A 72089-nucleotide genomic window follows, 5' to 3' on the forward strand; every position below is an offset into this window, starting at 1 on the left:
TTGCAACAACATGTTTGGGGAGAGGCATAGAAGGGAGACAAAGGGAGAAGTTGATAAGTGGAGGCATTCGAAGGTGTGAGAGAAATTGAGGGAAGGATGTATCTTATCCATCATTGAAAAACTTCATGGTTGGGACCCAAAGATTACTGACCTAATGGTGAAGACATGGAGAGAGGGGAAGGTGAAGATTGATGGGGTGGATTTTCATATCAATGAAGGGGTGATTGTCGAGGCCACAAACTCCCCTAACTAGGGCATTAAATTCTATAGGGACAAGAAAATTTCCCTAAATGCGGTGAAGGATTTTGCTAAGGACTCAAAGGAAATGAAGGATCTTGTGAAGACGAGTGCCTATTATGAGCTTGCTTCTATTAAGAAGCTCTGGAGGCTTGTCCTAAGGGAAATTATTTCCTACATTATGCTCAACACTAGGTTTGATAGGATTCAAACCCACCATTTTGTTATTCTAAATCATTTTAGGTAGGGAACTAAGATTTCCATTCCCTACTATCTATTTTTCTTTGCTAATAAGAGTATAATGGATTATAAGAAGAAAGTGTACACTAACCCTTCCTTCCATGAGGGTTTTTTATTACTATTATATGAGCATTTTAAAGCTCAAACTCATGGAAGGGTTGTTTCCCAAAAGGTGGTTTCTTTTGATAAAACAAAGAGCTCCTACCTCCCGTCGGGCACAGAGGATAGTACAGGTATGCACTCAAGAGAAGAAGAGGAGGTGGCAAAAATATGAAGGATATGAGTAAGAAGAACAAAAAGAAGCTAGGGAGAGGTTCGAAGAAAAGGATAAAGGAGGAGAAGGAATTGGAGGATGATTACAATGATAAGGAAGAGGAGATGGATATGGATAGGGAAGACAATGTGAGAGAGGATGGACCTAGTAAGGCACAGGCAAGCAAGAAGGCAGAGAGCTCGGTTAAAAGGAAAAGAGGAGGGGACAAGGAAGCTTAGAGGACTTACGAAAGGAGAGGAAGGAGGAAGAGGGCATGGTAAAAACTACAGTTTCTTTGGACAAAAAGGGTAGAAAATTGTATGAAGGAATTTCCATGCAAGTACAGCAAAGATGGAGCTTGTCAAAGAACATATTAGCCCAGAGGTGCTTGAGGGAAGGGATGAAAAAATTCAGTTGGAAGAACTTATTGATCCAAGCTTGGTGATTCTTAGTGACAATGCGCGGGAAATGGGTATGACCCTCCTGAACAATGCCAGAAATAGTCTCGTGGATAATTTTCAGTCCATAAAATAGATATTTCATGAAATTAAGGAGATTAAGTTCAGGTTGCAAGGACACGAAAGGTTGGGAGGGGAGGGTGACAATGTCAAAATTGACAAACTGAAGGCCAGGGTTTCAGAGATTGAAAAAAGGGTGGAAAGGATGGAGACTATGCTTCATAGCTCGACTAATTAGGGCCTTAACATTATTAAAGGGCTAAACAATAACATCATTCAGTTGCACGGGATGATGGAGGAAAATAAAAAGGGGAAGGAGGATAAGGACAAAGAGGGAACTAGGGTGATCGAGGAGGAGGTGTCTTTGTAGGGGGAGAGCCCGAGCAAAAAAAGGAGAGTGGAAAAGAGAAAGAGGGATGAGGAGGCTTCTTAGGAAGATAGTCACTCGAAGACCGATGAGGTTGAGGCCAAGGAAGAGATTAAGTTAAAGAAACAAGAGGTAGCTAAAGAACTTGTCCCCTGATCACTTTTCTTGGTTTTTGCTTGTTCTCTGGCTTTTGGTTTTTTGGTTTTTGCTTTCATCAGTTGGTCAGGTCTGGCCTTTTTTTTCTGTTGCTTGGTTGCTAGACCTGAACTGTTAGTGTTATTTTGATGTTAACTGGTGGGTTTCAGGAACCCCTGTAAAAAACTTATTTTACTTAATCAAAAATATATCATTTAAAGGAAGAAAAAATAAATTTAAGCATAAAGATATTGAAATTGGATGACATGATGATTTTATCATTACTTCCTTGAGCACACTCAAACTGAAAATTTAAATGTGTTAGCTTATTTAGAGAATGATGAATAACATAACAAGACATTATCTCTAATAGTGATGAAATAGATTGGCCAAGAAAATCATCATAAGCATAATTTAACCGTTGAAAATGAAATAATTGTACATAAGGATTAGGCTCAACTTTGTCATTCTACAACTAAAAACAAGGTGCAAAGCTAATTGTTATTGGAGATGTCAATATGCTAAAAACATCTAGCCCTCTAAGAGTATAAACCAACTTTATCTAGTTTTTGCATGAGCTTATACAAGGTAGAGATAGGAATGGTAGTAGTAATAGGGACATTAAGGAAAATAGAGGGGGCGCAAAGAAGGAAAAAATGACAAAAGGATGGCACTAGAGGAGGATAGGCCATGTTAGACAACAACAAAAATGTGGAACACAAATAGAGTGAGAGGAAGGATTGGAACTCAAATTTTGGGAAGAGGGGAATGAGGTGGAATACTAATAAGATAAGAGGATTGCATAAAATTAGCAATGTGGAAAGGTCAAGATTAGCAAAAAAAAATGAAAAATGAACCTCAAAAAAGGAAGGAAATAGGATAGTGGGATAGGGTTGAGTGAAAGGGGAAGATGTTAACTATGCACTCTAATAAAAGAAGAAATCAAATAAATATATTTAACTAAAACTCTAATGCAAGTGTTTTTATATTAAAAGTGAAAAAAAATGTAATAAAACAAATGTGTTGTCCCTTACTTCAACCCAAATGCATTAAAACCACACTAAAGAAATTATTTACAACAAGGTCAAAGGAGACCATTGATAACAAACTAGTAACACAACTAGTAACTCGCATTAGGAGAGGGAAAACATCTATCCTCCAACATGGGGAGGAGAATGAAAGTCTATTGGAATGATTTTGTATTCACCATGGGACAAGAATTCAAAGAATCCATTCATATGTGTCCCCACAAAAAGAGAGGTGTGGAGAAACCCGAAAAGAGAGGAATCTAATGCAAGTGTTGTGATAAACACCTAAAGATGATTTCTCTATTAAGACAAGAGGATATTTTCAGCATTATGGGAGATTGTTGAGATGCTTGACACGTTGGATTGATGACAAGATTTGTCATTAATGTCAACATATGTTCTATAGTTGCACAAAAACTCATCAAATTATATATCTTGAAAATTGTTAATCAATAGAGTATGAATAATGTTTGACATTCTTAAGCATGCAAGCATATATTTGTGTTGCAAGGTGAGTGCATACCTTATAAGATCACAACTCTTTATGTTTTTTTGATTAAGTAAAATAGGTTTTACAAGGATCCTGAAACCCAAAAGTTTTTACAACATATCTAAAATAGAAATATTAAATAAAGTCCAGCTACAATGCATCTTCTTATCAAAAGCGAAACCCAAACGATAGGCCTGGGATCAGGATACAAAAAACCATCTACACTACAAAAAGATGAGACAAAGAGAAAGCACTAACTATTAGTTCTCCCTATCAAGAACCTATAGGGTCTTTGTAGCTTCATTGGTCTTTCGGTTGTCCACGTCCTCCTGGTCCTGGTTCTGAGCATCCGTCAAATCCTTGGTTTCTTTCAAATCATCCTCGGCCTGCCCAATGTCCAAGGTGGCCTTCTCCATCTTTTCCCCGCCAAATCCAGCACTCATCAGTGATGCTCCCAGACTATTAATATTCTCATTCAGGGTGTTCAATGTAGCAATCACCTGATTAGCCAGGTTCTAATGGGAGAACTCCATCCTTTGGACTCTTTGTTCAACCTTGGTGATTATGTCTTCCTGGTCAACATTGTGTCCTTGGAGGTTGCAGTATCGTTGGCTTCCATCCTAGCTTCTCTTCTCTTCATTGTGCCCCTGGTCATTGCTGACTCTTTGGCTTCCTTCCTGGCTTCTTTTCCCCTTAAGGTCTTCAATTTCATGGAACAACCATTTGAGAGACAGAAAATTGTCTATCATGTTGTTCTTTGTGTTGTTCAGAAGATTAAGCCCAATTTCCCTCGCATTATCTGAGATAACGACCAGAGCAGGGTCAATGAGCTCATCAAAGTGGGCTTTTCCATCGTTTTCTTCCATCACTTGCAGATTCATTAACTTCCTAACTATCCCCAATTTTGTGGTTTTCGTGTTAAAATTCCTCCAAGACCTCCTCCTATTTTTCGTTATCACCTCCCCACTCTCTTTCACCAAAATTTCTATCTTCCCCTCAGATGAAGAAATAGAGGGGCCAGGGCCTAGAGTCTCAGGAATCTGGTCATTGGTTTCTTCCAGTAGCAAAGCCTCATCTGCTTTCCTTTTCTTGGGATTCCTCGACATGTTCACTAAATCCTCCTCCTTTTCACTTTCCTTCCCCTTCTCCTCCTCCTTCTCATCAGCCTCCCCCTTCTTCTCTTCCTATGATTCTATATCCTCTCCTTCATCATTATCCTCCTCCTCCTAAAGCTCAGACCTAGGAGGATTGGGGGGTAAGCCTCTGGGGTTCTTTCTGCAGGGAATGCGGGTAGAAGGAGTGACTTTCCTTTCTTCCTTAATGGTTTTAGCTTTAGAGGAAGTATTATCCTCTTCTTCCAATTTTATGCTATGCACATCCTCAAAATCTGAACTCCCAGTTTCCTCATATGCACACCCAGTATCACTGAGGGATTTTCCCCTAGTTTGAGTCTTCAGATACTCATAGACCACGAGGAGTAATCCCTCATGAAGGACTAGATTGGCAGTAGGTTTCCTCTTAAAACCATCGATACCCTTGCTCATGGAGGTAAAAAGATAAAAAGGAAAAGAAATTTTGATTCCATGTCTAAAATGATTAAGCAGAACGAAATGATGCATTCTGATCCTATCAAATCTAGGATCTAGAGATATATATTCATTGAAAACCCTTAAGACATACCTCCAAAGCTTTTTAATTGACTCCATCTCATAATACATCTTTTCCTTGACGAGTTTCTTCCTCTCATCTTCGTCCTTCACAAAATCTTTGACAACATTAGTCAACATTTTCTTATCTCTGAAGAAGTTAATCCCTTCCAGAGGGATCTCTGTAACCTGGGCTATCAATTCCGCATTGACTTGGTGGGTGACCCCATCAATTTTAACTCTCCCATTTTTCTAAGAATCCACCATAATCTTGGTGATCTCCACAACAAAACCATGGAGCTTCTCCAGGAATCTAGTGATACTGCCCTTTTCCAACTTATGCCAAACCTTCGATTTCTTCTTCCAGTTCTTCGCCTCCCTCAATGGCTCCCTCCTACTTCTCTCCCCTACCATGGTTTCCTCAAGTTCAATAAACCCCCACCTGCTCACAGTTCTCTTACAGACTTCGGCCTTCTACAAAATGTGAAACTCAAAAACATTTTTTCGTTTATCAATTTTAATGGTTGTATACAAGACAACCCATAAAGCGTGCCATATGTACATGCTATTATGGTTTGAAAAGAGCTTCGCATGATTTTCATTAGGTTCCAGTCCGACGTGCAATCTAGCAAATCTTCCCATTAGTAATTTTGGATTGTTTTAGTACTTCCCTGGATGTGGTCTAGTAGAATTAAATCATTCACTACCGCCAGAAAGTTGTCGTTGACATGCCACATCATTGCCAAATTTTTGGCGACTGCTTCATTTGCGAACCAGTCAGCTACTGAATTGGCCTCCCTGTACACATGGTTGATATAGGTCTTTTTGAATTTACCCAGTCGGACTTTAACTCCTCGATCACATTTTCTATGGTCCAAGAAGGCACAGAGTAACCGTTTAGACAATTTATGATATTTAAAAAATCCCCCTCTAGCCAGAGGTTCTCAATCCCAAAAGCCAGGGCCAATTTAACAATGTGACTAGCCACACTAGCTTCTGCGAAATGATTTGTCTGATGTCCAAGAGGGTAGGAGAATGCCGCAACACCTCCTCCAAAGTTGTTTCTGATGATGCCTCCACTGCTAGCAAGGCTAGGGTTCCCTTTGGTAGCTTCGTCAAAATTGGCTTTGTACCAATTTTCAAGGGGTAAAAACCACCTGGCCTCCTGTCTTTTCCTATCCCTGTCCTTTTTCCTTTCTTAGTTGTTCCCACCTTCTTCGATATTTCCTTCCTTTGTGATGGCGAAGTTCTCCTAATTTAATCCTTCAATTTTCTCAGCAATAACAAACTCAAGGGATTCCCTAGCTTTGAAAATTTGGTTATTTCATTCTTTCCAAATTCCCCAACAGAAGTGCAAAAGGGACCAGGAGAAAATTAACTGGGTTATCATACCAAAGTGTGAGCTCTTCCATTGGCTAAAGAATTCTTGGATGTTAGCCGAGGGACACCAACTGACCCCAAAGTCTCTGGTCAGAAGGTGTCAAGCCTTGGAGGAATAGGGGCAATAAATAAATAAGTGATTGACTATCTCCAAGTCTTGCTTACATAAACAGCACCTGTTGGGGATAATCCAACCTCTCTTAGCTAAATTATCCAAAGCAAGGATTTTTTCTTGGAGCAAAAGCCAGAAGAAGATGTTAATTTTTGGGGTAAGGCCAAGAGTCCAGGCCTTAGCCCATATGGGTTTCTCCACTCTATCCCACAATGAAAAATACCCAGAGGCGACAGAGTATTGCCCATTCGAGTTATCTCCCCAAATGACTTCATCCCTCTTGTTATTAATGATTATAGCATTCAAGCTAATCATCAAAGAATTGAGGTCTGGGGATATCATAGACAGGTCTTGCCATCCATGTCTAGTTCTATAATCACTGGCTTTCAAACCATATCTTCTTATGCATGGCTCTGCCCATCTTCCATAATTAGGGTGATCAATAAGAGGTCCCTGGCTCGTCCAATTGTCCTGTTAAAATAAGATATTTTCACCTTTGTCAACTTTCCATTTAGCCTTGGACTTAGCCAAGAATTTTTCCTTTAGGATCTCGTTCCATATGTAAGAACCTTGAGGAATCTCAGTCTCACGAAGCAAGAAGCTGAGAGATTGTCTTTACAGGTATTTCTCAATCATGATTTCCCTCCATTCTCTGGTGCTCTAAAAAATGTGCCAGATCTGTTTGGCTAAAAGGGCATTATTGAGGTGTCTGATTTTTCTAATACCAAGACCCCCATAACATTTGGGGAGGCAAACATGGTCCCAAGCAACAAGATGATATCTCTTGTACTCTTCAACCCCTATCCAGAGAAAATTCCTCTAGATCTTCTCCATTCTATCAGCTTGGTTAGCCGGTATCCCAAAGAGACTTAAGGCATAAGTGGGGAGATTTTGGAATATAGATTTCACCAAAGTGCATTTCCCTACCTGGCTAAGGGTAGCACCTTTGTAACCAACTAATTTCTTGTTGAATCTATCAATGATGTTGTTCCAAAAAGATTATGGGGGTTTGGACCCCAAAGGCATACCAAGATAACTTGCTGGAAGGGTCCCAATATCGCTTTCCAAGATACGAGCAATTTTCCTCTATCTCTCCAGCAATGTATTGATGAAGTAGACCAAGCTCTTATCCCAGTTAATAGCCTTGCTAGAACCCCTAGTATAAGTATTTAGTAAACCCTTAAACACTCTGGCCTCCTAGACTGAAGCATCTCCCCCCAGAATAGTATCATCCAAAAATTGCTGGTGGGTGAAGGAAAAATGACCAAACGAAGGCTTGAGACCTTGCAGACTCTGGTCCTGTCTTTTTCTCATAATTAGCCTTCCCAAACATTCAGCCAAAATGATGAAGAGAACAAGGGATAGGGGATCACCCTGTCTTAGCCCTCTCGAAGGGAAAAAAAAAAATTTAGGGGGAACCATTAACCAAAATAGACAAAGAAGGGGAAGAAACAAGCTGAAGGATAAGTTTACAAACCTGGGTATCAAAACTAAAAGCTTGGAGGACAGCCATCAAGAAATTCCAATCCACCCTGTCATAAGCTTTAGACATATCCAGCTTGAGTAGAAAACCTTCCTTCTTACCAGCTTCAAGAGAGTGAATCACCTCATGCACCGTGATAATAGAGTCTAGAATCTATCTCCCTGGGAAACCAATTTGTTGAGGGGAGATAATCAGGTGAAGAACACTAAGAAGCCTAGAGGTTAGGACTTTGGATATGATTTTGTAGAAAGAGTTGCAAAAACTGATGGGTCTAAACTTATCCATCGAATCTGCTCTCGAGGTTTTTGATATGAGAACCAGAAAAGTGGCATTGATTTCTTTCAAAAGGTTTTTGGCCTCGAAGAATTCTTTCACAGCCTTTACAACATCCCATTTGACCACCTCCCAATAGACTTGGAAAAAGAAAGTCGAAAATCATCCGGGCCAAGGGCCTTATCACCCGGAAGGGAATTGAGAGCTTGAAATTTTTCCTCCGGGGATGGGATAGCTTTCAACATAGAGTTGTGATGGGCTTGTAGCAGTGAAGGAATAGCAAAAAAAAATTCCTCTTGATCAGGCACCGAGAGAGAAGGATCCTTAGTGAGAAGAGAAGAGAAAAACTACACAGTGTCATCCGCTATCTCATCATCCTTAGATAACAAAGTCGGTCCTTTCTTGATGCTAGAAATCTTGTTATTGGCCCGATGTTTAAGGGTGGATAAATGGAAGAACCTAGTGTTCTGGTCCCCTTCTTTAAGCCAATTAACTCTTGATCTTTATTTCAAAAAATGTTCTTCCCTAGAGATGATGTTGTGGAAGTCTGAGAGAATAGACCTTTCCTCCAACCAATTCTGGTCATTATATCCATCTTGCTAAATCTCTTCCTGAACCATATGGAGTTGATCGGTCTTCTCATCCTTTTCTTGGAAAATGTGGCCAAAGTTCAATTTGTTCCAGACTTTAATATTTATTTTCACATTCTTCAATTTTTGGGCTACCCTGAACATTGCAATACCTTCCACCTCAATGTTCCATCATGAAGAAATCTTGGTTTCCAAAGCCAGGTGGGAAATCCACATTTTCTCGAACCGGAAAGGAAAAGTCCTTTTGATCATTAAAGGGAAAACAGAGAGCGATATGGGGTAGTGGTCCAATCCCACTCTAGGGAGAAGGGAGAGTCTGCAGGAGTGGGTTTGCAACCAAACAGGGGAAATAAGGGCTCTGTCAAGACGGACTTGAATGCATTCCCCCCCAACTCTCCTATTTGACCAAGTGAATCTACCCCCTAGGAGATCAACATCCATAAAAGCCAAATTGTTAATGAAATTTGAAAGGTCTAACTTACTTTCCCGATCTAGGGCAAGCCCTCCACATTTATCATCATCAGAGGGGGGAATTGAAATCCCCCATTATAATCCCTTTGTTTATGTTATTAATGCTAATAACCTCTAGAATCTTAGCCCAGAAGACCTTTCTCTCCCTTTTAGAATTGGGAGCATACAAATTTAAGATAAACCAAGAATCGTTACTATGAATATGGGACACCTTGCATAGGAGGACATTACCTGCATTATAGATAATAGATATCCGATAAGCCTTATTGTTATAGAGAATCAACACCCTTCCTACAACTCCCTCCAAGTCTGTGGCCTCACTACTCATGCTTTTGTTGAAAGAGAACTTGCCTACCACATCTTTTCTCATTTTGGTTTCTCGAATCAATAAAAAATATGGTCTTTGATCTTTGATCATATTCCTAACTAACTCCTATTTGTAAGCCCCATTTAGGCCCCTAATATTCCAAGATATGATCTTCATTTCTTACTTCCAGAGTATTCCTTGATGGTTCTCTGGCTCCCATCTGCCAAGTTTTTTTTGGTCTCTTCTTGCAATAACTTATTCGGATTTTTCCTACTTGGAGTCTTAGGTTTAACCCTGACATCAACCTTAACCCTGCTTCTGGTTGTCGCTAGTGACAGTGGAGGGTGGTCATGATTATTCTTCTTTTTTTTAACCAAACTCCAGCCATTTTTACTGTCTTGAGAGCAGTTGTGACTCCAATCTTCTCATTGTGAGATCTGATCTGGAGAAGAATTGTTAATAAGCTCTAAGATCTTTGTCCCTAGACCTTTGGATGCAAGAAAATTCGTCAGAGGAGCAACAAGACTACACCTGACCAGACCCCTCACCAATGATGTGGTCCTTCGCTCTCGGGAGATTAGCAACACCACTATTCAGGGGTTCTAAGTCAGAGACCCTTGTAATATTCAACCGGGGGGTCTCCTGCGTTCCTACATTCTACTCTTTCTCAATCAGCACATTGTCTCCTACCACATCTATGGCATCAATAGTTGGGCCCTCCACTGTAGGCTCCTTTGGCACTATATCATTTCTCTGGACTCTGACCTGCTTTTCTGAGTCAGAGTGGGTAGGACCATTACCACTTTTGTCGCCTTGAACTCCATCCTGCCTGATAGCATTCTTCTTAGTCTCCCTGCCATCCTGGTTCTCAGGCTGCTTAGGAGGTTTGCGTGTCCATATCAATTTCTTCTTTCCCTTGACAGAAGTGCCAGTGGGCTTGGATTTCTTCTTTGCTTTGGCAGAGGTAACAGGAGCCTTACTTTTCTGCTTCACAGCCCTTGGGCACTAATTTGCCTTGTGATCGGCCTTCAGACAAAGGAAACAGGCAAAAGGCATTGTTTCATAGATTAGTTTTTGAACATGCACTCCAAGTTTGGAGTGAAACGCCATAGTTTCTGGCATGTTTGTGCCTTCCCTAACCCCTATGCAGATGCAAGCATAGTTGAGACGTCTTTTAGAGGTTGTGATCATATCAATAGACAAAAGTTCTCTAAAAGATCTAGCTAGCCCCACAAAAACATCTTCGTTCTAGAATTCTAATGGTAGTTTGGGCAGTCTAACCCGTGTAGGGGCTTGAACAAAGAATGAGTCATTCAGGTTCAACTTAGATGACCACTTCTAGAGGACTAGTGTGGAACGACCAATAGCCCACTGACCTTCACAGAGAATGTTAGAAAGGTCTTCATGCAAGTAAATTCAAACAACAGAAAACCCTTTGCCATGGTCGTGACCAAAACTTGGCCATTAAGAGCCCATTTCTTCTTAATAAAAGTTCTCACATCATCTATATTTGGTCCAGGCCCCAGAAATTTACCAATCAAGGTAGAAGCCATGGATCGAATGCTATGATCCACAATTTCATCCAAGATGGCAATGGCACAAGTACCTTTCTTCATCTTAAGGAGAACCTTAACAGGCAAGAAAGATGACTTACCTGAGGGCTTGATCCCAAAGAGAGATGACCATTTAGCTGACTAACCCACTTTGGGAACCGAAGGAAACTTGACCACTTCCTTGGGGGGAGCACCTGAGTCCCCATCAGCATTCTCCGACTGATCCCCTGTACAAGAACCCTGATCGTCCCCCTTCTGTGGCTTGTGCTCCAAACCAGGGTTCTAATTCCGACAGTCCAGAGGAATCCTGCCCTTCTTTGAATTCAAATTTTGAGTCCCTCCCTTGCCTCCGCTCGCACTCGCTATTGGTATATTAGGCAACTTAATGAATATGTAGAGTTACAACTCTTTATGTGTTGTATTGAGTGAGTATCAGTTATTTTAAGGAAGATAGGTTGTGGACCAATGATAGGAAATTTTGTCAGAGGCAATTGCAATTTTTTGTGTATAACTTGTTGGTGAGTTGGACTTGATATTTGCAAGCATAGAAGATGTTAGAAGATCTTGTTGTGTGTGTATGTTCAATATGTGGATCATGTTGGTTTCATTGCTAACGTATAACCTATGATATATTATACTAACAACCAATAGAATGGTGTAGCGTGTTGATTTGTTTTGGCAAGCATCAATTATGGATCCTAGTGTTTGGATTAATCTATGTAATTTTTGTATAATTGTTTTAAAAGGGATGTATGCCTTAGCCTGGGTCTATTTAATTATTTGTGCATTTGGAAAGTCCTAATAGGATTATGTGCTAATTGCTTATTTGTAATTAGTATATAGGAAAGTAATTTTCTCATTTGTTATTTAATGGAATACTATGTTATGTATGCTAGCCTTGACGCTGGAATGTCGTAGAAGAGTTGAAGGATTGTCAAATACTTTAAGAGGTATGAGTGGAACATATTACCACTCCTAGTGGACTTCAAAGGAATTGTTAAGGCAATTGAGTTATTATTCAATCACTACATCCCTTTGAATTTGTAGATCCTTGAAAGTGGCTTTAACCTTCATCTCTAAGAGTGTCTTCTTGAAGATGGATTTAACCTTCATCCTTTGGGAAATGTGCTCGAGCAGTGAGTCTTTTGTTCTCATCAACTCTTAACATGGTTGAACCTTTTAGCAAGGCTTTAAGTCATTTAACAGGGACAATTATACTAAAGGCATTGTATCGAGTCTTAATAGGGTTAGATCCTTTAACAAGGATATTTATATATTAGTACAAGATCTAGTAGGTAGCATCCCCATCAAGGTTTTCCCCTCAAGATGGATTTCCTTAGGAAAAAAATCTTGAATCATCTTCCTATCTTATAACATATACATCATTCTTAATTGTTACATCTGGAATATCAAGAACTTTTGATGTTGCTTAGAATAGTTGACCTTCCTGTCTTATAACTATGGAAATTGGTACTTGATTTCGTCTAATCTATGCAGATGGTATCCTTAGTCTATTGCTGAAAGCACAAAGAAATCAATTGTACCATAATGCCACAATAAAATTGCATCATTTCCACTCCCTGATGCACAATATGGTTCGAAAACGTTGCAAGCATCTACAAATATGCAGCAAAATAGCATGTCTCATAGAATCGGCAATTACATTTTTATGCAAACCAATACCCAAAATAACTTTCAGTTCAAAACAGAGTCAAAAATAGCAAGGACATGATCAAATAATGTCCTCCATTTCATTTTGGCCAAAAAAACATGTTTTATGTTCATTTTGCTATTTATTTGTATGAATATTTTAAATGTTTCAATGTCTCCAATAGGTAATTTCTAATGTAAAACTTTTCGTGCCATGATTTGAACAATAGCGTCCGATCTCCATAGATCCCCAAATTTTTAAGGATAAACTCCTCCATCTCTTTTCCATAAACATGCAGCCCCATTCCTTCTAAGACATTTTAGGTAAAAGCTTTACATAGATTTTCTTCAATGGAAAACTTTAAAAAAGGACGTCTCCCCAACCACACCCAATCATTGATATTTGGGTGCATATTTCTATTTTTGATTGGTGATCGATTTAACAAATTTAGATTTTATAGTTGCTACTCACAACTAATTCGCAACCCCCATCCCCTCAGTTGTGAGGTGTGGACTTCGTTTATTAACAATGACAAACTTCTAGATTGAACGTCTTGGCCATTTTCATTATTGTGGAAGTGACTCGTGCCAATTGTGGATTTGATCTACACCTATTGCTCTATACTTCGAAACTTGGACAATCTTTTTTTTTTTAAATGTTTCTTTCCTCTTCACATTTTTGTAATCTATTATGTTTGATTGATGATTAGCAACACACATGAAGAATTTGTTAATCGAGAAGTAATTTCCTCATAGATAATCATGCACGGAGTGCCCTAAGTGATATAATGTAGCAATAATGCTAGATATTAATTTCATCAATCTGTGTGTGGCATATCTAGATAAAGGTGAGAAGTCAAATGTTCCACACTTAGAATTGTTAGCTCAACCCACAAATTTGAATTACTTAGAATTATCTAGATAATTACTTAGAATTGTTAGGTCAACCCACAAATTTGAATCCAAAATTTTTTAAAGTTACAAATTTATTACCACACACTGTACAACCAATATAAAAATTATGTATCTAATCTTCAGTAGAAAATGAACAAATTAATAATCAAAATCAAATCCAAAAAATAAGAATAAATTAAGACAAATTACATACAAACCTAAACAATAAAACAGGTGTGGTATCCTTGGTCGACAGTGAAGCTTTTAAAATATTTAAAAACTCAAAATCATAACACAAAGACCTTACTCGCAACAAGTACTAATACGAACTTCTAGCACTTCAAAACGTAACCTTTAATTTTCTGGTTCTGGTCTTATTTATGGACTCTCAGTCTACACAATTCGTAACGTCCGGTGGATGAGAATTGATTTTAATAAGATTATGTAAAGGAATATGACCAAAATTGTAATTGCAGGAAGTGCTACCAATTTCACTAATTTTAGGTTCGCAAGTACTACAAAATGAGAATAAAGGATCTAAGACTATAAACATACGATAAGAAATATAATCCTCAAACGATGCAGGAATTGGGATAGGATCTTCATCCTTTACAAGGGCCGCCTAATTAGTGAGCATTAATATCTCAAATAAGCAGAGTCAACACAGATGTGTTAATGAAAATCCATCATCGATGCGACTTCCAGATGGTACAAAGAACGGCACATTTCATTATACATACCTTGGTTCTTAGAGCAACTCAATTGTTAATATACAAGCACAGAAGAATGCAGCACCACATGCTACCCACGAAATTGATGCCTTATGTCGAATACAATTTTATCCATGAACCGAAAATGACCGAAGACAAATCTTATAACCAGTTCGAAAGTCTATAGGGATCTCTCTACTCTGATTTACAACCATGCCAACTGCAAATAAATAGAAGCTTGCAATAACTGGTGCTTGAGGATTACGGAACCAAAATATTCAACCATTTACTCAACAGTAATTAAGAATAATAATATTGAATGCTTAGGCCCCATAGCTCTATTTGAAAGTAAAACTGTTTCTGAAACATATACATCAAATGGAATTTTTGGTCGCTTGCAATGGCAAATACATCCTGGCATAAATTTTACATTTTCTAGGTTCAAGTAATCTGATATCTTCCCAGGGAGCATGGATGCAACTTAAAAAATGGTTCGCCTCAAAGATACCAGAAGAAATGAGGGTAAGGCTACCATTTCAGGACAGGAGACTAACCAAAAAAAGTTTTACGAGAATAAATGATTCATTAGGAAAAGAATATATTATATGCAAGTGTTGTCACCATAATTGCACCTGGGGGGGCAGGAATGTGGCCCATATTCCTCTAATAGAGTTTCCTATTAACTAGGTTTGGCACTACCAAACAATAAAATAAATCTGGAACAATGTCCAGTTGCTGCTCTTGAAGTAACATCAAGAGCTGATAGAGAAGTATATCACTTTGTTCCAATTGATATTCTAGCAGTATATGCATTTTGAAAATATCTAAAATAACTCATATCCACGCTGCTACAAATCATACCCAAATTTGAACAGCGCAAAAATTCTAGATGCTATAAAGTTCTGGTTTCTAGTTTAATACCAGCTGGAAGCTGTCTAACTAAATGATATCAACATAACTGTGGTTGCAGTCTTAGATAGCCATCTAATTCTTTGGCTTGCTGTAGCTTTAACCAAATCAAATAGCGATGGCTCAAATTAGTAGTGATTGAAATTCCATATTTGGTACTCCTCGTCTCTAACAATTTTATTAACAGTATAGATCTTGAACTTTAAATTAACTTATCTGGGTATAATCATTAAATCAAGATGATACTGCTATACAGAATATCCATAGGCAAACATAAGCATTGGATATCTTGTTAAGTGCAGGGTATAGAACTACGTACCTAAGGATAACAGCCCAAAAACGAAAATGACAACGATAATCTGACAATCTGCAAAACTAAAGCATTTTTTGTTTCCGTGTATACACACGTTTGAGAGAACGTGCATATAATTTGTAATATTAGTCAATGGTAAATACCACTGACATTTTACCCCAAAGCTAACAATAAGTCCTGACATTAGTGTCATTAGAAGTCCAATTGGACAGGAAAAAAACCCAATAACTCACCCTTCAACAAAGGAACCATGACCGGTTGTACTTCAACAGTCAATTTTCTGGAATAATTTGTACTCAAAATATAAGGAATTTGAATAATATACAGAATGCATATTATAGTACAATTTTCAGAAAGATCTGAATGATACCATAACATTACCGGTCAGATTAAAGAGTTACAACAAGATCCCATTCAACAATTTCAGAACATATTTTCAGAGGAATAAGTGGCAATATCTGTTGAAATTCACAGACATATTCACCAAGATTACATATTTCAGATAAATTTGGAGTATTTTATCTTTATTTTAATTCTTGAGCTTGTGATAAATTTTTTTAAACCAGGGAAAATATCAGGCTAATAACATTACTAACTCTTAAAATACGACAGAACTCTTTAAAAATATACTCACATAGGCTGAAATAAAATTTGATCGCAAGAGAAACAATGCCATCATAATGCCTACTTGGTAGACCATTAAATAAGAGGCATAAAAAATAAAAATATGCCTCAAATGCTATCAATTGAGCCACAAAATGTAGGTAAACCTTTTACAAGTCAAAAAAAGGAATATTACTGGATCGAGTAGATTCTTTGGCCAAATACACTACACCGAACCTGAGAGACAATACACAGTATCACCCGATCACCATTCGAACAAATCCCATATGGCAATCCAACTTGATTCCAGAAAAATTAATTGAATAAAGAGCTTGCAAGATTCACAAATTGAATCTTCTAAAGCGAACTGTTTGGAGCTCTGGTGCAGCTGCATCTCTATACCTTGTAAAAAATGCACCCACTTGCTGACATTTTTGTATCTGGGCAGCTCGCGCAAGCTATTGCTCATTGATCAAGCTTACAGCAGTGTCACAGGTGTGCCTACATTGTTTGCAGATGATGGTGGTTTCACAACATAAATCTGCTTTACTTTTGAAGTTGTGAAATTTTTGTCACCTGGTATCTGGGATCTCCCTTGACTCCCTATTTTCCTGTGGCCTTGCACCGACCAATCATTTGCAATACTTGTCTTGTGTCCTGTATGCTGTTGGGTTGTTCCTCTCTGCTCTGAGTAACCAACTGGGTGGGGATACTGCCCTGATGTTGCCCGTGGAGAACCGCCCTGAGATTGGAAAGGATGACCCACCGTACGGCTTCCATGTAGAGAATGGTTACTTGACGTAACATTATTTGTTCCAACAGCTAAAACACTACTCTCACTGCTACTTCCAGTACTGCTAGATCGAGCAGACCTGGATGAACTCTTACCTTTTTGAGCTTTAACTGATGGTACAGAGTTGTAATTAGCATGGCTACCTGATAAATTGCGTGATGTCAGAACAGAGCAATTATTACTAGAAACTGAGTCTCCCAATCCAAGTTCATCCGGAAATTGTGCAGCTGCATCAACAGTCGAGAAAGGTCCACTGCCTGTTGGTTTAGAGGCAAGAACATGGTGAAATCTACTGCCAGACTCCATTGTGTGCGATGTGTGACTCAGTTGCGATGATAAGCCATCTGTTTGCTGCAATGGCATTGACAGGCCAACCATAGCCCCAGACATTGGCATGGTCTGAAATGTAGGAGTTCCAGGAACATGCGACCACTGAGTCTGCATTGGCAAGTCTGCAGCAGACTGTTGATCATCAGGAAATACAAAAAATGCATTAGCAGCTATAATATATAAAAGGACAACAAAAACCATACTAACCCGAAGCAAATACACCATGCTTGCAGCCATTAGCAAAATAGCTATTGTAAATACGTAATATGCAAAACTCATTTCAAGATCTTAAAAATGTATTTATCAAACCTTTTCCTAAGCCGTAAATATTGTAACAGCATAAAATAGTATTGTCTTCCTACAGATAATCTTGAATGTTAAAAGAAAAACAGGGGTGCAGCTACAATTTTTTCAACTGCCTCAAGTTTATCCATTTACTATCCCTCTGTAAAGCAGCCAATTTATAGTGATTACTTAACCAAGCACTGATCAATTCAGAGTTTCAGCTCGATGGATTTTGTATTTTGAATAACTAAAAAAGTTTAAATCACAGCTATGGAATTTAGTATTAGCCATTTTATCTTTGGCATTAATTTACACAACTAGACTCCACTTCTCATTATACATCCAGGCTTCTCGCCCTGTTAGTGTCAAAAACATGACAATGATTGTATTGAATTTTGACAATTAATAATGGTCAGCGGAATTTTTGAACATCGGGAGACAACTGAGAACGTGTAGAAGAATTGCAAACAAAATGTCACCAAACTAAGTAAATTTTGAAGTTTAAACTGATAAACATAAAAAGCATGGCAATGATTTTGATAACAATAACAATCGTTGGCAAAGATTTGGGGTCAAAGGGCAGACCCACAGTAGGGATTTGAGAGAGAGCCCCAACGAATCAAGTGGCATAGCCCCTAGTGGATCAAGGAGCAGTGCCCAGGGCCAGTGTCTCCATTGGAATGGACAGGCAGCACAAATAAGGCCTCCAAAACCTCAAAAACTTTCATTACAAATATCTTTTTTGCAAATTTGAAATTGATCACCTTTCTCTTGTTTTCAGTTAAACTTTCTAACCAAGGTCAAAAGAGACTACTTGCCATCCCCCATGACTCAACAAGGTCCTGGCATCAGTGGTGGTGCAATGGGGGCTCATTAGCCCCAACTTCCCCCATCCCAGAAAAGCGGGGATGGAGGGGGGGAGGGACGTCCCTGTTGAACAAGGGGTATTATTAGAAATCCAAGGTTCTAATTTTTGAACAATCATAGGCCCAGTGTTATGGCCTTAAGTTGCATTTTATGCATCATAAAAGTTTCCAATAACCACAAAATTTTACCTACATCCTTGAGACAGAAGAATTTAAAAAATATAACCATAACAACAATTTGGAGCCTATGTACACAATGAAATATCTTGAACCTCAAGATTAGATGCTCGGAATTTGAGAACACCAACATTACTTAACACTTGTACTAGGTCAATAGCTTGGTTTAATGGATGTTTATTAGAAAACCCGGTTACAACTACTCTCATGCTTAGAATCATTCAAAATGATTACTTAAAGTACAACCATCCACATTTATTATTGCAGAACCTCACCAAAAAACTGTTCTGATTGTATATCTAAAAGGATAAGCATTATCATTATGAAACACACAACAGAAAATGAAGATATGATGTTACAGGACAAACTAATACTTTCAAATTTTGAACACAATAAAAGATAAGTCAAATAAGCATTCATTAGTTACCTGGAATGAGGAAGATAGATTTATATCAAATAGGCCAAGAGATGGAACAATAGGCATATGCTGAACAGGAGTTGGCATGTTGGGGTTGCGTTGACCTGACATAATCCCCAGATTACTAATATCTCCTTCACTAGGGCCAACGCCAGAAGTAGATGCAGGTGTGTGTTTCCAGTCTGGTTGTTTGCCAGATGGAATATAAGCACTCATGAAACCTACCTGCCCAAACTGCCCAACAGCTGGAAAATGATTATACACAAACATCGGAGGGGGTCCTTGGATGCCTGGGATACCTACTGGGGGGTTGATGAATGGACCAGTAAAACCAGAAGGTGGAGCCCCATAGAAGGAGTCCACACCAGAATGGCATTGTTGCCATCCTCCAACAGGTCCTGCCCCCATACCTGAAATACCCTGCTCAACAGAAGTGTTAGACTTCTGGCCTTGAGATAGAGGGGTTGCTTCCTCATGCTGCCCATATGCAAATATCTGGCCACCCATCATTGGACCCATTTCAAAACAGGGGAAAGGTGGTGCACCAGGGAAATGGGAAAGAACTGGACCTGCAGAGTTTTGCCTACTTGCTACAGAGGGCCATAATGAAAGAGGAGATGGAGTTTCCACAGAAAGATCAGCTGGAAGTGCCACTGTCATGGAGTCTTCACCCCTTGCTTGAATCATTACAGGCCGCGTAGTAGATACTCCTGTTTCAGTTAAAAAAAATACACATTGGATTTAACTAAATACTGCTTTGCTGGCTTAGACTTGGAAAATAACCTTTCTAAGAGCAAACAAATATTTAAAAAAAGCTGCCAGCTTACAAGATCCTTTCATAGAAGAAAATTTACAGTTCAAATACAAAGAATGTTCAGAAAACTCTGTACCTACTGAAGATGCACCAACATCTGAATTCCCAAAGACTTTAGATTCAGCAACAGACATTGAGACGCCACCTAAGCCATTCCCCACAGAATCATCACTACTAATTGCAGCAACTGCAACTGCTGAGGCTGCTGCCTCAGCTTCAGCCTCAGGATCCACCATTTGCCTGCATCTGTCCTCCGCTTTGTTATAGAAATTTGTAGGCTCATCCTCTGGTGCTGAAAATGCACTCTCCATGGATCCATCTGGTCTACAAGTGACAGAAGGTCCAAGCCCAGTTGAAAGAGGTGTCATGATGGAGCAGCTACTATGTGGTAGTAATGTTGGGGAAGTGACCGCACCTTTAATTAAAAGCAATTACAATTAAGGAAGACACTCAAGCAGAAAAACATTTAAGTACAAAATCAAAAACTATAGACAAATCTAGCACTACCCACCAAATTGAATTTTTTCACCAGCAAGAAGTGAACTGAGAGGAACTGTTGATGACAAAGGTTTATCTTGTGCCAACCCTGAAATCACAGGCAATCCAGGCTCCAGAGCCATGCCACCACAATCACCCAAGGGCAACAGAGGAGCCCGCTTGGTTTCAAACGAAACAGGCTTCATGGCTTCTTCTAATTGAATCTGGGTGAAGCTCACAACCTGCCAAATAAATGGTATATCATCTTCTAGCAAGTTTTACAAGAGCTTAAAAGAAATTCATCAACTGCAAACTTACATCTATTATGTTTAAAAAAACTACTGTCAAAATGAATAAAACAATCCTATGCTTCTAATAATCACATAATGTGAGGCACTAGCATATAAACAGGTGAATAAGTAAGATCTTCATCAGTTCCTTTATTCCATAATAACAGGATTCTAATACAACCATGATAATAGACACATATTAGATCAATTACAAAAAAAGATGCATTAGTAGAATCTTCATAGGTTCCTTTAATCTGTAACACAATTCCTAACAAAGAAAACATAACCATGGTAATGCTGCACAATCATGCTATCTGGGTTTGCTTTCCTCTACCAAGCATTCTATTTATTACACTGCGAAGAGATAGGTGCTGCTATTGATGAGACTTTGTTTCCTTTCCTATTATAGAAGTTTGTTGCCAATGGTGGTCTGCAAGGAGGATTGCCTGAGGTACCAAGATCATGTCTGAGATATTTCAGCGATAATATGCTTCCTATTTGTGTGCCCTATTTGAGGGTGCTCTGATGTCTCAGAACAGTAAAGCGGTTCCAATTTGTGTGCCCCATTTGAGGTCAAACTGATCTCTCAGGACAGAAAAGAGTGTGAAGACATCCCTAACAGTCCCATTAACACCAAATTAATCACTAGAGTTCAGCTAAAAAATAAAGAATAAAGAGTTGGAAAACCCCAGAATATTGGTTACTGCATTATCCAATACATGTACAATGGTATCCATTAATACATGTACAATGGTTTCACTGCAAATAATTGAATATTATGGCATGTGTCCTACAAAATGTTGAACACTTCAATCTCTTCTCCCTTTCAAAGATAAAATAAACTAGTATAGATATCTTAAATAAATCTATCTCAAGAAATGCCAATAGATATCCAATACAAAATTATTAAAATTTAATTTACTACACCCATAACTATTTATATTTTCCTTATCTCTATTTTTTTCACTAACATAAGCTTTTTATTTTAAATTCTAAAAAAATTGGTGATTTATATTTCCAAAGATTATAATTTTAACAAATATTTTATGTGGTGTTTATTAAATTATTTTTAAAAGCATATTCTGTTTATAATAATAAAATTTACTCTGACGCATAGATGGTTGTCAAATTTAACCTAGAAAGATAAAAGTTAACATTAACACACTCACACCATCCCTCTCCAGTCTCCACCCTTTCTGCCGTTGTAGAATGCAAACAAATGGAGCTCTTGCCTATAGAAATACATGTCATGTGCTTCGAAAAATGGATCCTTATGAATAAGTAAGCTGCAACCTTGACATCTGTGACTGTAGTTGTGGTGCAATACCATAAGAGTGGATTCTTTATAGTTCAATTCAGCTTTGGTAATAAAATAAAATAAATCCCTACATCTGGGAAAAAGTTTGTCAATCTCCAAGACTAAAAAAAACAGTTGTTTCCAATTACCCTAAACCAATAAGATCACATCCTTGTAAAAACTAAATTTGATTGTTGAATTTTTTCTAAAGCTTAATAAACAAATTCTGATGCTTATTGGGTCATTCAACTGTCGTGGCAAGAGAACTAGTACAGTTCCCATAAAGGCATCTGCCATCCAAACATAAAATCTTATTTGTCAAAACAAGTCAACACATCAATAACTTAGCGCCTAGCATATCCTTCACCAAGGAGCTAGAGTCTGATAGTCAATTGCCTTTCCTTGATGTTCTCCTCATCAAAAAACCTGATGGCTCTCTGGGTCGTCGTGTATTTAGAAAGGCAACTCACACAGACTTGTACATTCATGCCTCCTCCCACCACCATCCCAGCCAAAAATTGGGCATTCTCAAGACCCTTGCTTTGAGAGCTTTTAGAATTTGTGATAATGATCACTTAAGCCTTGAGCTTGACCACCTCCGCAAAGTCTTTAAGCTCAATGGATATTCCCCTAAACAAATTTCCAGGGCTCTCAACCAAGCGAAGTCCGTCCACCATTCCCTCCCTGCTCCCAACCCATCCTGTCTCCCCCTAGTGCTCAATGCCTCTCTCCCCTTCGTTGAAGGCCTTTCCCACAAAATCTCCAAAATCCTAACCAAGAAAGGCCTACGTGTAGCCTTCAAACCCCTTGCCAAACTTAGAGACCTTGTTCCCCCCATCAAGGACTCTAGAGACACTTTTTACAACTCTGGGGTCTACAAAATGGTCTGCTCCTGTGGCACACCTTATATTGGCGAAACGGGCCTCTCATTCCACACTCGGATCAAAGAGCATGTCACCGACATTAGACACGATAGAGTGTGCAAATCAGCCTTAGCTGAGCACTCCTTCACGACCAAGCATCACATTTGCTTGGAAGACACTCAGGTGCTTGCCAAGGAAGATAACTTCTTTAAAAGAAAACTCAAAGAAGCAGTCGAGATCCACAAACACCCCATTAACCTTAATCGTGATGATGCTGGCTGCAAGGGACAGAGACCAACTTCACGCGGGTTGACCTTCCTCTTTCTCAACCCCCCCTTCCCTCCTGCTTGCTTGCCCCCCTTCTCCCCAGGTGGTCTCCCACTCCCTCTTTGTTCTTCTCGCCTGGTGCTCCAATTGGGTTTCTCCTCTCCGTCTGCCTTGTTGTTGGTGGTTGTTCCCCTTTGGGTCTCTTCTTTTCTCGTTGGTTCTTGCTTTTAGCTTGGCTCTCTTTGACCATGTGGAGTAGTCTTTTTAGGCGTCGAGGTCCTAATGGGCGCTGAGCAGCAGCCTTAGCTCCTAGGGGTACACTTCTCGCACACCACCTTTTGGTGGGCTTGGGGCATGGGTGTTCTCCTGGGGTCTTGGTCTCTTTTGTTTGTGTTCCCTTCTTGCTTGTTTCTTTCTTTTCATGTCCTCCTTGTCTCTTTTCCTCGTCTTTGTCCCTTTGTGGTGGTCCTATTTTTCAGCTTGGGTTTTCTTGTATATAGTGGCGTTCACATGCATATATGCAGTCTTATATATATTTATATATATATATCCACTCTTGCGCATTTATTTCCTATTTCTTACCTATTTTATTTAGTTTATTCTTTTACTTTCATAGATACTATATATATATATATATATATATATATATATATATATATATATATATATATATCCACTCCTGCACATATTTATTCCTCATTTATTTTTTATTTTTTAGTTGGTTTATTTATTTTTACTTTATATTGATTCTCGTATATATATATATTCACATACTCTTTCGCACACACTCATAGTTATATAATAATGCATTGTTTATATATATATATATATATATATATATATATATATATATATATATATATATATATATATGAATATGTGTGCATTTAAATATATTAATGTATAAATATGCATGTATTCTAATATATATGTGTATGGATGTATTTGAATATTAATATAATTACATACTATACATATATATATATATATATATATATATATATATATATATATATTCGACCCTTTCAATATTTAAACACACACATTGGCACATAAAAAAAAAATTTTACACACTCCTATTGGTTTGGCCTCTCTTGTATACATTTTGTCGCATAGTTATTAGCTAGAGCGTAATTTCTTCCTCGACCATTGCTTGTCTCTTGCTTATGTATTTCTGATTGTTCTCTTCTTTTTATTCTCGTCATATTGAGTCCTAGTAAAAAATTTTGAGGCACACTCTTAGTCATTTCATATTTTGTGGTTCCTCTATATTCTTATTTCTTCCCGTGTCTTTTCTCATCATTCTTCCCTTTATTCTTTTGTCGCCTTTATTTATCTTCTAATCTGTCCTCGGGAGTGTTCCCTTATTGGCCCCCTTGTCCTTCTGTCCATTCCGCCCCCCCCCCCCCCCCCCCCTTTTTAATGTTTCTTTTATTTATATTTATATTTTATTTATTTTCTTTCTTCAACCTAGGAGTGTGTGCTATCTTTCTTGGCCTATTCCCTTTATATCTTTCTTGAGTCATCCATTATCTGCAATATACTATATTTTTTGTGCTTCTCTTGCTCTTCATCCTGATGATGGATCACGTAGTGTGATTCAAAACGTTGATGGTAAAAATCTTAACACAATCGAATCCAAAAACATACCAGTACAATATAATGGATTGTGGAAATTTGTTCTCTTTAAAACAAGTCAAGTTAAATAATACTGCCAAACTTTCCTGCCACAGTGGTTGAGAGAATTTATAATAGGACAAAGTCAAAAAGATTATGATTGCTCATTAATGCCTAGCCTTCAAGTGTCTATAGAGTTGAAATACCAAAACCACAACCAAATAAACAAATTTCTATCTTGTACCTTCTCCCCTATTTTATCATAAATGATTTTATTAGTAACTGTAGAGACTCGAAATACATGCCGCTTTTTTACATTAAGGAAAAACAATGGGCAAAATAATACATTATAGCATCTACAATCTATGCAATGATCATGATAAACAATTTAAGTAGCTGAATGCCCAAGCTAGCAATTTCACTATGGAGAGATAAAAACCTGCTGGCTGTTCCTTGTACTACCCCATGCTCCCACGCCTGTGCTACTAATACCTTCCTGTCCTGGGCTCTGATTCTCAAATCTCAAACTCTTTCCTACATCTGTGTCAATGTGTGAAACAGAAGGCATGGAATTTGATTGAATGGGCCTGCCAAAAGAAGTTTATAGCATTTTACTATTGTATTTCATTCCTGAGTTAATATGGAACTGAAAGATATGCTCAAAGAAAACTTAAAATATAGAAAACATTTCCACTGACTTCAAAGATATTGATCTTCTATCATTAGATCCCTCAGTATTCCCCGCTGGTGTACCAATGGGGGCCAGCTGCTGAGGAGGTCCTGCCGAAGTGACAAGAGCAGCAGATGAACCAACACTTGGAAGATTCTTCCCATCAATTTGGGCACTATCTACAGCAATGGTGGAGGGCATCATGGAATTTCGCTTTTCTCCTCCTGATGATGTGGCAACTCTTTGAGAATTTGCTAAAGTTCCATCCACCTGGGAGGTTGATTTAGAAGGAGTTCTATACCTCCGAGCAGCTTGATCCTTTGGCTTCATTGAGATGAAAAATAATAATGAAAACTGAACAACAGAAAACTCATGAAGAAAAAGGGAAAAGAATCAATACAATTAGCTGTATCACTTACCTTCAAGTCCTTTGATTTAGCTTTCATTTCCTTATCTCTTTGTTCACGTATCTGGCGTCTGGTCTTTACCTCAATGAAATCATCCTCGTCACTTGGAGTCTCAATACCAGGCTGCTTAAAAATTTGTACAACACCACTTTGTAAAGGAACATCATCTGCCACTTCAGATTTTTCATTTCTTTTAAGGATCCCCTCAGTTGAATGAGAGCCCATAACTCCAGGCATCCGTAATCCACTTCTCTGAGGCAATTTGCCACCTGGCATTCTCTCAACTCTCTCTTCATGAAAAACAGAGGTAAAACTAGTCCCATAGCCTGTCTTTGCACTACTTTCTGACTTCATCAACTTCTCAGCACTCAACCCCAGATCCTTCTTAGCCCCCCGATCCATTGAAGTTCGGGGCTTGTCCTCTTTTCTAGCAAGGTTATTTGGATCCACTATTTCAGGATGCCTTCTATCAACTGTCACTCGGAATTCATTTCTTTGGATATTCCTACGACCTTGTTTATGGGGCCTTCTAGCATCTGGAACAGACCACATACCCTCTGATGAATTTGTCGATGCTCTTAATCCAATTGTCCTCACTCCATGCATAGTTCTATTTCCCCTGCCTCGACCACCTGTTTGCAATCCACCAGACAAGGATTGAACTAAACTACCTTCGTTTTGAGCTTGCTCTGGAAAATTAGCAAAAGGCTTGTAAATTCTGTTAACCGGAATTTCAATTTCAGATGCATATTTAGAAGATTTTATATGTCCATTGTCAATAAACAAGGCAGAAGTGCTATGATATTGTCCAGCATGAGGTTTGACAGTCGAAACAGATTTGAAATGTTTATTTGGTACAAAATGATCTTTATCCATGTTGCCTCTGCTTTCTTCTGAAGGTTTCTCTTCTGCAGATGCACACTGATTGGCACATGATCTCAAGCCTGTTGCTATGAATTCTGTCTGATTTTGAATAGAAGATTCTAAAATATGTTGCGCAGACAATGGCATCGCAGGTTGCCCCAAGGAATAATGTGCTGAAACACTGGGATGAACATAAGGCATGGATGGCTGAGACAATGTCAGGAGCCCTTGCGATATTGGAGCTGGGTACCTGAGCTGGCCAAACTGGAGCATAGGAGCTTGTGGGGGAGGGATCTGTGTCAATGATGGAGAAACCTGAGGATGCAAGTGTAGAGGCATTTGTATGGATCCAATTTGAATTGCAGGAACTGTAGCTGGTAATATTGAAGTACCAGGAAATAATCCAAACTGCAATTTGAAGGGCAACTCTGTCTGACTGGGGAGGGCAGAAATTGGCGGCAATATTGGTGAACTTAGAGATGTAGTAGTTGATGATATGTTTGAGTGGGCTAAGGTCACAGGAGTTGATGAAAACGGTTGCTCTGTTGGCTGAGCCAGACATTGCAGGTTACTCTGAATATCTGACTGTATTTGTAAAGATTCTGGAGAGGCTAACCCAGAAGTCCCTTCAATTACAGATTGCTGAACACTAGGCTGCTGTGGTAATGGTAGTTGAACTTTGTCAGAGCCCTCTCTATCATCAGCTGAGCCCTTCAATAGTACCCCAGGTGCTTTAATCTCCTGCATTTCACGTTTGTTGTCTTCTGCCACCACCACTGAGTTTTGATTTTCAAGTGAGGATTCCTGATACTCACTCCTGTCAGGCTTCCCTTGTAACTCGCTTACATCTTCATTTCCATCCTGTAAAGTTCTCCCTTCTAAATTATTGAGAAGGGTCTCTTCCATTTCAACTCCTTCATTAAAAACAACTCTTTCATTAAAAAGAAATTGATTGTTCTTGAGCTCTGTTTTCTGTTGTTCCACATGCAAATCATCATAATCGTATTTCTTCTGTTGATTTTCTTCCTCTACCTCAAATGTCCCATTATCTTCCTCCTCCAAATGCTCTTCTTCATACTCCTCTTCCTCGGAAAAGTCATCATCATCCTCAAAAACCCATTCCTCGTGTCTTTCTTGCCCAGCGGATTTTGAAGGGGAAAATGCATATTCATCACACTCATCTGTCCTCAATGCTTCAGCAGATATAACATTGCCCACTGTATCATCTAGATTAGTCAATGCTGGCATCTCTGCTTCATTTTGCTGAAAAATAGGAATCCCTGCCTCTTCCAACGTACAATGTGAAACATGGTCAGGAGAGCCAGGCAGACTAGAAACAGACTGGGTGTCACATCCCATCATATTCTTTACTTCATACTGATTTCCAGAGCCATGCTCATAGTGTGATACCTGCACCTCCAATGGCTCATTATTAACAGCACCATCTTGTTCTGAACTCAATTCCACTTTGCTTCCTACATCATAGGATGAAAGACCCCTTCTAGTTCCCTCCTCCAATATTGCAGAGGAGAGAGGTTTCTCAAGTCCATTCTTATATAAACCCTTTTGCAGTGCTGCCACTGAAGGAGGTGGAAGAACTCGTGGTTGTCTAAAATGGCGTGACCGTCCCACAGTAAACTCATCTGTTTCTGAGCTGTGTGCATAAGAAACAGCACATGAATTTCGAATATGTTCTCGACCTTGCCATGTATCAGATTTCTCCTGCTCCCATGTGTTGTCAACATACCCATCAGTTGTATTTTCGAAGACTTCATTATCTGCATTAGATCTTCTCTGATTATTCCTGTAAGTCATGTTATCATTTACGAGAATTGTTTCTGACCTCTCCATGTTGGGAAGACCCTTAATTGAGCTGGTCCTGGAACTTTCAAATAAATTTCTGCGAGGAAGTCCTCTTCCACCATTCAGTGGTTCCCATCTTGAGCTCTGATAACTGTTATTCTGATCCACTGCAATACTTTGAGGAACAAAATGTGAACCATTTCCATTTTCAGTGGGCTCTCTTCTCCAAGAATTTGAAGATTTTGTCATATCTGAAGCCAATGAGTTTGCATCCCGTAAAACTTGAGGCCGCAACCCCGTGTCAAATGATCTACTCATACTTGAACTCTCTGAAGATGCAGAGCTTGTGATACGATCAATTTTTCTTTCTTCATCTTCCCACTCTCCTGTATCTACTCGCCGAATATCTCTATCCTTCACAGATCTCACAATGTGTAGTCTTCCATCATCAGTTGTTGACATATCTTCTTCTTTTTTACTTTCTGCCTGCCTCTTTGCAATTCTTTCCTCCAACTCTAGCAACTTGCGTCTGGCAGCTTCTTTTCTTCTCTCCTCCTCCAAAGTAATTCTTTTCTTCTCCTCTTCCCTAGCCCTCCTCTCTTCCTCTAATCTTCTAGCAGCCTCCAATGCTGCTTGTTCCTCCCTCCAAGCAGCTTCCCTCACCTCTTCTTCAAGCCTCCTTTGACGCTCTTCTTCTTCCCTAGCTTGGCGTTGCCTCTCTTCTTCTTCTTTCCGAGCAAGCTCCTGGGCTCTCTCTTGTTCCTCAATCATCCTTTGCCTCTCCTGCTCCTGCATCTTTTGAACCCTCTCAAGCTCAGCTTCAAAGGATGCTCGGATTGGGTCATAAAAATCAGCTTGCTTAGAATCATCTTTTCTCCTCCTAGAAACCTTGATTTCTGTGCCAAGCCCCCCAACAAATGGATCTCTAAGTTCAAATCCTGGAATATTGCCAAAGTCTTTCATAAAGGGATCCTCTGAATATGGTTTGCCATAACTGGTAAAAGAGCGCTTATCACGGCCAAAATTCAATATTGGGTCATTAACAGGCATCCCTCTGCTTCCTGTAGAAAATGAAACTCTGTTCCATGAATTATTTTGTGTATCGCTTTGAAAACTTTTATTTCTGCCAAAAGCATCTCCATACCTACCAGTTGCAAAGCTTTGCTCACCACCTTTCCAAAGAAAACCATCCCTTCCATGGTTTCCAACCTGTCTGTCCTGACTGTACACACCATCTCTGCTGTAATTGTCTCTCAAACCTGGATTCCAACTACTGTTGTCTTTTGCAAAAGAATCTCTGCCTACCAAATTTTCCTGAGCATTATCAACCTCCCAATTTTGTCCATTAGTCCTCCCATAAGGGCCTCTCATTAATTTCATTTCTACATCATGGTTCCTGTCAATTATGTTGTCTCTGTTGAAAGTGGAAGACCTAGAAAAGCCCCTCTCCCTATCAAATCCCATGTCATTGCTAAAGTTCCCTTCTTTTCGTAAAGAAGAGTTTCTCCTGAAGCTCATGTCCCTATCATTTCCACCTTGCCACACTTCCCTTCCATTAAAATCAGCTCTAAAACTACCTTTGTCATAATGTGAAAAGGCAGTAACATCACGACCCTCCCTAATAGAGCCTGGCCCCAGAAAAGAGCCACTTTTCTGAAATGATCCAGGTGTGTATCCCATGTCATCAATGTTGTGAAAGTCATTCTTTGTAAAGTCTCGTTCACTTCTCCCAGTGTCACGCTCATCATCTGCCCAATTGGATGTGTGATCAAGCCTGACAAGTGGCGGAGGTCCAGATGAATAACCTTCCGGCTTCTGCAAATGCTGTCCAGGCAACCCCTTTGATCTGTTGTTACCCCGATAATGCAAACTTTCTTCCAAAGAACCTTGTTGTTTAGACCTCACCTGAGGGCGCATTGGTGGAGGAGAAGCCTGGTTCTCAGGACCTTCTTGGAGACGTTCTTGCTTCTGTTGGGCTGATATCCCATCCAGAACTACTTGTTGTGAGAGCTGCTGAAGCTTGATCTTTTGCTCTTTTAAATCTTCCTGATTTCTCTTTTGCTTCTGTTGTGCATCCTTCTGTTTCTGCTGGGGAATGGTTACATGTGGTACAGCTGCTTGAAGGGATGGGAAATCTTCACCCCTAAGCATTACAGGGAGGGCAGGTGCCTGAGCGGACATCATTACCGACCCACCACTTTTAGCTCTCGCAGCTGGAGGTGTGTAAACACCCGGCCTAACCACTGAATCGGATAAAGATCCTACAGCATTTCCAGGTGGATACACTGGTTTAACAGCTGGTGCAGAGCTTGTTCCCCATGTAGAACCTGGACCTGGTACGGCAGATTTCCCAGGCAATCCATCTGCAACCTGTTCTCCATCACTAGTATTTGTCGGCATAGCCGGTTTAATCCAACCAACCGGTGCTGTGCTCGTTGTCACCACCCCAGTCTGAGCAACCGTATCAGCACCCCCGTGCTCCCTACGCAGAGATGGCAAGTTCAAGGGGGGTGGAACCGTAAGCTTGGAACCTTTAGGCCCCGCGGCCCCCTGAGTCGTTCTAGACCTCGACAAAACCAGCATTCCTCCATGCCCCCCGCCGGGCCTCGATCGCCCACCTCCAGGATGTCCCATCCCCGAACCGCCCTGCTGCCCATAGGATTTATTCAGATTCACCGACACAAACTTGTTCCCGATACCCGAACTCCCCATGTCAAACCCTAACCCTAACTTTAATTCTGTCCTTCTGCCTCTGTTTATGTTTCTCTCTATCTTCAGCTGATCTTCCCCACTGCATCAGCACAGACGAGGCTGGCCCCTCGGACCAGCCTTCAAACCCAAACCCCTAGATGATTCGGATTCCTTCAAAACTCTAAAATTTCAAATTTTACACAGCTCTCATGCAAAACAAACCCTAGACGGGAGAGTTAAGCTGCCCTCCGACGACGATCTTCAGAAACTCGAAAAAGCACCCTAGATTTTCCGATCCGGTAAACAAATTAAAACCAAATACAACAATTACCTAAGGTAACTTCAAAAAAATCGCTCAAGTACCAAAACAATCTTTGGACATGAACACCCAATGACGTCTATGACATTTTTGATGTGTTTAGTATTGCTTACCTCAAATCCAATGCCGTTTACTGATTTAGCTTTGCCGATCCACTGGCGACTGTAAACGAAAGGCGTTAAGTATAGTTTGCGTTTAATGATATATTGTTTAGTTCAGTGTCCTGAGAAATGGCCGCCCTTACTAGAGCTCGGCAGCCATGGAATGAAGAAAGTCTCCAAATCAAGGGTTTGGAAGATCATAAGAAACCCAGTAAAATAGAAATATATATATATATATATATATCGAAAGTGATATTTTTGCGTTTTCGAAGTTTTATTAGAAGGGGTAAAAAGAGATGTTTTTTTTTCCATAAACCCCTCTTTCGCTTCCTCTTTTGTTTTCTAGGGGTCCTGCTAAACATTGCAAAAGTATTGATTATCTTCTTGGAAATAGGTTCGTTGTTTCTTCTATTTTTTTCAATTTATTTATTTTTTAGGTAATTAATGTAGAAAAAAAAAATTGATGATGATGATGGTGATGACAATGATGATTATAATAGTGATATTCATGTTCATGTCGATGATGATTGATTAATTAAATGTTATTAATTGTCTTTATTATTAAGACAAATTATTCATGAAAAAATTAATGTTGTCTAAAAGTATAGTGACATGTATGATTTTAAAATAAAGTTGAAACAAACTTATAAAGATGAGTAATAAGAGCTAAAGTTAAACCATCTTAGGTATAAGTATGAGTGTTGTTTAAACATCTAATTGAATTTGTAGATTAGCATATCAAAATTGTAATTTAATATTAAATTATAATTGTCAAGATAGTCCTTGATAAGTAGGATATATTTTCCACATCAAGTCAAATGGTGATATTGCTATGAGGATTCAATTGTATAGTTTTTTAGTCAAACTCATTAACCAATGTTCATGAGTCGAACCACTACTCATGAAACATGAGTCGGTGAGTTTGACTCAAAAAGCTACATTGTTGAATTGTGATAGCAATATAACAACAAAATAGTTCTCATCAAATAAAATGTTGCATCAACTATTTTTTTATCCTTTTTAATATGACTGACCTCTCAAGGGATAAGTAGCAGATGTGCACCGCCAAGAATGTTTACAACTCTATCACCTCGAGTTATGCATACCTTTTGCTTTAACTAACATCAATATTGAGATTATTCAACCCATTTGTTACCTTTATCAAAAAATTCCACTAAATGTATCAAGAAATATCTCATTCTTTCATGACTTTTGAAAAATCCTTGTCTTCTTTTAGGAAATATTATTGGGAGTTTCAATAAATAAATTCAAGAGAGAGAAGTCTAAGTTCAACTCTAAGCATCAAGGTGATTGCACCTAAATTAAAGGCCTAAGGTGAACCCCTATATTATTAAGTATTTGTATATAACTAACATTAGCAGTGGTAATTAATAAATGGGTGCATGTTCAAAAACTTCCTATATAACTTGTGGAATAAGGCATAATGAGGAATGTGAATCTCTATGCTACCAAGATTTAAGAAGTGCCTTGATCTTCCTTCAATCTTACTTCCCCTACTAATCCTGTTGGTCCACCTTTATAGTTCCTAGTGTTAAATTGAAGTTGTTCCAACCAACCATTTTTTTACTATTCATAATTATTTCTCTATATTGATTATGATCATACAATGATTTAGGATTATCATATAATACTTTATGTGTAAACATATGTATTCAATTGATTTCATCATCCATACCATACTTAAAATCCCATAATCCACGTCATGTTAATGGGTTGTTAAGGGTCAGTCCTCATTCATCTTCAACAAGGAAAGTGGTATGGATTCCATAAGATAAAGGATGGATAAGAGTGAATTTTGACAAAACTTCAAAGGGTAACTCTAGCCCTTCCCATGTGAGCTATATTGTATGGGACTGGATTGGTAGTAATTTAATCTTAGGGGCAAGGAAACTTTTGGATGGAACTAAAAATAAGGAAGAGGCTCTAGCTTCTCTTATAACAATTGAAATGGAAAGGTTTATGCAAGTTCTTGAACTTCATTTTGAAGGTGATTAATTAGCTATAATAAATGTTATTGTCAAAGGTGAGTCTAGAGCTTGATATCTTGATAAATATATTCAACTGATCAAATCTCTTTTGGAATCCTTTAAAGAATTTTAGGTTACTCGTGTGTTAAGGAAAGTGAATGAAAATGTTGGCATGATGTCAGGAATTAGCATTGCATTGCAATATCAAAATAGAGAAGAGCTACTTCAAAAATTTTAGGATATTGATGGGAAGGACTTATAGTGGAAACAAAAATGATAATTAGATGTGTTGAGTTTGGAGGAAGGATTTTTAGTTAAGAGTGTTTATAATAAATGCCTACAAGGCGATGTTAGTTTATTTCAAGTCTAATATTTTTTTCACCCTCTCATTCTTATATGAGTGACTATAAGTAATTGTGATAGGTAGTGTTTTGCATTTGATGAACGAAAGTTGGTAAGTACGCAAGGTATCATAGGAAATCATATTACTATTTAAGTTGCACATGGAAGGCCCAACATAGAGGACTAGTTTTAAGTATTGATTGTTGTTTAGAATCATTTGGAGGATGCATTCAAGTCTTTAGATAGATTCTATATTCATTTTCTCTCTATTTTTATTGGTTGTTATTATGGTATACGAGGTGCGCGAGTGATTTGGGTTTCAAAGTGTTGAGTAGGGAGATGTGAAAGCTAATTTTTTATTAGACACCCTCAATGAAATGTAATCTTTTAGGGGTGAAGTAAGGTTGAAGATATTAAAGAGGAATCCTAATTGATGGTCCCAATTTTGGGCAATGCGTTTGTGTGATTTTGGATGAAGTCATGAAAATAAACCATTGCTCCAAAATAAACATTGGAATATCCTCATAATTGTTCACTTGATCTCTTTAATTAGATTCCAAATAGGAGGCCATGAGGGTTATGTGAGCTTGTGTCCTAATGATCAAGAGGAATGATCCATATTTTAGCAATTGATAAACTAAGAGTGGATTTGAGGCTAGGGGACATATTATGGAGAGTGGTGGAGGGTTATTTTTTTATCTTTAAATGTCTTCTAGTTTGGAGCTCCTTGACAAGGAAGGAAGACCATATAGCAAGGGGAAAGGGAGGATGGGATATGTTGCTTGGTTTTTTGCAAGTTTGGGAGAAGAAGCATCAACTAGAATTGGAGGGAAAATGACCTAAGAAGGTCTATTTGGACACAAAGGGTGGTCTAATCATTCCCCAAAATTCCAAGAGGCCTATTTACAAGTAAAATGTTGGTAACAAGGTGTAAATGGTTATCTTTGTTAAAGAGTGGCCTATGTAAGTATTTTTTGTTACTGATAGGACTTGTTAATTTTCTCTTTGAATATATCAATCATGTTTATCGATAGATCTTCCCACTTTTTATAGATATGGTTGCATTTGTTGGAAATCTAATAGGGAAAGAAAGATAATGAGAGGGGTGGGGTGGGGTGAATTGGGATCTTCAAAACTTTTACTACTTCAAAACATAAATCACATCAATACTTAATTCACCACGCACATCTCTGCCCTAACCTTGAACTTTTGCATGCAACATCAACATGTAATATTAGATCCAACATTTGATAACATGAATAAAACATGTAAGAAACAAATCAAAAAATGACACAAATATTTGGTAATGCATAAACCGTCCAAGGTGAACGTACAACTACAATGGGAATGACACCCACAAAATCTTCACTATTGCAACAATCAAATGTGCCTATAAGGGCTACATGGTTTGATCACTTCTGATGATCTACCCTACAAGGGGTCTTCCCTAATGATCACTTCTGATGATTTACATAGGCCTATTAGGACCACTCTACTTAGATATTTACCCTAAAATACCTATTTAAATGTATCAGTACATTGATCCTTTGGTATGCACTCTAAATGTTGATGACATATCACCTTTGTATAATTTGATATCACCTCTCTGTGATAGATATACTTTATCTCCTCTCTGTACTACTCGGTTTCCTTACTACTGCTTAACACTTAACTCCACTGAATTCACCTCAGCTTCGCATCCAAACTTCCAACTTGCGACACAAGAATTACTTCTAAAACCCTCCTTAAATAATTGTTTGATGAAGCTTCTAGATATTGATCAATGATCTAAATTCATCCTTTTTACCGCTTAGTCCTTCTAATTTTTTGATTGGTTGATCTCCTTACCTAGGGATTGGCGGTCCTCAATTACATGCGTAATTGACTCCTTAATCACCTCCTTGATCTTTAGAACATGTTTCTAGCTTGACAAAAGTGGTTTACATCAATGTTTATGTCATTCCAAACATTTATACAAAAATATGTTACTCGACACGAATAGCTTCCTGATGCTTGACACATACTTGTTCTTCCTACTATCACTTGGTTCATGATATTCTCAATTTCTACTATTTAGCTTGGCCTCTATATCACTCAACTAGTGTGTTGCCTCCTATAAAGCTCAACAACCACTGGAGTACTCGATGAAACTTGGTTTGGTCGATAGTCACTACTACTTGACAAAAACTAGATGTTTATACTTCTCCTTTACATAGCTCAACCTGTATAGAGTGGCTTGATCGTAGTGTTGATTGACCAACTTTGCGTAGTAAATGACTAAGTGTTTTGCACTAACTAATAATACTAGATTTCCTTTAGGGTCAATAGTATTGTATTTCATCACTTGGAAGTGGTTGCTTGTTATGTATACTCCCAAGCAATACAGTTATGAATTATGTCTCAAGCTAGGGGAAACAATGCATGGTAGTGGTGGCATAATGAATTTTATTGTTTGGTTGCTTTAACTTCAACGTTGTTTTACTTTATATGATTAAAAAAAAAGTATTATTCACTGATAAAAAAAAATGTTCCCATGATTCATTATAAATGTTAATGCATTCATTAATCTCATCTAGGAGGGAGAATTTTCCTTGCTAGGAGAAACCAACATGTTAAGAGAAGATTATCTTCATAAATATTTTCCATTGTACTTATGTTTACCACTTTTTTATGTAGCCAATAACTTATTGACCTCACTCACAATAATACATTTTTCAATTGTTACCTATTGGACAAGTTTTAAGATAAAGTAACTTTGAAGGTGACTTGATGGATTTTTTTTCCCTTCAAAATGCATGTTTATGCTTTTTACTTATATATAAATACATCATTTTATCATATTACACAAGCCATAATTGTTCTAAATACTATTTCTTATATTATTTTTATCATGTTTTGCATGCTCTATGATTGAGTCCTTATTTTCTCAAATTAGCATCATTTAGGGTTTTCAACGATTAAATTTTGTTGCTTTATACAATTGCTAACTACATATATAGAATGCACATAATTAAATTTGATGGAAGGGTTAGGTTTTTTTAGCAATTATATCTATTCAAGTCAATAAGATCAATAACCTCTAGTCAAGAGAATGTTTCAAAATATTTTTTACACACAACCAATGACTTAAAATCCTATTTGAAGATGAAAAATAATCCTTGATGTGAGAGATGTTTGTAAAGGAGCAAAGAACAATCCAATCTCATAACTAATTTAAATATAATATAACTTATATATATATATATATATATATATATATATATATATATATATATATATATATATATATATATATATATATATATATATATATATATATATATCATCATCATCATCATCATCCATAACTTCATGGTTATTGTTAGGAAATCATGCATAATGCCCAACATATTTTATCCATTTCCCTACATGTAACCTCATGTAAACACACACACACACACACACACACACACACACAAGCTTGTAGAATAACCAAATGCATACATCAAATAAATAATCCATAAAAATAAAAATAAAAATATGTGACCTATGGAAACCCTCAAGGAGGAAATATCTACCCTCCAAAAGCATTCATACTCCTAATATTCAAAAAACAAAATCATGCACACACTTACAAAGTTATAGTGAACACTTTTGAAATCTCATCTCCTCTCTAATGCATCATTCATGTGTTTTAAGCATGTGTCATCACATCTCATGTTGTGTTTCATAAATGCACTCATACTCACCCAATTGACCCTAACCACAAGTAATTGTTTTAATAGGCTCAAGCTTACACAAATACAACTAAGCAACAAGATAAAACCACGCACCTAAACAACATGAGAGTAAAAACCATTGACCCCTCATTTACTTTTAGGGTACTAAGGTTTCACAATATTAAATATGTTTCCTTGAATATTATTTTATTATTCCACTACAACATTTGGGTCAAATTGTGATGGTAGTGTAATTCATGGGTGATTTTCATGTTTTTTTTGCAATTTTCCCCAACGTCGTCACAATACCAACGTTGGCATCACAATTGCGATGCCCACATGATTGTTTTTTATTAGATAAATAGGTTTTAAAGGGATCCTGAAGCCCAAAAGTTGTTACATAACAAAAGCTAATAATAAGCAATTAAAGCCTAGTAAAAAAAAGACAGGTCCCACGACTGATAATAAGCAAAAAGCCCAGCCAAAAACAAAGGCCAATCAAAAAGCTAGAACAAGAAAAAACCAACAAAAAATAGCAATCATCAATCAACAAAAGACAGAATAGGAAAATTACTCTTTTTTCTTCCTCTCGAGCTCCTGCATAGTCTGAGTAGCTTCATAGGCTTCGTGGGTCTCCTCTGCCATCTGCTCATGGGTCTTCTGTGCAACTTGATCCATAGTGGTGAAAGTTATTTCTATTGCCACATCCTCATCAATTTTGTCTCTTCCTCTGTCCTTGTCATCATCCACTTCCAGCATACCTCTGGCTTTTAACACACTAGTCAGGCACATAATGTTTTCATTGATCGAGTTGAGAAGGGAGATCATTTGATTTGCCAGGTTATGGTTGTAGTTTTCTAGGTTTTGAATTCTTCACTCTGCCAAGCTAAATCTTTCCTCCTAGTCCTTCTGATAACCCTAACCTGGCTCTTTCTTATTTCTCTCCATATGTCTAATCTTCTCCCTAAACTTCTCCAACTTGTGGTAAAGCCACTTGATTGATATGAAGTTATCAATCATGTTGTTACGAGCATTATTCAATAGATTCATTCTCATCTCCCTTGCATTATTAGTTATTGCCATAATTGTAGGGTCGATGAGGTCTTCAAACTTGGGTGGGTCTTGATTATCTACCAGAATCTGGGGGTTCATAACCTCTCTTACAATACCCATAGTCTCAGTTCTGACTTTAAAATTCTTCCAAGCTTTTCTCCTGTCCTTCACAACTAGTTTGCCACCCTCACCCCCAATATCCTCCTTTTCCTGCTTTTGGGGTTGAACTTGGGGATGAATAGGGGAGACTGAAATAGTCAAAAATTTTGACCCCTGATTCAAAACCCTCTCTTCATTCGTGCCTTTTTCCCTCTTCTGTTTCTTCCCTGCAAGATCTTCCATTTTGACAACCTTTTCCTCCTTTGCCTCTTCTTTAGAAACCATGTCCTCCCATTCCTCATTATAATCCTTATCATCCTAACCTGAAATTTTATGCCCATGAACCCTGGGACTCTTCCTTTGAGGGATAATGATGGAAGGAGACTTCATGTCCTTTCCTTTAAGTCTCTTACCTAAGGAAGTATTCTCCTCCCCCTCAGAGCTAATACTCTAGATGTCATTAGAATCTGAAGAGAAACTAGAGCTACCCATGTCTTCAATAGCATCCACATCATGCGAAGGGTTATTGCTAATAGTCTGAGCTTTGAAATACTCATGAATTAACAATAAAAGTCCTTCATGTAGAGCAGGATTCAATGAGGATTTCTTCTTGAAACTAGAAATAGCTTTGTTCACAGATGTAAATAAATAATACGGAAAGGAAATTTTAATATCATGATGGAAGTGATTCAGAAGAACAAAATGGTAAGTTCTCACTTGATCAAATATGGGATCCAGAGTGATGTACTTAATAACAGCTCGTAAGGCATACCTCCAAAGTTTCTTGATGGACTCTGTATCATAGTACATCTCACATTTTACCAAGTGGTTCTTCTCCTTCGAGCTCTTCACAAAATCCTTCACCGTGTTCGTCGATAGCTTCTTATCTCTAAAGAATTTGAAACCCTCTACCGAGATTTCAGACACAGCAACAACCACTTCCTCAGTGACCTGAAAAGAAACACCATTCACCTTCACCTTCCCATCCTTCCACAAAGTCACCATATTGTTTGTAATAACTAGGTCAAAACCGTGGAGTTTTGCAATGTATTTTGCAATACCTCCCTTCTCCAGTTTTTCCCAAACTTTATCCCTATTCTTCTACTTTTCCATATCCCCCATAGGATCCTTCCTAATATGTCCACCCACCATCTCTTCGCTCTTAAATCTAGTGATTCTCATACACTCTACTCTCTGTAGACCCTTTACAGACCTATGGAAAGTCTAGTTTTTGTTCCTCTGAAAAGCGCCAAATTGTTTCACATAACCCCATAAAAAGTAGCAAAAGAAAATTTTGACCCACAATGATTGTTATTATAAACAAAAAATGGCATAAATCATTATGCATTTAATCAATTGCGATATTGGAGAGTTATAAAGACGCTCATGGAGATAAGCTAGATCGATGCCCCATTTTCCATGCATGTATCCTTGAAGGTCTTACCTTTCCCTTGCTCTACCATTACCTTGTCATACACATGCCCTTGCCTACTGAATTAGGTATTTTTGTGTTTATTAGGTATTTAGATCATTCGGGTTTTGGTTTAGGTATTAGATAGCTTAGATATTAGATAGCTTTTGGTTTATTCAGGATATTCAGCTCATTTTGCAAGGGATGTTGCATTTGTGTTTACTTCTCAACAAAGCGTGGAAGGTGGGATAATTGTTCCAGACACATTTTAACAACCATTTGAATGTGAACATTTAAGCTTAGATTCCTTCCCATAAAGCCATTTCATCATTTGATAAGATGTTAACCTTATCAATCAATCTTGGGCAAAAACCCAGAAACATATGACAACCTAATTTCTTAATAAAACTCTACCCAATTTGTACTTCTATGCATATTGTAATCATTGAGTAATAAGAGATCTAATTCTATTCCTAATTTTATTTATTTCTTGTATTCTTGTAAAGATAGTTTTCTCCTTTTCCTAGATAGATCTATTATCCATATTTTAGCATTAGCTACAAAATTTTGCATTTTCTTAGAGATTAGGAACTAAGAGAACAAATTTTTAAGCCTTTTCTCTTCTTACATTGTATAATTATTTTGAATGGAAGTCACATATTTTGGTTAAGCCCAAAAGTAGAGGTGTGTATGCCTTATGGTAAAATGGCTAAAAAGAAAGTTGCTAGCACATGATTTAGGTTGAAATTCTTCAACTAATAGGCACGCCCATACATTATATGAACAAAATGTAAATTTATAACAATATGTAGAAATCTTACTAAACTCCACTGCAATACAGTTGTCCATAGCTCTAAAGACATTTAGAAACTTTAGTAACATACCCATGTAAAATATGATGTGAAGAATCCAAGATAACATAGGTACCTAAGTGCATATATCCGAAACAGTTTAAATGAGTATTAGTCGTCCCTTTTATTCTATAGAATATTAAAAGTCGCAGTAGTGTAGATTGTAATATTAAACTCTTTTAGATCGATCAAAAATTGCTCGATGGGCACTAATGACCACTGAATAAAAAGCCTACTTGCAAATAATTTGCATCTTCATTACCTATTACCAAACTTTAATTCAAAATTTATTGTTTGGAATTCAAAAGTTGTGATCAAAGCTAGGGATTACGAGGTTATGATTAGCGGAGGAGTCTTAATAGTTGATCCTATTAAGGAAGACATTTGGATAGTGACTATAGTTGTGAGTGATGATGTGAAAAGTTTTATCAACACAAGGGGAACATGGAGTGTTCTAATATGAGTGTGGAAGGGCCAACAATGCCTCTTTATCACCTATAGGGTTTAGGGCTAATCTAGTAATTTAGGAGGTTCAAATTGACTTTGATGACCATTTATGATTATTTTTATCAAAGAAAAGACATATGAATAGTTTTTTGAGGTACAAACGTATAAATTGTAAAATTTTCACATTATTGCTAAAACAACTTTATAATATTTTAACATTGAATTAGTAAGCATCTCATATTTTGATGACTTTTCCTTATAAAATTATTGAATGAGGACAAGGAAACATGCAAATTACAGAAAATTAGTTTGGATCATTAAGCCTTCAATCCATTATAGGAAATAATCTCCTATTTATCAATAATGAACTAGTTAAACTCAAAGAATGCAATCCTTAATAGACCAACCGCAAAGGTACAAATAAATTGAATATTCTATTTAATTGATTTTGGTTGCTATACAACAATATTTCATCCAATTTGATCCAAAGCTGCTTTATTTGAATCATTGAGTATAACAATTGATGCTTACAATATTGTAACAATCACAACCTTTACCTTAAATGGGCCTATAACGATACTTTTTGTACTACATATTTGTAACAGGAGAATGATGATGATTTGCTTGATGGTCCATGATGATATTTGTTCAATGATGGTTGATTATCAATGCTGACATTATTGTCTTTTAACTGAAACATTGACATGGTGGTGTATTTTGTAATGTTGCTTTAATATTAGCATAATGGTGTATGAACTTATGTACTATTGCATCTATGTGCACACACACACACGCATGCGCGCGCGCATACACACACAATATTTTAAAAAATATTATTGTATGTAAGGCAAGCCCAAAATGAATCCAAACCCAACCCAAATAAATTTGAGTGAATCTTGAACCTGAATCCAAACCAACAACTTAGCCAAATTGATTGACCTCGAGGAATTTCAACATTTGTCTTAGTTGTGAAATGTTGGAGACCAAGGAAGCCTTTGAGCTATTGGAGGGACACAATAGTGGTTTCTCTTGCCATGAATCCCACTATTATTGCACGTGAAAGCATGTCTATGATGAATCCCAACTTGTAACACTCTAATGGGTTATCAACATTTAAACCTAGAGTGAGGGTCTTCAGGGCATTTATGCTGATATGCAATCAAACAAATACAAATATGAAATTTTTTGTATGGAGGTATAGATTACTAGCTCTGACCGGAAAACACCCAAGGATGCTTGGAATATTTTAGCAAAAAATGTTGCAGTCAAAGCTAGTTGTATATACAACTCCGAATTAGTCTCCAAGCATTGAGGCAAGGAGAAGTGATACAATTGCCACTGTGACCACTATTATATCCTTGGATGTTCCCAACATTGCATATACTAGAGGAGGAACAAAACTAGAATGTGTGCAAACATTAAATTCCCTGACCAAATTAAATTGGGATTCTCAAAATATTATTTTTTATAATATTCCTTGCAATGATATGTTATTGGAGTAGAGAAATTAATTCAAGAAATAGGTTGTTTGGATCATCTCCAAGCCTAAACATAAATCTAATTATCCTAACATAAACTTAAAGCATGAATAACCCTATGGAAGTCAAATACCATAGCCAACTAAACCATGGAAAATTGGACAATTTTTAGTTTTTAAAAATTTGATATAACTATAACTATAACTATATATATATATATATATAACTAATTTGTAGAGCCACTTCTCAAGTATGACTATTAATCTATCTAGTTTTATATTCAGAGATGATATAGCAAGCAACTTCACAATTTGAACTAGTGTAACATAAAGTCTTAAATCATGAGACAACAATATTAATGTTGACACTTGAGATATAAAATTGCACTTTCCTTGAATAGGGGAAAAAAACCATCCAAAAGACAAACAAAAAAGTTACTCAATTATTGGATCATGGTAGTTTATTAACTAAAGTCTAAAATGGTCTCCTTTTGATAATAGCTCACACTCCTCGTCAATTATAACTTTTTGCATGTGACCAAGTCTATTTATTTATACTTACAGATTGCATCTCAGATAGGAGTGAATGCCCCTAACAACTAGGATAGTCACTAAGACTAATGTAATAATGTGGATTTGCAGATTGCAATTAGGCAAGAATAAGCATCTCTGGTAGTTAGTTTAGTTTAAGGACTAGTGTTTAGTTTAGTTTAAGGACCAATGTGAGTGTGTCGGTTGAGCTCAAGCACTTTAGTTGAATTCATTTAGAACATATATCTACTCTCTAAGAGTAATCTAGGGTAATATACTGTCTAAAAATTTGTTTGAGGACTTAGCCATAATCTTCCTACAACCTACCTTAGTTGTAAAGCTTTCCAGTCCTAAAATTGAAAGCCAAAATATTCCATAGAATTTAAATGGAGTTTAAAAAGATCCAAAGTTAGACAAGAGTAGACCTACTTGCATAACTTGATTTGGTGAGAAGGGAATTTGGATATTAATGTGGGGTTAGTGATTAAATTATCGAGAAAAATAACTGAATATAATAATACTCACATAGTCCCATCAAGGGAGGCAAATTCACAAGCTTTGCATAGCTTATGCCCTGCATCAATCATGGCAGATAAATACATTTAGCATACTGAAATTGAAAAACACAAGAACACTAAGACATTCACACAAAGAAATTCCAATACAAAAATCTCTAATGATTCTATGAATGATGTGTACATTGAAAATCTCCACACATGGTTCATACAACAATAGAATCAAATAAGACCTTCCCCAAGAATACAAGAAGGAATCAAATAGTTTATTTTCTCAAATGATCAAATGTGTGAGGGTATATGAATGGGAGAAAGATAGTCCAAATAAGTAATCAATATGAAATTGGAGTTGTGTTGATGTGGTAGATGGAGATATAAATAAAACATATTTATAGGGGTGAGATGGGATCATTGGGTGAGAAATGTGAAGAAGAAAGAGTGATAAAATAGATAATTCTTTGTGTTTGATCACACTTTGTGATTAGGAAGAAAGAGTGCTTGAGAAGAAGAAAAATGAAAAATGAATATTTTTGTAGTTATCATTTGTTTATTACAAACAACTTATATAGTGTTTACACAAAATATATTTCATCTTTATATTAAGTTTGCAAACTTACTTATTAAGATTCACAAAAACAACATATATTTACAACAAAAAGTACTCATATAATAATATATGGTCAAACTGTATTTATAAGTCAGGTGCCCTACAACCCATAAGCACATTTTAATGTAGTTCATTGAAGAAATAAATGGTGATTTTAATGCAGTTTAGTGAAGAAATACCTTGTTCAATAATTCTATCATCTTCAAAACCATATGTGCAAATATAAACATTGTCGAAGTTAATGAAAGATCAACCTCACAGCTCCTAAGAATCACCTACATGCAAACACCTGTTACAGAAGAGAGAGACAAAAAGCTATGGAGGTAGGAATTGCCAGATCCATAGACAAGACATTCTTGATGAGCAAAAAAGTAGATTGTTATAATCAACAATGAATTGGTTAATAATTATAAAGAGAGATCATCCTTATAAAGGAGATCGAAACCCTAAAAAGGTCTAACCTAGGTTGCATAATAATAATTAATAAAAGAATTGATTATTATATGCCTAAAGTTTAGTTTAAGCAACTAAAGTTAATTAGGAAATATCTAATTACTCTAGCAACCCCCCTTAAGATAAACTTAAGGAGTAGCTAAAAACCTAGAAACTACTTCTAAAAGTAGAATTGGTCACAACAAACAAGGCCTAATGAGGTACCCAAGCACAACCAAATCTCTGAAAAGAGCAAAAATAGAGAAAAACCCCTACTCCAAAAAGATATGGAAAACATGCTGAAAGAAACTAGGGAAGGACTGAAGAAGCCTCCAAACTAGGGAATGTCCCATAAGATAGGAATAAGAGATGATCATGAAGAACATCACTGAAGCATGTAGAAGTTGCAAAGCTCTGTCGAAATGTAACTGTTGATCTAAAGAACCTCCACTAAAATAGAACTTAACCAAGTAGAGAAGACTTTAATATGCATCAAATTAGGAGGCACAAAAAGGTAAACAATTGAACTCAAAGATATAGATGGCATGAAACACCAAAGTCTAAAGAATTGATCAATCGAACATGGAAGGCTATAACCAAAGTAAGAACAAAAAGAAGAGTGTTTATATGGTAAATGATCCATCTCACTGAAATGCATAGGTACCCAGCCACTGCATTTGCCTAGTACATAGGAACAAAAACTAAACACATAGCTCACTCCATCTAACCAAGGAAGCATGAGAAAAAACAAAAGAACCCCCCCAATGCAGACAAGGGTGAGGTGACAGACAACTAAAAAAGTGAGCTGAAAAAACTACAAGTCAAGGAACCACGATCAAGATGCACAAAAGAGTACATATGTGTGTACTAAGATGATCAATCTTAGACATGTCATGAGGCTAATGTCTCAGAAGCAAAGCTTAATAGACAAAGGAAGATGGCAAACAAAGACAACACATCAACCCCCCATGGCACTTTAATTATGATTAGTGCACGTACAATAAGACACAAGATATGGTGAATCCCAAGAATCATCTGCATGGAAACACCTATTACAGAAGAGAGAATCAAAAGGCTACGGAGGCAGAAATTTCCAGATCCATAGATGAGACATTTTTTATGAGCAAAAAAGTAAATTTATATATTCAACAATGAATTAATCTCAGTTCTCAATTAATGTTTACGATGAGAGATCATCCTTACAAAGGAGATCGAAACCCTAAAAGGGTCTAACCTAAGTTGCATAAAAATTATTAATAAAAGAATTAATTATTAGATGCCTAAAGTTTAGCTTAAATAAATAGAGTTAATTAGGAAATATCTAATTACTCTAACAACCCCCCTTAAGATAAACTTAGGGAGTGGCTAAAAACCTAGAAACTACTACAAAAAGTAGATTTGGGTCTTGGAAAACAAGGCCTAATGAGGTACCCAAGCATAATCAAATCTCTGAAAATAGGAGAAATAGAGAAAATGGAAAAACCCTACTCCAAAAAGAGATGGAAAACATGCTGAAAGAAACTAGTGAAGAACTGAAGAAGCCTCCAAACTAGGGAATGTTCTAGAAGATAGGAATAAAAGATTGTCATGAATAACACCACTGAAGCATGTAGATGTTAGTCCTTAGATAGTTTTGACACTTGAGTGTCAACACACTTAATCACTTTTTGTATTGAAGCTGAGTACATTATGTATGTCGAGCCACAGTGTGTGCCGAACTAGTATTTCAACAAGTGTTGAGTGACTTTAGGTGCCGAGCAGTATATAAGTGTTCAGTGATATACAGGTGTCGAGTCACAGTTGATGCTGAGCAAACTAGAATGCTTCACATGCCAAGTGAACCAGAATCATATATGTGCCGAGCAAGACAAAGTGTAATAGGTGTCGAGTAATCTAGGATAGTATGTGCCGAGCACCATTAGTTTAGTATGTGTTGAGTAACATAGAATCAACATATGAGTTTGTGCCCTCACAAACTCAAATGTAAACCATTTTTGGAGCCAACATAGAGAGATTTCGAAAGAGGAAAAGGATAAAAATGAATCTTTTACATTCCCTATACGATTTGCATGCAACCAATCAGAAAAATGGAGAAGGCATGCAACCAATAAGAAAAATGCAAGGAATGAGCGAGAATTTGAGATTCAATATGGATCATAGATCCACACCTAACCTTAATTCTTCACAATCTTTAAAAGGAGGTCAAAAACTCCATTAGAAAAAGGGGATGAAAGTAGTGTATGGGGAGATTATAGTGAAATTTCAATGTGAAGAAAGTAAGACTTAGAGGAACAGATCAGCAATTTCATAAATCTCCATTAGAGAAAGGGGATGAAAGTAGTGTATGGGGAGATTATAGTGAAATTTTAGTGTGAAGAAAGTAAGACTTAGAGGAACAAAGCAGCAATTTCATAACCAATTGATCAAAACAACACAAGGAACAAGGGACACGATCAGATATAAGATCCTAGAGGATCAAGATCAGAGAGAGCAGATAAAGTGCCTGAAATCCAACAATTAAAGATTGCATACTGTTAGATTTATTGTTCTAATACTTTCATCCCATTGTATTAGATGTCGGAAATCCTATATTAATAGGTTAGCTTAACAGCTAGGTAGGAGAACCTTTGGAGAAGGTGATTGAAAATCCTATATATTAGGTGGGTTTAACAACCTATTGTAAATTGTTTAACAGGGTGACACTTCATGTAAAGTGTTTGTAAATCCTCTAATCAGGTCACTATTGACACAGTGTAAAGCCTTTAACAGGCCAAGCCTTTCATAGGGTAGACCATTAGAAGTGGTCAAACATTTATTGTTGCAGTGATTTTTGTGGGTATCATCCCCACCCCAGTTTTACCTTCTTATTCTTGGAGGGTTTTTGGGTTACCAAATTTGGTGTTATGTGTTATTGCATGTGATTTACTTCATGCTCCTTTATATGTTTACTTGCATGAAATTTTCTTTTTCAGTTATGTGTTTGAAGGATTAAAAAAGGTTAAAAGTGTTATACTTCTGATTCACACCCCCCCTCCCAGAAGTACTCTTCCCATTTTGAAGATTCGAACAATTGGTATTAGAGCATAGGTTCTAACAAGGAGAAGCCTAACAACTTAAAGAAAAGGTTTGAAGATGGAAGTCTTCAAACTTGGGAAGATCATAGACAATCAAGTGATTGATGTGCACTTAGCTCTACACAAAGTGGAAGAAGCCAGAGAAGAGTTGAGAAAATCCTTTAAAAGAAGGAAGGAGATAGCCATAGCTAAAAATGACATACACTACAAAGAGATTGATACTACACAAGTGTTTTCCAATGGAGATTCCAAGGAATTTGATGCAGCAATAGCATAACTGATGAAGAAAAATAGAGCACAAGCTGAAGAAATCAGATTACTCAAGCTTGAACAAGAATCACAAGCCATAATGCTTTGTGAAGTGATTGAACAAAAGAAGAGAGCTATTGAAGACAAGGCCATGATAGAAGATGACAGGAGAAATCTTACCAATAAATTGGAGGAGAAGACAATTGAGTTTGAAAATATTTCAAACATGTAGCTAGACACCTTAAGTCAGATGATGAATGTTCATCATAAGCTAAATATGAAGAACATTGAGATCTCCACCTTGAACATGTAGAATGAACAATTGCAGAATGAATTGAAAAGAGAAAAGGAGATAGCAGAAAGCTACAACAAACCCAATGAGGCTATCAAGTACTTTGAGCAACAACTGAAATCACCAAGGGCTAGTAATGACACTTTAGGACTTGGTTACACCAGCACTGAACAAGGAGAATCATCCAAGACTACAGAAGAAAGGAGTAACAAAGGTAAGAACACTAAACCTACTTGTCATTTCTGTGGTAAAAATGGACATACCTCTAATGTGTGCAAGAGCAAGAACAATCATCAACATGATAAGCCTACCAATGCAAGTTTTTGTCACAAGTGCAAAAAACAAGGACATCAAGCACATGAATGTAGAACCAAGACTATGAGGACACCAAGATTTGAAGGTCACTGCTACAACTGCAAAAATTATGGACATAGAGCATTTGAATGTAGATCAAATCCTATGTGGACACTTAATTAGCCTACAAGAGGAAACAACAATTGCACATCACTACAATTGGGATTACAAACCAAGTATAGCTATCACTATTGTCAGGAGTATGGACACATTCCTAAAAATTGCATAAGGACACATTTTAGAGGAAGTTACAGCAGATGGCTAAGCCAAACTACATGTTTTAATTGCTTGAAGACTGGTCATATCAACAAGAATTTCCCAGCAAAGTCAAAATCACCCAAGACAAAAGTCAACAAAGGAAAAAAGAATGTTGATGTTGAACAAATAAGAGGACAAATGAACAAGACTTGGAAAAAGAAAGGTGAGTGCAACACATTAAATGGGGAGATCACTTCACCCAAGAGGTCAAGTGATGACACTTCATCCAACTAAGCAAAAGAAAGATGTATGAGACTGATATAAAAAGTTAAATCATACATCAGTTCCAAAGAAAAAAGGAGTATTGCAAGGAAGAAATTAGCATAAGAAAAGATGGCAAGCAAAATTTTGAAGAAGCTGTCGAGTTACTCTTAGATGTCAAGTGAAGCTCCAATGGATGTCGAGTTTCCAATAACTACCGAGCTGATAGTTGAAGCCGAGTGAAGTAGAAGTCTAGTGGAGGCTGAGTAAATGAAATATAATGGGAGCCGAGTTATGTTAAATCCTTCAAGTGTCAAGTTTATAGCTATATGCACGAAGCATTTAATGCTAAGTTTTTGACAAATACAAGGTTAAATTTTGTTCATTTTCACGACATTCGAACATAGAGCAAAGTCGAGAAGAGTGAAGAAGCGATCAAAAAACAACCTTATAGTCATTTGCATGGATCTCAACAGCAATTTAACATGAACTTATCAATTTAAAGCTATTTATCAAGTGTCGAGCTATGCAGAGTTACAGTTTTCTTTGATACATTTAAAACCCTAGTTCGATAAAATGGCCTCTAGCTCAAGAAATCCCAAGGCTAAGGAAGATCATGAGATCTAACTAGTTAGCAATGAAGTCAAACAACTCAAATTTAGGCCAATCCCCGAAGTTGCCTACAAAAATGAACCGACTGGTGCAATATCTATTATCCCACCTAAGGTTGTCATGGTCCAAGATGTAAGAAAGTGCTACAATTGCAAAATGGGTGCCATAGGTGACCTAGAAATCTTCAATGCCTATGATAAGTTGTGTAACAATGGGATATTGAAGGACGAGTTCCAGATTTTTGAGAAGAAGGGTCTAACCAAAACCCTAGTTTTCCCTATGGTGTTTAAGACAAAATGGATTCACATTGTCCCGAGTCAAATTCATGATGGATATTTATGGTAGGAGACAAGACCTATCAAGATTACTAAGAGGATAGTTCATAGGGTTACTGGACTCCCAACCCTAGCTCGGCCAAAGACTTTGAGAAGCGACAAAAAGGAGGTTATTGAGAAGAATACTGGTGCAAAATGGAATAATAGGGGAATGATTATTGACACTATGACTGAACCCCTACTTGACTTTGTTGTGAGAATAATTTCACACAAATTCTATCAATTCAACAAACTAAACAGCGTACCCGGCATAGTTGTTGATGTAGCATACAAGTTGGTGAAGAAAGATAACACCTATGATCTAGCAAAACCCATGTTGCAGCAAATTAATGAGAACCTAGGAACTATAAGGAGATCAAAAGGTGTTCAATTCAAATTTGGCTCAATTCTTATGTGCATATTCTTTTATGTGATGGAAGAATTCCCTTCAATTGGGAAGGTGAACTAGAATTCTAACAAGTCTGCAGTAACACAAATCAATGAGTTCATTGATCAGATGGGAGATAACTTTAAAGCCCAGATGACTAGCTATTTTGAAAACTTTAAGAAGTCAATGAAGCAAAGAATGAGAATACTAGTCTCATTAGTAGAACAACATGTCAATGACATATGTTTCTTGGTTGACATTGACTACACCTATTTTCAAGTAGCAATACCAAGGGTAAGATGGCTAAGGCCATTAGGATATGAACTTGATTTAGATGAAGCCTTGGTAGTAATCACAACATTGCTAGCAGAAGAAATTGACAAGAATGCTCCTCACTTTGGAACATATGATGTTGTCAAGTCCAAAGTTGAGACTGAATTGAAAACTATTTATATTATCAAGAAGAAAGATAAAATGGTAAGAAAGATAAAGAAGACATTTGGGGCAAACATTGAAGGTAAAGCAAGTGAAGAAGAAGAAGAAGAAATACAAGGAGAAAGTGAAGAAGAAGAGCAAGGGCAAGACCCAAAAGAGTTGACACAAGGCCAAGGAGAAGACAAGGAGGAAGGTGCTGAGGAAGAAGAAATTGAGGAAGCACCTACACCAACTGAGCAAAAGAAGAGAAAGGCAAAAACATAGCTCGTAGCTCAACCCAAGCCCAAAAAGGTCACCAAACAAGCTCAAACCAAGCCAACTCCAGCGAAGCCAGCAACAACAAGAGCCACAACAAGAGCATCTACTCAAAAGGCCAAAGAGGCATCAAAGGAAAAGAAGAAAGCCACTGCACACCCTACTGAAGAGCCTAAGAAAAGAAGAAGGTATGTGGCTAAGCCATATACTGATGATGAAGAAAGGACAGAATCAGAGGACATTAGCCAGTTTAAAGTGGTAAGCCATCCTGCTAAATCTACAACTGACAAACTTTGTAATAAGATTAAAAATGCAGATTTAGATGATTTAAAGTCTCTTAATTTCAATAAGATCAGTAGGGAAGAGAAGAATAAAATAGAGGAATCTGTGTATGCCATGATGGCAGAATTTAAAAACACACCTCTAGAGCTTGATAATACCATGCCAAAGGAACTATATGAGATAGTTGAGAATAAGTGACATTATTGTCTAAAGATGGAAAGGGAGATCAGAGAATCTACCCTAGCTCAAATGAAGGCTGATATGACAAAGGCTCAAATAACCAAGGCAAACAAGAAACATAGTGGGAAATTTGCACCCAAATACAAAGCCTTTTGCATCTTTCAAAACAAAATTGAGGATGTTGTAAATAAATCCACATAGATATAAAAATCAATAATAAAATTACTAATGATAAGGTAGAAGAAACCAATAAGGCAGAAACCAATGCCAGACAGAAGGTAGAGGAAAAGAAGGTAGAAGAGCAAAAAGGAGAGGTAGAGGCAAAGGAAACAAAAAAGAAAGATGAGGAAAAAAAAGGAGAGGAAGAGAATAAGGAGAAAGAAGAAGAGGAATCAGCTAAGGGAGAAGAAACTATGGCAACAACTAACCAACAACAAGAAGAAGAAAGTGTGCAAGACACACAATTGCCACTTCCCAGTCCACCTCATACAACCATCACACCTACAAAAATAGTAATCATAAAGGATGTTACTAACAAGTCAGTTCAGAACATCAATCCATTAATTATAGAGGATCTCTCCAAGATCTTTCACCAATCTACTCTACAGGCACAGTTGTGTACAAGCCCTGTACTGGTGAGTGTAGATGAACTACAAAGAGCAGTAGCAGCACCACAAGAAGAAAAGGTGAAGCCAAAGGATACACCTTTCACATACACTACTACTATAACTAAAGTTCTAATGCTTCCACCACCACCTCCACCAAGTGAAACTATTCAGGTGCCAAGTGCAGAGGAGAGGAAATCAGATGAAAAAGAGGATACAACAAAACAAAAGGAGCAGGCCACCATTTAGACTTTGGTAGAACTACCAAAGACTGACACTACTATTAAGACCATTCAGATGCTGAGCACCGATGCTATCCCCTTGTAATTTTCAACTCCGGGCTTGCGTTCAACAAGAGTGGCTAGGGTACTTCACTATGGAGACCTTGAATTAGATGAAGATATTGTGATTCCTTCCTATGATTCCAAGATTATCACAATGGAACAAATGACAGAAATGAAAAATGCATTAGATAGAAGGATGAGGTAGGAAATACTGAGAAAGGAGTTCAAACACAAGCAAGCACTTCATGATATAAAGGACATCTTTCTGAATGCCTTCAGCTTGTAGTCACCAGATGAAGGAAAGCTAATAATTGAGCAACTATCAGATATAGTTGATTAGGTGACAAATAAAGACCAGGACACCAATGTTAAACTCATGGAATGGTCAGAGAGAAAATTTCAAGGAAAGGTGAATGAAAATATATCAAGTGGTAAAGTTGACCAAGACAATAGATAAGGCCAAAATTGTTCTTGAAAACATTTTTTCATTATATAGGAAGTTGTGTGATTTTTCAAATTTCACACAAGAAACTAATCAAAGAATAATGAGCTTAAAAAGAAACTTGAAAATCCCTAGCATGCAATTACCTAGAGATCCAACTCAAAGTGAGAAGCATTTTGCACAATCACTTCACACACAAAGTGAGCTAGTTGTACTAATAGCAGAGAAAGAAAATATTAAGGCTAAATTAATGTAGATCCAGTCCTCAATAACCCCTCATTTAGAAGTCCTCCACAAGGAGCAAGTGTATGCTGAAATAGTTTTGAAGAAAGATCCAAATCTTTCTACCCTTGATGGACTTGTACACCTTGCTACAAAGACTACCATCTAGCACAAGTCACTTGACATAGCTTTGGAGAATTGGGATGCAGCTCTGAAAACAATAATGGAGGTAAATAGTAACTTTTTGGCTAAATATGGTATTACTTTTTAGAACCCTTTGACATAAGTGTCAAAAAGGGGGAGAAATAATAATAAGGAAAGGGGGAGATAATAAGATAGGGGGAGAAATAACAGTAAGGAAGTTATATCAAAGGGGGAGAATGCCATAAATTTTGTTTACAATCTTTCATTCATTTCGATATAGTCAAAAGGGGGAAATACAAAATTTTGGCAATCATATGGAAAATAGCTCTAATGCAAAATGCAGAAACTCCATAAGATCTAATAGATCAAATATAGAGACACAGGTACAGAATACAGGTACAGGGCAGAAGACAAAGAGTATCAGGGACATTCAGCACAGAATTTTGGTTTCAAGAATGACAAGGCACAAACAACTCAGGGGGAGTTAAGGTATTTTGAACAATTTTTGAAATTTTGTGAATAAGGTACTCATAAGGACAGACTAGTAATGTCTAGTTAAGTGTTTTTGACACTCATGTCAAAGGGGGAGATTGTTAGTCCTTAGATAGTTTTGACATTTGAGTGTCAATACACTTAATCACTTTTTGTGTTGAAGCCGAGTACACTATGTATGTCGAGCCACAATGCGTGCTGAGCTAGTATTTCAATAGGTGTCAAGCAGTATATAAGTGCCAAGTGATATATAGGTGTTGAGTCATAGTTGATGCCGAGCAAACTAGAATGCTTCATATGCTGAGTGAGCTAGAATCATATATGTGCCAAGCAACACAAAGTGTAATAGGTGCTGAGCAATCTAGGATAGTTTTTAGAAATGCTTTAGAATAACCGGGGGGGGGGGGGGGGGGTGAATCAATTATTCAAGGTCCAAATGCCCTATTCAAACTTTTCACTAAGTATAGTGATCCCATTCAACCATTCATTCATCCAAGCTTTAACTTTTCTAATCAACAAGTTACTATAAATCAACATGCAAGCATAACACATAAGAGATCAATACATAATGCAGTGATTTACGTGGAAACCCAATTTGGGAAAAACCACCAGTAACATGCTACTTAATTCTCACTCTTTTGAAGTAATGCCCTGTGAAAGGCCTGCCCTGTTAAAGGCTCACAACACACTGTTAAATGTGACCTTGTTAGAGGATTTATCCACCCTTTTAGAAGTGGGCCTGGTTAAAGGACTTTAGAACATTCACTTGGAATGTCACCTTGTTAAAGGATTTACAAATGGCTATTAGGCCAACCTAAGTCCATAGGATTTTTAGATCTAATACAATTGCTAGAGAGTATTAGAAAATCTTGACCTGACTATAACATACAACTTATCTTGCAGATCTTAGATTAGATCTTAGCTCATACCCTTGCTTGGCCTTCAATCTTTGCAACTTTGACATCTTGCCCTCCTTTAATGCTTAGTCTCCTTGAGTCTCCATACTCAATGTACCAGTGTAATCATCTCTTCATGACCACTCATAGAAGCAGAGCCTCTGTGCTCTTTCTTCTCTTAGATGTCTCCCCCTTGACACCCTTCTAATCACTTCGCAGATTTGGCTCTTTAGCAGTAATAGTATCAACAACTCTTTGCTTCTTGGTATATGACTCCTTAAATAGAAGTCTTTGAGCACCTTTTCCCACTTGATTCTTCCAATTTTTATTTTCCATTTGTATGGATTAGGTAGGATTTATTGCATCTAACCCATATTCTATTTCCTCTAGAAACTTCTTGAATAATCTTTTAGAATTCCCCCAAAAATAGTTTACATAGGATTTTGTGCCACCAACTCATCATCCTTATCTTCCAACTCATTCACAAAATTCAATGTAACCACTATGTCAACTCAGATTAGGTGAATCTTCATCATTTGAAATAATGTAGCAGCTCGACACTATTGAAATACTGGTGCTCAACACATACTGTGTTACTTGGCATCAACTGTGTTTTTCTTGATGCTCAACACCTGAAGATCACTCGGCACCAAGTAATAATTTTATGATGCTTGACACTTGATCTTCACTCGGCACACACTAGAATTTAATTACTCGGCTCCAACTAAAAATTTGCTCGGCTTCAACTAGCTTGCTCGACATCCACTAATGATCTTAGTTTAAGCTTTGTAATCAACCTTGTTACAACTTCTTCCTCCAATGTTTCTAAGTGTGACCAACCTCTGTATCCTTAAAGTATGTTATCAATACATCATTTAACCATTGTCTTAATTGATCCTTGCACTTCATTACAACATCATAACTCAACCTTTCCCTTAAGTGCTCTTGTTACATCTTGTTGATCAAATCCTCTTCATCAATCAACTAAGTGATAGTACTTGGATCTTATAAGCAAATATCATCCCTACAAATGGTAGGTTTGACATCAATGACAAAGCGATGATTGAAAACATTCTTTTACAACAATCTGCCTCTTTAATCTTTAACAATGAGCTTTTCAATCAGATTTCCAACAATAGTATGTGCCGAACACCAGTAGTTCAATATGTGCTAAGTAACACAGAATCAACATATGAGTTTATGTGCTCACAAACTCAGATGTAAACCATTTTTGGAGCTGACATAGAGAGGTTTTGAAAGAGGAAAAGGATAAAAATGAATCTTTTACATTCTCTATGCGACCTACATGCAGCTAATCAAAAAAATGGAGAAGGCATGCAACCAATAAGAAAAATGCAAGGAATGAGCGAGAATTTGAGATTCAATATGGATCGTAGATCCATACCTAACCCTAAGTCTTCACAATCTTTAAAAGGAGGTAAAAAACTCCATTAGAGAAAGGGGATGAAAGCAGTGTATGGGGAGATTATAGCAAAATTTTAGTGTAAAGAAAGTAAGACTTAGAGGAACAGAGTAGCAATTTCATACCCAGTTGATCAGAATAACACAAGGAACAAGGGACATGATCAGATATCAGATCTCAAAGGATCAAGATTAGAGAGAGCAGATCAAGTGCCTGAAATCCAACAATTAAAGATTGCATACTATCAGGTTTATTGTTCCAATATTTTCATGTCATTGTATTAGATGTTGGAAATCCTATATTGATAGGTTAGCTTAACAGCTAGGTAGGAGAACCTTTGGAGAAGGTGATTGGAAATCCTATATATTAGGTGGGTTTAATGACCTATTGTAAATTCTTTAACAGGGTGACACTTCATGTAAAGTGTTTGTAAATCCTCTAATCAAGTCACTATTAACACAGTGTAAAGCCTTTAATAGGGTAGGCCTTTCATAGGGAGACCATCAAAAGTGGTCGAACATTTATTGTTGTAGTGATTTTTGTGGGTATCATCCCCACCCCAATTTTACCTTCACATTCCAATAGTAGAAGATGCAAAGCTCTATCGAAAGTAACTATTGATTTGAAGAACCTCCACTGAAATAGAACTTGACTAGGTAGAGAAGACTATAATTTGCATCAAATCAAGAGGCATACAAAGGCAAATAACTGAAATTGAAGATACAGATGACATGAAACACCAAAGGCTAAAGAGGTGATCAATCAAACCAAGGAAGCATGAGAAACAACAGAAGAACACCCCCCCCCGCCCCCAGTGTAGACAAGGGTGAGGTGATATGTAACTAAAAAAGTGGGCTAGAAAACTAAAAATCAAGGAACCATGATCAAGATGCACAAAAGAGTACATATGTGTGCACTGAGGTGATCAATCTCAAACATGACATGAGGCTAATGTCATGGAAGGGACACTCACTAGACAAAGGAAGATGACAAACAAAGGCAAAACATCAACCCCCCATGGCACTTTATAATGAGTAGTGCATGTACAATAAGACACAAGACATAAAGAATCTCAAGGATACAATAATCTACACGAGTGTCCTTTGATGACACTGCTCGAATCAAAAAGAAAAATAAGGCAAAACTACTGAAATGAAAATACATATGCAATATGCACTTTATCTTAGTGTGTTGGCAAGAATGCATACAAATGATGTCTAAATAGACCAGAAGAGACATTATATTGATACAATAGATAGTACAAGTCACAACAAATCATTTGAGCAAAGAAATCGATCCTTGGACTTGAAACAACCAAGTTATCCACCATAATAAAAAATGCAGAAGACTGAATAGAATGTGCTTGGAGTAGAATCTAGAAAAATGACTAGCATCACTAGAAAGAGCTCGGAAAGACTTTTCCAATGATATAAATAATTCCCAAATCGGAGATCAGATGCTCAAGATATACCTCTAGGAGTGCAAAAAGGAACTCCTGACTTTGATAGCAGAAAAAGCCATTAAAAACGCATCAAAATTGAAAATAACCTATACCACTATGACGGTCTTGTAACCATCTTTTTTATGATATCTTATTTTCGTAAAATGACATCTATATGCTTGAGATATGAGCAAAAATGTGAAGGTAGGTCCAAACAGAGGCTGATGAGGTGATAGTATATGCTAATGCAGTGCTAACATCAACAAGTGATGAGACCAAATTTGATGGGTAAATGACCGTTAAGGCAAAAAAAAGCCTAAAAAATGACCCCTTCTAGAAAAAATCCAATCGTCGAAAACATGCCCAAAAACCAAGGGCTGGTGCTAGATCAAAAACCAGTGGCCAAAATTAATATATGCCATGTGTTAATTTTCACCATGTGGGAAATAAAAATGTGCGGTCTCCATGAAAAACATGCCATTTGTCAGAAAGAAACAAGTTGGAGCTCCCCACAAAAACTTCAATCCCTACAAGTTCCAAGGCAGAGGTCTTCCACGAAAAAAAGCCAAGATACTTGGTAAAATATTAGACCAATAAGTTGAAAAAAAAGTTGATATCAGCCCCAAACCACTGATATGAAACCCCAAAAAAATAGAGTGCCCATGAACAAGGAGTGGTAAAAACTCGCACATTAAGGAGAGCAGAAATGGAGTTTCAATGCTCCTTGACCAAGATCCAAGGCTGAGAATGTGCGTCTAGGAATATGCCAAAAATATACACCATGTTTGAAACATAAACATGCATTACACTCCCAAATTGCCCACCTAAGCATGTGGGGGCCAATGAAAAATGGAGGCACTTTGAAAAAACAAAGTTGGTTGCCCAACCTCCAAACCCCTCCAAACACAATTACCACCAAGTCAAGTTTCAATCCCTCAAATGATGCTTAAGAGAGAGTGTGCAGGGTCTCCATTGGCCACAACATGTGGATTATCTCCAAGGAAAAATAAAGAGCTCCCTCCAAATCACGTGGGGTACTGAAGTTGAAGGTAGAGTCTTGGGCAATGGTGGAGGAACCAAGAAGATGTCAGCAACAAAAAATGTCAGCCTCCAAAAATTTGCATAGATTAGCGTCAAAACAAGCACATGACCTCCAAAATCCATGCCCACAAATCTGCCAAAAAAACATGTGAGCCCAACTCCAAAATCAGATTGCAGGAACTCATAAAAATCTCACAAAGCACACTAAATTGCAAAGAATGCCACAATTTAATGCCACAATAAGTGGTGTGATATAATCCCATGAACAATAGCAGTGAATTATTGGTAGGAGCACCTCATTGACGATCTGAACCCTTGAATGGAAAAGCAATAGATCGGAGGGGCCAAAAATTAAACATAAGGCCTAAGGTGGGGAATGCAAACTAGAGGTAAGGAGCTTGTGTGGAGTCCAAAGCAAAGGACTTGCATAATCAAAATCTCTCCAACAAAACAAATTCCTTCACCAAATAACCTTGCAGCCTCACAAAATTAAACAAACCATTGATCAATACATGAAACCGCTCATGGAAACTTGCAAAAAATTGCCATCATCCAGTCACCCCATGAAACTGCCCATAATGACATACTGTCAAAAAATGACAACTAGTGGGTTGCTGAGAAATAAAAGCAAGCATTGTGTTCAAATAATGCATATCAAAGGTTTACTTTAGACCTACAATGCGTGGAAGGGTCCCGAAAAATAATATGTTGACTAAAACATGTGTTGGTAAGCATACATTGGCCTATTCCACAAATAAAATGCTTCTGCCTTTACTAACATGCCCATTATCAAAAGAAAAATAAATCTTTTGATACCTAATACAACCTCCTATTAATTTTTTTTGATAAAAACTCAAAAATAATTGTTACATTGATTTTCATGCCCAAGCCAAAATGGCTAGGGTAAAAAAATCCTCTGAAAGCTCAGATCTAAAAATCGATGCCAAAACCCTCAAGAACAGAACATAGGCATGAAGATCTGGAGCTCTGATACCATATTGAAGTTGATGAAAGATCAACCCACAACTCCCAAGAATCACCTGCATGCAAACACCTATTACAGAAGAGAGAAGCAAAAGTCTATGGAGGCAGAAATTGCAAGATCCATAGATGAGACATTCTCAATGAGCAAAAAAGTAGATTGCTATATTCAACAATGAATTAATCTCAGTTCTCAATTAATGTTTACAATGAGAGATTGTCCTTATAAAGGAGATCAAAACCCTAAAAAGGTCTAACCTAGGTTGCCTCAAAATAATTAATAAAAGAATTAATTATTAAGTGCCTAAAGTTTAGCTTAAGCAAACAGAGTTAATTAGGTGATTCTTGGGAGCTATGGGGTTGATCTTTCATCAACTTCAACAAACATTAAGTACAACATGTCCAATATTTTTGCAGATATACACATTAATTACACCAAATTTTTCTTTCAAAACCATATGTGTAGATATAAACATTAAGTACAATATGTCCAATTTTTTTGGCAAATATACACATTAAGTACACAAAATTTTTTCTTTCAAAACCATATGCGCAGATCTAAACATTAAGAACACTATGTCTGTTTTTTTTTTATAAAAGGTTTTCTCTCTAATGTCAATGTGTATGTTGAAATGGTTATCAATGATAGATCTAGCAAGTACAACCAACTTAATAAGGGTATAAGAATAAGTTATTCCTGTGAAGAAGGATCATGTTAGATAATACAAGGGAATTTGATCAAAATAGGGATACAATCGCTAGATTGTTGTCTAACTTTCAAAGAGAAGGCAATGACAAATGTTATTGTCCTTGCAAAAAGTCATAACAACTTAAAGACAAGAAGAATCAAAATCAAAACAACTAAGAGACATTGTAGGGAGAATGGTCACATTGAAGGGGGGTTTGATTATCATCCATTGGTAAGTTGTTTGTTATATTGTTTCCACAATTAGTATACATATGAACCATGAATTGGGGGTTTGATTATCGCATTGAAGGGGAGTTTGATTATCATCATTTTTATATAGGTCGATCTCCCTAGGGTAGTACGTGATATGGACCACCACATCTTAGAGGAACATGGAGGTGTGAATAGGTGTGAATATGGAGGAACATGAAGGTGTGAATATGAAGGAACATGGAGGTGTGAGTATTGAAGGAGAAGATCATGATCCCATGGAAGATGATGATGATGTGCCAGAAAAAACATTTGAAGATGATGGCACGAGTGCATTGATCCATGACACATTTGGTACTGGTGTTGCTACTACTACTATTGATGATTATTATTATGATGAGGATGACATTGAGGTCATCCATGATATACCTCTACTTCAGAAGGCAAACATGACCCTTTATGAATGATCCCAATCAACTCTTCTCTCTATTGTATTGTTGTTGGTGAATTTGAAGGTTATGAATGGTTTATCCAACATAAAAATTTCACGTATGCTAAGGTTTGTCATTATAGTCTATAAAAGGTAAAACATGTACTATTAAGATTATTTATACTAATGACTTATATTTTTTGATGTAGATTGATAGCTGACTATTTGTTACCACCATCAAATGTTCTCCCTTGCTTGTACCAAGAATTATGTGCCACCACAAAACATATTGGAATAGAGTATCAAGCAATAGATGCTTGTCCTCACTACAACATTTGAGGTTAAAGTATGATGACAATTTGCAATGACAATGTAATTTGTAGTGATTTTCATTTTTTTTGCAATTGTTCCCGACATCATCACAATACCGACTTTGACATTGTAATTGTGACACTTGTGTGAGCATAAAAAAAGAAAAGAAAACATGAAATAAATCATTCCCCATTTATTTTGATTGTGGAAAGTTGCATGTGAAAGAGATGAAGAGCTTTAAACGAGGGTGGAGAGCTATGAATTTTGCCATGCCCTTGTGATCAGTGCATTTTGTTATTGCGCCCTTGTGATCTTTGTATTTCATTGTTGTGCTCTTGCTCTATGATTTAATTTTCATGTCATGCCCTTGTTATCTACGTGCCCTTGAGCTACGATTTTCTTCAAGGGTGAGAAGAGGTACCTATGTAAATGTTCTTTTATTTTCCTTCTAAACACATATCTCTTAATATTTCCTTCTAAACATGTATATCTTTATATATTCAGAGAGATCTTTTTAAAGGTTTTTATTACATATTAGCTCACAATGGAAAAATTGATCCAACTGCATACATATTCCAAAATACAAACAATAAAACAATAAAACTCATTCAACTCATGCTAAGTGACTTACCTCAAGATCCTGCACAAAAAATATGCAGACCACAAAAAATGGGTAGAGCTCACAAGAAATTTTACAAAAAAAATATCATAGCTGATATTTTTAGAAAGAAACAAGCCATAGCCTAGTTAAATTGGTCTAGTTGCTGATTAGCTGGGTTGATTAAAAAATCCTATAGAACTGTCATCAGATTAGGTACAATAAAATGAAAAATCAGTTGTTCCCAGCTAGCAAGATCAAATACAATTTTTGAAGGTGATAAAATTGCAGATGTAGATGCATCACTTGCATTTCAGGCATGAAGTGCATTCCCAAACTTATAATGAATGGTTGGATATAAAGGCTCCATATGTTGGCCCAACAATGGAAGCCAAGGATGTAACCATGCATGTATTGGAGTCTCCTTATGAGGATCCCAATTATCTATTGATGTTGTTAATTTGGGCATCACTATATGATCCAAAATGTTATGAAGTAATGAAGCCTGTAGTAACTTCTCCCATGTCTCTAGAAAACATAGCATAGGTTCAGGGTTCCTTGGCTCCCAAGAATTTGTAGCACCTATTCTCATTGCTAGAAGAATAACTTTAGAGAAGATTTGCATGTAAGGAGTTGAATAAGAAAGTTCTACTTCTATATATAAATGTCATAATCATGAGGCTCATTCCCTTGCAGAAGCCTCTTCCACGATGACATTACCTCTAAACCATGCTAAGGATGTTGAAGTGGTTCCCAACCTTGAAACACTCTTATAAGAAATGGTAAAACAAATACAAATGCAATACATGACAAATTGCACAACTTGTAGTCTTTATACATACATACATAAATACATATATATGTATGTACACACACACACACACACACACACACACACACACATATCTACACATATATATATGTACATATGTATGTATATATGTATCTGTATGTACATATGTACATATATATATATATATATATATATATATATATATATATATATATATATATATATATATATATATATATATATATATATATATACATATGTATGTATGTATATATATATATATATATGTATGTACAGATGTATATGTATATGTATATATACATACATATATACACATATGTACATACACATATATATTTATATGTATGTGTGTCTATATATACACACACACACACATACATATAAATATATATGTGTATGTACATATGTGTATATATATACACACACACATACATATAAATATATATGTGTATGTACATATGTGTATATATGTATGTATATATACATATACATATACATATACATATACATATACATATATATACATATATGTACATATGTACATATATGTATATATATGTATATGTATATGTACATATACATATATGTAATATATATGAATGTATGTATATGTGTATATATATACATACATACATTTATATATATATATACATACATACATACATACATACATACATATATACATACATACATACACACACACACACACACACACATATATATATATCTACATATATATATATATATATCTACATATATATATATATATATCTACATATATATATATATATCTACATATATATATATATATCTACATATATATATATATATATATATATATATATATATATATACATACATATATACATACACATATATATACACATATATATACATACATATAAATGCGTATATATATATATATATATATATATATAGAGATAGAGAGAGAGAGAGAGAGAGAGAGAGAGAGAGAGAGAGAGAGAGAGATCCTTTTAAGGTGCTTATTACATATTAGTACAATAGAAGAATTGATCCAAATTCATAAAACAATAAAACTCCTTTAACTCGTGCTAAGTGACTTAGCTCAAGATCCTGTACAAAAATAATGTAGACCACGAAAAATGGGCAGAATTCACAATAAATTTTACAAAAACATATCATAGTAGATCTTTTTAGAAAGAAATAAGTCATAACCTAGTTAAATTGGTCTAGTTGCTGATTAGTTGGGTTGATGACAAATTCCTATAGAACTGCCATCAAATTAGGTACAGTAAAATGAACAATCAGTTGATACCAGCTAGCAGGATCAAATACAGATTTTCATGGTGATAAAATTGCATATGCAGATGCATCACTTGCATGCCAGACATGAAGTGCATTCCCAAACTTATAACAAATGGTTGGATATAAAGGCTCCATATGCTGGCCCAACAATGGAAGCCAAGGATTAACCATGCATGTATTGGCACAGTCTCCTTGGGAGGATCCCAAGTATCTATTGTTGTTGTTAATTTGGGCATCACTATATGATCCAAAATGTTATGAAGTACTGAATCTGGTAGTAACTTCTCCCATGTCTCTGAAAAATGTATCATAGATTTAGGGTCCCTTGGCTCCCATGAATTTGTAGCAGCTATTCTCACTGTTGGAAGAATAACTTTAGTGTAGAGTTGAGTGAAAGGAGTTGAAGAAGCAAGTTCTGCTTCTATGTAAATGCCATAATCATGAGGCTCATTTCCTTGTAGAAGCCTTTGCCACAATGACATTACCTCTAAACCATTCAAAGGATGTTGAAGTGGTTCCCAACCTTGAAATAGTCTTATAAGCAATAACGAAGTGAATGCAGATGCAATACATGACAAATTCCAAGGTGATTGTGACAAATCCTAATATCTTAATATCTTAAATGCAATAAATTGGAGGGTAAGAATCTTGTGAGGAGTGTCTTTTCTTTAAAGATCCCATGCATGCAAACTTTTAAAGGAGAAACCAGATAAAGAACGTACACAAAAACCAACAAAATGTTTCAAACGAACAAATATGATCATACCTCTCTCTAACTAGAGCAAAACTTCATGAGCTAGATAAGGGAAGGTAGGGCATATTACAATAAAATAATATGGAAAAATCAAACTATAGACTTGAGACCAAGCTTACACACATATTTTTCTCCTGTCACGCATCTATCTGTATAGTCCTAAATTCTATGAAAAATTTGTAGATGAGAGAATACAAAAGATTAGCTTAAAAAGCCACCACTTCTAGGAATTTTAGTTGAATTTTTTTTATGCAGAAAATGAAAATGATCCCCAGGAATATACCTAGTTCATAGGACATTGCAACAACTTATGCAACTATGTGCACTAATGTTTTCTAATATTTTGAAATGGTGAATAGATGAGACCCTCTTCTAAATGATCTTTATTAACCTGTTGAGCTAAAGCCTCAGTTGCTACATAATATACCAATACCAATATTTATGCAATTTAGATGAGAAAGCTATAGAAAAATCATGGTTAGAATTTATATAAAATGAAAAAAGGCTTACAAGGTGCCAATGACATATTATTTCAGACATAGATTGTCCCTACATGATCAAGCCCAAGCCAAATCCAGGAAAGAGCATTGTTTGACTGCAAATAATTAGAGAGCAAATATAAGCTCAAAATTTTCAAGAGAGTATGCCGACAATTAGTATGAATGAAAGTAACGGTTAACTATAGAAGCAACTCATATAGTTGAGTTACTATACCCTTCAATTTATTGCATTTAAGATATTAGGATATGATGGTTTAAGCAAGTGCAAATGCTATTTCCGAGGTGATCATGACACAACAAGAAAGAATGTAATTCCTACTATAGATTGGTCAAACAAAGATGAAGTTTTGACACAATAACGATTCATGTTTAACACCATTCACTCGCACATGGAAAAACCAATAGATGACTAGGTTGAAGGAAAAATGAATTCCATTGAAATATGAACTAATGAAAGATGTAGAAGAACCAGATGAGGAATCATGAGAACAACTCCCTAAATGTTAAAGAAAACAAGAAGGCCAAAGAAAGAAGAAGAGTGAAGGGAGTGACAAGGAGTTACAAGGAGTTATAAACAAGAGGAATGAAGAGGAAGGGGATAGAGGACAAGGGGCCACCTCAAAAGAAGAAAATATCACCCTTATGTCCAAGTAAGCAAGAGATAGATTCCCCCTTTAATGAAAGTAAAGAAGAACATATTGAGAGACATTTTGTGGTCAACATTGAGGCCCTTTCAATTGATGGTCAAAGAGGGCCCTAAGGTGCAAATGTATTGGACATTAATTTGAGCACCCAAGGTCATGATTAGGGAATTCAAAGTCACGAGGATGAACTAGGTGAGATCACCTCCCTAACATGGCTATCAAAGTGAATGTGATGTGGACAAATAATAATAGCCCAACCCATTAGGAGTTAGCAAGGTAGATCTGATATTTACCTTTGGATTTAGTTTTCTTCATGTAATCTTATTTACCACAACACTTTTCTAGATTCTATCAAGTGCTCCGATAATATCCTCTATGTTGTCTAGCTATTTTTTGTGTCGTGAAGTCTCTTTCTGAAGTCCTTCCTTCTCCTTCTAGTATATTTCCATAGACTCTCTCTCTCGTGCCTTAAATTTTGATCAAAATTATGAATATTTACCTCTACCATATCTTAAATCAACTTCACACTATGTTGTAACTCTAGCATAGGTGTTTGATCCTTAATAGCTTTCATTTCAACATTCAAGTTTTCAATATTGGTCAATAGCCTCACTTGCGGACCTCTCATGTCAAGCACTTTCTGTAGTGTTTCAACACCATGTTCTTGCTTCTGAGCTAATAGTTCTTCAGGTGCATTTTCTTGTAAAACATTAATTTTTTTGAACAATTGTCAAATCTTACAAAATGCATTCTTGTTTTCTATTACCATTGATGGGCTTCCCTTGAACAATATCAAAATGAAGATGCGTAAGTACACCAATTTTTTCTTTCAAAACCATATGTGCATATATAAACATTAAGTAAACATGTCCAATATTTTTGTAGATATACACATTATTTACACCAAATTTTTCTTTCAAACCATATGTGCAGATATAAACATTAAGTACAACATGTCCAATATTTTTCCAGATATACACATTAATTACACCAATTTTTTCTTTTAAAACCATATGTGTAGATATAAACATTAAGTACAACCAACTCAATAAGGGTAAATGAATAAGTTATTCTTGTGAAGAAGGATCATGTCAGATAATACAAGGGAATTTGATCAAAATAGGGAGACAATCGCTAGATTATTGTCTAACTTTCAAAGAGAAAGCGACGACAAATGTTATTGTCCTTGCAAGAGTTGTAACAACTTAAAAACAAGAAGAATTAAAATTAAAACAACTAAGAAACATTGTAGGGAGAATGGTCACACTGAAAGGGAGTTTGATTATCATCCATTGGTAAGTTGTTTGTTATATTGTTTTCGTAATTAATATATGTAAGAACCATAGAACGAGGGTTTAACTATCATCATTTTAAAAATAGGTTGATCTCCCCAAGGTAGTACATGATATGGACCAACACATCTCGAAGGAACATGGAGGTGTGAGTATTGAAGGAGAAGATCATGATCCCATGGAAGATGACGATCATGCACCAAAAAACACATTTAAAGATGATGGTATAGATGCATTGATCCATGATACATTTGGTACTAGTGTTGCTGCTACTGTTGCTTATGATTATTATGATGATAAGGATGACATTGAGGTTGTCCATGATATACCTCTACTTTAGAAGGCAAACATGACCCTTTACGAAGGATCCCAATCAACTCCTCTTTTTTGTATTGTTGTTGGTGAATTTGAAGGTTATGAATGATTTATCTAACATAGAAATGTCACATATGCTAAGGTTTGTGATATACATCATTATAGTCTATAAAAGTTAAAATATGTACCATGAAGATTTTTTATACTCACAACTTAGATTTTTTGTTGTAGATTGATAGGTGACTATTTGTTACCACCATCAAATGTTCTCCCTCGCTCGTATAGAGAATTATGTGCCACTATGAAATATATTGGAATGGAGTATTAATCAATAGATGCTTGTCCTAAAGATCATGTAATTTATCATAAAGAACACGAAAATGCAACATAATGGCTTGAATACCAAACAAGAAGATATTGAAATGATCAAGTGACAAAAAGGTGCCTCGCGAGGCTCTCTGTTACATCCCCATCATTCCACATCTTAAACGATTATTCAAGTGTAGTAGCTTGGCACAATTTATGGATTATCATGCATGCAATAGAAGTCAAGATGGCATTATTCAAATGTTTGTTGATAGTTCAACATTTATGGACATAGAGGACAAGTCACCACTCTTTAAAGAAGAACCTAGAAATCTTAGGCTTTCTCTGGCAACTGATGGTGTCAATCCATTTGGAGAGATGAGATCCGTTTACTTAGTGTGGCCTACTTTTGTTATCAACAATAACCTTCCTCCATGGATGTCAATAAAGAGGGAGCACATTATGTTGACAATGATTGTCCTAGGTATTTTATTGCATATTGCTACCTACATGTAATTATAAGTCTTAGAGTGAACCGATCACAATAATTATCTGATGTTGTTCATTCAACTAGGTAAGTATCAAGTGAAAGATATGAATGTATATATTGCGTCTCTTATTGACGAGTTGCTGGTGTTATGGAATGGTTTCACTATGTATGATATCTCTAGAGACAAAATCAATTTCAATTCCATGCAATGCTTGTGTGGAAAATTCATGATGCCCTAGGGTTGACACATTTATGTGGTATATTATGCAAAAATCTAGTTGTACACGATAATACTAATTCCAAAAATGAACATATTTAATCCAATTATATCATTATCTTTTAGGTCTTCAAACAAAGGGAAAATTTTCATGTCTAATGTGTGGTCCAAAGATGAAATCTCCTCATTCTAAAAGTTTAAGAAAGTAGGTGTTTGATGAGAATAGGCATTTCCTCCACAAAAATCATAAGTATCGAAGTGTCGAAAAACATCTTTTCAATGGGAAAGAAGAGACTACATCAAAGCCACAAATAATGACACCTCACCTATGGTAGTTGGAATATAATAGAACTTGAGGTCATAAAGGCATCAATAATAACCACCTTCCAAAGGGACTATAATGTTATCTCAGAGAATTTAATAGGCCGTCTTACTACGAACAACTACAAATTGGAAAGAATGTAATAGAGACACTGTGGAAAATATTGGATGGAAGGCGTGACAAAAAAAATTGCCAAAATTCATGGTGACATATATGATTCCAATCATGCAATGAAAAATATCATTGAATCAAATAGCAATGGACACTAGATTAATGCAAATGCCCTTGGTTATTAACGGACTAGCAAAGTATTGCCATAAAAGAATTCATATGAAAATTTTGATTTTCTACAAGATTTGCTACCAAAATAATCAATCTCATATCAAAGAAAAGTGAATTTGGCCTAGGGCTGAAAATGCATGATTGGCATACCTCCATCAAGGTAAGTCATGGTCTTTTGTATTTACAATGTAGTTGTGAAACTGCATTCAATTTTCATCGTATTATGTTATAAAAGAGTGAAATGATCAGTTGATAATTATTGTAGTATGTTCTACCCCTATCACTCCAAAACAACTTTGACAATAATATCAAACAAGTGATATATGATCTTGGAAAATACATGAGGTAAGCAGTGATATTTGTTCAATATATCAAACAAGTAATATATTGTAAAGTCTCATAATTATATGTTTTTGTGTCTTGAATATTTTGTAGGTGGTTTTCATCCAAAGAAATCCATAAAGAAGATATAAAATATTGGAAGAAAAGAATTCATCTACTAATGTGTGAAATGCAAAAGTGTTTACCTTCAACTTTTTTCAATGCACAAGAACACTACCTCATACACAAAGTTGAGAAGATTGAATTGTGTGGACCTATACAACCTAGGTCAATGTGGATGGTTGAGAGACACTTGAAATTTTTGAAGGGTTTGGTTTGACAAAGAGCATATCTTGAGGGTTCTATGATTGAGGGATATATGGTATACTAGATGATGGTGTACATTACTCAACATCTTCCCAATCTTGCAGCAAAGATCCATATAGATTGCATTTAGGATCTTGACTCCATTAAAAAATTCAAAGGGGAGTACTTGGTCGGGAATGATAGATTTAGGAAAGTGAAAGGTAATAAATTATGAGATGTTATTATAGTTAATTAATTCTTAATCTTTAAAATAAATCTATTGTAAGTCATCTATTTACTTTTGTACAACTATTAAAGAATGGGATGCAACACATTTGTTTATTGCAAATAATCAAGATTGGATGACGGTATGGATTGAATGATGCCCACATATTGGTCATAGATTAAAATGGGAATTTGTGTCTTCATTGGTTAAAAAAGCTCATTATAATGGAGATCCCAATGTTACACAAAAGGAAATAGATTTAGTACATGGTTTAAGAGATCTCTAGGTATTTATATGTTTGTGTTAATCTCATATTGGTTTTCATAGATGAGTGACAATATACTTAAGCCATTTACTTAGTTCATGCCAAATAAGTAATACATGCAGAGCATAAGTTGTCAGATAGTATATGTTGAGCGAGAGATATACAATATGTGCTGAGTAAATAGTAAGTGTCAAGTCACTCATGTGTTAAGCAGATAGTAAGTGTCGAGTCATTCAGATGCCGAGTGATCAATAGATACCGAGTAATTCAGAGGTCAAGTTACAACATTAAAGTTGTAGTTGATGCTGAGCATCATGAACTTCAAATGCCAAGTAATACAGTTTTGACATAGTTGTTTATAATGGCACAAACTACTATGTAAACCATGTTGGAGCTGACATGAGGATTGTGCTTAGATGATAAGGATGAATCTTTATTGTGAATCCCTATGTAGTTCACGCAACCAATAAGAAAAAGGGAAGGATTAAATGGCAATATGGGTGAATCATAATCATTGATTCATACCTAAACCTAAGTCACCTAGGTCTTCTCAAGGAGGAAAAACCCTACAAAAATTATGTGTGTGTAAGGAGAAAAAGAGAGAAGTTTGCATGCACAAATGGAGCATTCATGGTGGCTAAGGAATTGTGATTTGAGATACATTACAAAATCAGTTAGAGCATAATAGAGGAAAGGAATTAGAAGATAGAAAAGAGACATTTGATCAATGAGGATCAAGTACACATCAGGAAAGAGGTGATATGTTATCTAGCAGCAGAGTGCTAATTAAAGGATCATTGCTAAGACATTCTAATAGGTGAATTAATTAAATATCTTAATAGAGTAGTCTTAATAGGCTTTTGTAAATCCTTTAATAGGGTGCTTACTTCATTGTAAGTTAAAGTCTTTTTACTAGACACACTTCTAACAGGGTATTGAAATCCTTTAATAGGGTAAGATCTAACAATCTTGTAAGCTCTTAGTAGGGTAGACCTTTCACAGGGTAGATCATGTTTCATGATCAAACATTGTAACCTTCATTGGATACAGTTTATTACTGAGTAGTGAAGATTTGTGGGTGTCATCCCTACCCTAGTTTTACCTTCTCCTTGGAGGGTTTCTGGGTAACCAAATATCTAGTGTCATACATGTGTTGAATGTTTATTTACTTTCAAGGTATGGATGTATATGCTTAATTTGTTATTTTGGTTTACGTGCATAGATTGTGAGATGGATGTATGGTGAATGATTTTAAGGTTGAAGTTTTAAGTACTGATTCACCCCCCCTCTCAGAGTTTACTTTCCCTATTATATTTCCAATAATTGGTATCAGAGCATAGTTCTCTAGAAAGTAAAGCTTTGCAACTTTGAGGAAAGATCTTGGAGATGGAAGTTTGCAAGTTGGGAAAGACTATTAAGACCAGAAGATTGAAATACAACTTGCCCCACATTAGTTGAAAGAAGCAAGAGATGAGTTAAAGTGATCATTGAAAAGAAGGAAAGAGACATCTATTGAAGAGAATGACACACATTACCAAGAGATTGACACTATTGAATTATTTGTAGATGGAAACACAAGTGAATTTGATGCAGCAGTTGTAGATCTAATGGAAAAGAATGGAGCCCTAATGGAAGAGGTAAAAAATCTCAAGATAAAACAAGAAGTCTAATTGGTATTGCTATGTGAGGTCACCTAGTAGAAAAAGAAAGCTGAAGAAGACAAAGTCATGATTGAAGATGACA

General features: G+C 36.5%; 1 protein-coding gene across 1 annotated transcript; it reads right to left on the reverse strand.

Moving 5' to 3' along the window:
- Positions 1–16169: 16169 nt before the first annotated feature.
- On the reverse strand, positions 16170–31661 carry LOC149533717 (uncharacterized). Its single transcript, XM_089807845.1, has 8 exons — positions 31464–31661; positions 25686–31313; positions 25295–25590; positions 25036–25183; positions 20297–20504; positions 19862–20200; positions 18981–19681; positions 16170–17357 (listed from the first exon to the last, which is right to left on the reverse strand). Exons 2-8 carry the CDS (start codon positions 31050–31052, stop codon positions 16581–16583), a joined length of 7836 nt encoding a protein of 2611 aa, XP_089663971.1. The 5' UTR covers positions 31053–31313; positions 31464–31661; the 3' UTR covers positions 16170–16580.
- Between the last annotated feature and the right edge of the window lie 40428 nt (positions 31662–72089).

This window comes from Cupressus sempervirens, chromosome 10, assembly GCF_028749045.1.
Source record: "Cupressus sempervirens isolate cs-2001-9-10 chromosome 10, ASM2874904v1, whole genome shotgun sequence".
In the NCBI taxonomy this organism is placed as follows: Eukaryota; Viridiplantae; Streptophyta; class Pinopsida; order Cupressales; family Cupressaceae; genus Cupressus; species Cupressus sempervirens.

What these genes read in the sequence shown, in the direction of transcription:
- LOC149533717 (XM_089807845.1), bottom strand. Translation starts at nt 31,052, where the DNA reads ATGGGGAGTTCGGGTATCGGGAACAAGTTTGTGTCGGTGAATCTGAAT. An exon ending in TGGTGAAAAAATTCAATTTG is followed by an intron (nt 20,201 to 20,296) that starts GTGGGTAGTGCT and finishes TTTTAATTAAAG; the next exon opens with GTGCGGTCACTTCCCCAACA. An exon ending in TGTTGGTGCATCTTCAGTAG is followed by an intron (nt 19,682 to 19,861) that starts GTACAGAGTTTT and finishes TAACTGAAACAG; the next exon opens with GAGTATCTACTACGCGGCCT.